The sequence below is a fragment of the Delphinapterus leucas genome, chromosome 4 (assembly GCF_059928025.1).
Source record: "Delphinapterus leucas isolate spDelLeu-1000000601 "Yukka" chromosome 4, BTC_Dleu_Yukka2, whole genome shotgun sequence".
NCBI lineage: Eukaryota > Metazoa > Chordata > Mammalia > Artiodactyla > Monodontidae > Delphinapterus > Delphinapterus leucas.
Window position 1 is genome coordinate 15323151 of NC_143132.1, and position 72089 is coordinate 15395239.

The window sequence follows — 72089 nt, forward strand, 5'->3', positions numbered from 1 at the left end:
ATCATGTTTGAAAAGATTGAATCAGTAAAAATGAGTGTTCTTAGAAAGTGTTTCCATAAGTCATCTGCACTGTGTTTGGTATGAAAACTTTTGTAATTATTCAAATATTATTTTAAATCTTTATGCTTTATGTTATCAGAACCACTAAAAGTATTGTCTTGAATGTATGTGTGTGTATAACCATATTTTATATATATATACTATAATATATATACAGACATATAATATAAAAAAACTATATATATTCCATAGTTATGTATCTATAAAATAAAACATTCTCTCTCATAAAAAAAAATCCATTTTTTCTGACTTTTGAGAATTTAATTATAATGAGTCCTATTTGGATTCAACCTATTTGGGATCTTTTGGGCCTCATGGATCTGGATGTCCATTTTTCTCCCCAGGTTCAGGAAGTTTTCAGCCATTATTGCTTTAAATATACTTTCGGTCCCTTTCTCTTTCTCCTTACCTTCCTGGATTCCCGTAATGCAAATATTGTTTCTTTTCACTGTGTCCCATAATTCCCAAAGGATTTCTTCACTTTTAAAAAATGCTTTTTGCTCCTCTGACTGGGTAATTTTGACTGTCCTATCTTGCAGACCTTCCCTCTTCTGCATGGTCAAGTCTACTTATGAAACTACTGAATTCTTCAGTTCAGTTATCGCATTTTTCAACTCCAGGATTTCTGTTTGGTTTTTTGTTTTGTTTGGGTTTGTTCTTTTTTTTTTTGATAGTTGCTATTTCTTTATCATATTTCTCATTTTGTTCATGCATTGTTTTCCTAATTTCATTTAGTGTCTGTTCATGTTTTCTTGTAGTTTACTAAACTTGCTTAAGAGAATTATTCTGAATTCTTTGTCTGACAGTTCACAGATCCCCATTTTTTAGTTATTTGTTTCCTTTGGTGGTGTCATATTGACCTGATTTTTTGTGATCCTTGATTCCTTACATTGGCATCTGCACATTTGGGCATTTGGGTTCTTCTTCCAGACTTTACAAGTTTGCTTTGGCAAAGACAGTTTTTGACCAGTCAGCTTAGTTTAAATTTCTGGGTGTGTCTGCTGGTAATGTCCTTGGGCAGGTGGGGCCTGCTATTATGGTCTATTCTGAGGCAAAGCAACAATTCAAACTCTAATGACAAGGATGAGGATTGTGGCACTGCCTGGGAACAGTTGGATGGGACTGCTGGCTTGGTTTCCTACGCAAGTAAGGCTATAGGATGGGCTCCATGGTTGCCTGGATTCTCTGGTAAGGCTTACTAGAAGGTTGGGACTAGGTACTACATACAGTAGTAGATGGGGCTACAAATTAGCTTCCTTGTCCTGGCAGGACAGCACGATGAGACCCAGGGCCTGGGTTCGCCCTCATTATTTGGGGATTCAAATAGTATGCACTGATTCCTTGGTCAGGTGAGGCCACAAGTTTTGCTCTGCAGACTGGGAAAGCCATAAGCTCTGCTTTCTGTTCCAGTACCACTGTACATAAGGCTGATGGATGGGCTATTTCTGTGTGCTCCAGTTCTGTTCCCTGTCCAGACAAGATGAAGGCTGTATTCAGCAATGAGTAGAGCTATGAATTAGATTCCTTGTCCAGGCACAGCAGGACAAGCAACTCTAAATCCAGTAAAGCTGTTTGTTGTCTTAACTGAAGCTGACCTACATTACAAGTTCCCTAACTGAACAGGGCCACTGGCTTTGCTCTGCAAACTCTTGGCTCTGCTCACCTCTTGGTTCGTGTGCCACTGGACCACATAGCTTCCTGGAATTGTCTCCAGCCCTTCTGGTCAGATGGGGTCACAAGACAATCTTCACAGCAGGTGGGGCTGTGATTCAGCTCCTTGCCTGGATGTGGGCAAACCAGGCTCCAACGCTGGCAAAACTCCTCATTTGAGGATCTGAATCAAGTAGATCTATAGCCTACCTAGATCTCTGGTCAGAATGTACCTCCAACTAGATTTTTCAGATAAGTAAAGCCTCTGGTTAGGATTACTACTTGGGAACTGCAGGAATGAACTTGGTCTGCCAAGATCTGTGTGGTGGTCACTGCAAACACCTCCCTGCATCTCCATCACTGTCAGATTTCCAGTGGTCCAGCCCCACACATCCCCAAGCAATCCCTGAGGGGCGAGATCAGAGTAGGGGCTCCTGCAACGTTACCCACAATGCTGGGAGAGCTGGTTTTCCTCTGGGTTCTCTTTTCCCCCTGGAGGAACCAGAGGCTCAGGAGAGACCTCTCTGTGTGTTGCTGTGCTGGCCTGGGAAAAGGGCAATGCAGTCAATGTGTAGCCACTTCTCTTACCTTCTAATGCAGTTTCTCTTGGTCTCTGTGTTGTTGGGGGCGGGGGCGGGGGGTGGTGCTTCAGCCTCACCCCCACGTTCTAGGATTCTCTCAGTAGTGTCTTGTCCTTGAATAGTAGTTAATTTTCTCCTTGTGAAGAGGAGGGAAGCCAGGAAAATTCTGTGTCACCGCCTTGGTGATGTCACTCCAAATGAAGGATTTTTGAGATGGGGAGATTATCCTGGATTATTTGCATGGGCCCTAAATGCAATCACAACTGTCTTTATAAGAGAGAAGTAGAGGAGATTACACAGAAGAAGAAGAGGAGAAGGCAGAGTGACCACAGAGGCAGAAACTGGAGTGATGCAACCACAAGACAAGGATTGCTGGCAGCTACCAGAAGCAGGAAGACACAAGGAACCGAGTCTCCCTTGGGCCCCCAGAGGGAGCATGGCCCCACTGGCACTTTGGTTTCACTCAGTGATAATGATTTTGGACTTCTGCTCTGGCCTCCAGAATTGTGAGAGAATAACTTTCTGTTGTTTTAAGCCACCAGCTTGTAATAATTTGCTACATCAGCCACAGGAAAGTAATATAATACCCAAATGACATTGGAAAGACTAAATCACAAACACACTAAAAATTTGATAATACATCACTGGATTATATCATTTTCACATAGAAAAAAAGAGAGTTACTTCCCTTGAGAAGTACCTTGAAAAGTATTTGGATTGACCTTAGAAAGCTGAATATTATGACTTCCCAGATTTTGTTTACTCCATGTGCAGACAATTTTACAGTCATTCTTTCCAAACTCCCCATTTAAAGTGCCACTATTACAGATTTGACTGATGTTAAAATGTTAGAACTGACGAAATAAATGAGTGCTAATAAAACAGTGAAGTGTTCTGGCATCAAGTTACTGAAGCAACACAATGGTTTATAACACCATGATGAAACCAAATAATTGGATACTGTGATGAATTTGAGGTATTACAGTTTTAATGGTGTTAGGCTTATGATAAGTGTTAAACAGTAATGCCATGTTCCTTTTGTTCATAGGCTCAGTGGGATGGCTTGACTGGGCGTATCACCTTCAATAAAACCGATGGCTTGAGGAAGGATTTTGACCTGGACATTATTAGCCTCAAAGAGGAAGGAACTGAAAAGGTAACCTCCTCAATAATAAATTTGAAAAAAGCACTGCTCATACATTTTTACTTGCACAAACAAGTAGGGGAATGATAAAGTGATTCTCTCAGCATGTTCATTTACGTCCAGTTTTCTAGATCTCTCTCCCTGATATGCAGGTAGATGTTGATGTGCTAGATTCTTAAATTGTGTGTGCTATTAATAGCAGTGCTAGTGGTTATATAGTGCTTCGTTTATATACAAGTATCATTATATTATCACATATATATAACCTTAGGGGTGGATGTCATTAGCCTCATTTCTCAAAGGTTTTAAGAAATTGAGTTTAGACTTGGGAAGTCAGAAGCTGTCGATGATTTATATTTGGAATGGCATCCAAGGGTTACTTAGAAATGAATTTTAATTTTACTCCATTTTGAGACTGGTGACAGAGGGACAAAATTAAGTAGGATAGAAAAGGCTTACTGAAGCAAACTAACTTTGCATCCCTAATTTTAGGAGGACATATGCCAAAAAATGGATTTTAATGTTGAGTTCTTATTTTAGGCTTATTTAGTTATAATTCTCAACCTCTCAATGATTTGAGTTCCATTCTTGTTACTATTTAGAGCAATGCAAATGTAAGCTATTTAATTAATAATAATAAAATAATTTGCCTCCTCTTTATTATACCAATTTTCGTATTCACAGCTATGCATTGGGATAATTAACACTTATAGTGTGAAGACTTTGCCCTTTAAAACCTTAAAAAAAAAGATTTTGAAGCCCCCAGAACAACTATCTGAACACCAAAATTCTATAAGCCAACATTTTTTTCACTATAGGGGACAAAAAGCTTAATGTAAAAGAATGGCTTTGGGAACAATCAGTTTTACTTAGTTGAAATATTTCCATGATTTTTAAAATGAGATAAGGTTTCTATTTCTGTTTTGTTGCTTTTGTTAACTGAGACACATTTTTTTAAGGTCTTAACTATACCTCACCCCCAAATAGCTTAATTAAAATAAACAAAGATTAATTAGGCTGAATGTAAAAGGTGACCACCAGTGCTGAAATGTCTGAGGAAAATATTAGTTCACAGCTTTGAGAGTTCACACTAGTCACGCAGATTTCCCCTTTTAAAAATGCCCTCTCTCTTCATCTCCTCTCTTCCTCTCTCTCTCTGTGTCTCTGTCTCTCTGCCTCTCTCTTCCTCTCTCTGTCTCTCTGTCTCTCTCTCAGGCTTCTTCACTCTGATTTCCTTGTCTGTTAGGTTAACATGCTCTGACAGAGCACAAGGCATCAACCTAGCCTCCATAATGGATGTGGAATTTGGGCTACAGGGAACACAAGGAAAGAAAATAATATTGTTATGGACTAAAAGCCTATAATGATTTTTTTAAAGAAAATGTCTGCTTCTTTATACATGCTTCTCTCTCCCTCTCCACTCCGTTTAATGTACAGAGCTGAAGAGGGAACAAAACCTGTTAAAGAAACATCTTTTTGGCTCAGATGTGTGAGGACATAGATGAAGCTATTGTTATGCTCTTCCAGCTATTTATACACGTCAATATTATGCACATTCTATTGGTGTTTTTCCAACAAAAGCAAAATCGAATTAGATGAAAGTGTTTTCTCAATTTGTTTCTTTATCTCTTCGTTGTTTGCAATAACATTTCTTTCTTCAGGTGACTTGGGCTCAATTCCTGAGAAGGCTGATTGAACCTTAAAGCAATGGGGGAAGCCAACCTATCCTTCTCAGGCGTCAAGGGAAGAAATGGCCAATCTTTTCATGTCAGCCTTTTGCAGGGTCCATAGGGAAAGTTGTTAGAAAAAGCCTATTTTCTCATTGGTCGATTGACTAATCTGGTTATAAATGCCTTTAACACGTCTTCTTAAGGAATGATGAAGACCTTTTAATTCTGCAGCATAGATGTGCATATTCAAAAGAACTTTAAGACATTTATTTGGTGTGCAAAAGGAAAAGTGAAAATCAGGTTGCACCACCTAGTAGAAGTAACTTCTGTGGGACCCAGTACTTGGTTCATCGTTTTACTGTACCAGTTCTCAGGCTTTATATTGAATTAAGATGCAAGATTCCCAATAATGGGTGGGGAATGTAATGCTGTGAACACTTAATCACCATGATACCTTTTGGCTTCCATGCTCCATTTTAATTAAGTGCTATTTTTATTTTTCCCTCTGAAAACCAAGGTTGCTGGCAAAGTGTCTAAACACTTATATAAAGTGTGGAAGAAGGTTTGTACACAGACAAAAACTGCAGGAAATCTGGGGGTGGAGTGGGAAATACCAAAGGAAAAACCTGCATCCTTCCAGTTTTCCCAGACCAGTAGCTCTCCAATTGCAGTTTAGAGGCGATATTCCATATAAAAGGAGAATGGGGATGATTGAATATGTTGTCTCTCAACAACATTGCCTGTGAATTGAAACAGGCTTGAGATGGATTAAATAATGATGGATTAAATATTTCCCCCTAGATTATTTTTGTTTCTCCCGGGTAGGATCTGTCCCTGTTAGGACTGAAAGCAGGTAACTGCAACAGAAGCAAACACTGGGTCATTGATATTCTTTCTCGAATCACTAAATATTTTTCCCTAAAGGGCATAAAAACAGTAGATTTGATCCATCAGACTAGTCAGATAGGCTAAGGCTCAGAAGGGCTGGGACATCTCCTTCAATGTCACCACCACAAAATACGAGCCATTTTTAGAAATTCCGTTTTCTTATGTACTATCTTTTTTTATGCAGTAAAGCAAAAATTGTCAGTGCATATTGTTTTGCAATTTGTTTTAGAACCCCAGTTTCCAGAGGACAAAAACATTAGAGGTTTTGTAAGGGAAATGAGATTATCTTGTAAATCATAACACCTAGTATCATGTTGTCAAAGAATGTGCACAGATTTATTACAGAAGCAAATGTTAGACATTACAAACATTCAGATCAGGAAAATGCCCTAGTGATATGCAAACATTGTCTTTCATTCTCTCTCTAAAACCACTTGCTAAACTATTTGTTGATTGACAGATGGACCTTAAATTACTGTTCAACTTGAACAGTTTTGTCAGGTTCACTTTCGTCTTTTGAATTATCAGTTAAGTCATAGAAAGTGTAAACAGTTTCTCCCTGTAGTCAAAAACCTTGTCTCCCTTTTGGTAGTACTCAGATGAGCTCCAAAATGTCCTGCTTTTAAGTTTAAAAAAAAAAGTTTAAAAACGGGGTTAATAACCTTGTTTTAATCTTCAGTGAATCAGGCTACCAAAGGCACAGGGAAGGCAATCCCATCTCTTCTCTGCTAATAAGTAGATGAACCTAACTGGCACCCAGAAAGAAGCTTATTAACACTAATCCAGCTTGAGACTCCAGGCACTTTATGCAATGTTGAATTAATTCAAACCAAATATCCTAGGGAATGAAATCTAAGCCCTGAAATTTTACTCAGAGGAGGGGAATGTCCTTTATTTGTCACTAAACTGCAATAATCGCCCCCACTTCCCAGGGTTGCACTTCTTGGCTTTCCTCCTACCTCCATGCCGTTGTGCCTCTTCCTTCCTGCTGACCTACCGTTGCCCACTTTGCAAGTTGTATACACTGTGATGTGGTGTTTTGTGTTATGCCTGCTCATCAACAATTTACAGTAACCTGAGTGCTAGCACATGAGACCTATTGAGACCCAACAAACACACTGGCCTTTCCCTACAAGACTCCATCTTACAAGAGAAGGATTCACCTCCATTGTCTTCAAATTCCAAAAGCCCTTCTCTGCGCTCTGACGTTTTTCAGTAGAGAAGAGTCTGCCTGAAATTCTTTCCAAAAGGCGGATATAACAGTCTTTACAAAACCCATCACTAAAAATATGTGTCCATAAAGCTCATGATACACAAAACAGATACACTTTTTATCCCCTAGGTGCTCGGTTATTTCACTCCGCAATTTTGGATTTTGAGTTTATGTGAATCACATACCAGGTTTGGGAGATAGATATTAGTCACTCTCTGAGCATCCTTTTGTTGCATTACTTCTTTTAAAAAAGTTTGCTTAATGGCATTTGGGCACTCATTTTCAAATGCTTCCCTCTGTTGTCTGAGATAATAAATGGCTGCTCCCTCATGCCAGTTTACAAAGTGAAAGAAGGCAGGGCCAGACAATTTCGCTTTTGAGCCTTCCTCCCAACAAATAATTGGTCCACTGTCCACTACTTCTCACTGGTGAATTGCTGCTGACTGCTTTTGCTACAGTTTGAAAACTGAGGTTCTGCTTCCTGGAAGCCCTCCTCCAAGGTTGGAGAAGAGGACTGAAATGCTAAACACCCTGGCATCTGGGTAACTTAACTGTGTCCCTCTGCCTAATACACATGAATCATGGAATCTTGCTTTTTCAGAAAGAGACATTCATTCACGTGTTCATTTACTTCAATTAACGGGTAAAGTCAGTGGACAGCTTAGGTTTAAAAGACACACACATGCATGCACGCACGCACAAACACACACACGCACTCACACACACACACACGCACTCTACTGCTTTGGTGATTAAAAGGTTTGAAAATAGAAGACTGAGGTCATTTAAACTCCATATGTACTCCAAACTGTCCACTTCCCAGGAATAGCTTGATCGTTACTATACTTTAAAACTCTTTTAGTCTAGATTTGAGGAAACTTCTGTTACACAGATAGTAGGAAAAAATAATCTCCTTTTTCTTATTTTATGGAGGAAAGTTTACACTGAATGGGACTTTGGGAATCATTTGATTAGAACTACATCAGCAATGATATCTGACCTTCCACACTTTTAGTGAGGTTAATAAAAGAAAAAAAGCCAGATGTTAAGCTGTGGGGTGTATTTGTCTACAATTTCAAGTTTGTATTTTAAAAGGGAGTGATGTTGCAAGGCCATTCAACACTGCCATTTGCAAATATTAGTATAGGTCCTTTAAACACTTGACATTAATAGAAATAAGAGTTACAGAGAACACATTTCATTACTTAACAAATTGGTTAAAAACACAGTTATTTTCTCCACCTTTCAATACTTAATTAAAAATTAGGTTCCATTCTCCCCAGTGCCTAAGTCAAGCTTTAATTAAAAGCACAGCCAGGGCCCAATTTAGACACAGTCTTCATAGAGTTAGAAGTCAACTGTTCACAACCTAAAGCATAGCTTTGGATGAAAACCAATAGATTCCCAGTTGTGGTTAGCCTGAGATACGTTTCCTGGAAGCGAGGGCCCCTGCCCCCAAAAAGTGAGAGTAGGGGCGGAGGTTAGAAGAGAGGAAAGAAAATATTGTCCCCCTTTCTTGGGTTTAAAGCCAGACAAAGAAAAGATTCTTTAATCAGCAGACATGTGTTGTGTGCATTCTAAGTGATGAACATCACTCTTGATCCTGGAAAGACTGAATGGTTATTAAAGGTGTTAACCTACAGCTTAATCCTACCTCTAATACCCTCTCTATAGACAGGATGGAATACTTTCAAAAGCAAAAACTACCCCAAACCCCCATTTATCTAGACCTGTCTCCTATGTCACCAACCAACTAGCTCTAATTAAGTATAGAAAGAAGACAGTGAAACTGAAATAGTTCGCACCGATGTGTGAATGTGTGATACAGTACTTGCAACTTCCTCAAAGAATTTATATTTCTAAAAAGAATACTTGTCAAGCTAAATGAATTATCAGCTGCTGTATTTAGGCAGTAAATCAAAGTAAATAAATAAAAACGGAAAGAAGCCTAACATTCCCACAGGTAAAACTTTATTTAAATATCAGGAAAGCTCTAATGTCTCCATTTCACTGGTGAGGAAATTGAGCCACAGCAGGGTTAATTAACTTGCCCACGGTCACATTGCTGGTAAATTGCAAAATTAGAATCTGGACAAGAGTATATCTGGAAAGCTCATACTCTGTCCAGCTAGCCAGTGTCCTCCCATTGGAAGAGTATATTTAGAGATCAAGCATAGGTCCACCCTGTCCATCCCAGAGTATGTCCAAGTGTTGGTGTTCCTAAACTGACCCTGTTTTTCATAGTTCCTTTACTTTATCAGCTTATAGATTTCAAAAAAGAATTTCACTAACAATTCCAAGTTCTTTCATAACAGGACAAGCTTAAAGAAATTACTGAGGCAGTCATTCAGATGTCCTTCGTTAATGTTTGTGCAGCACTTATACCAACACTTTCACATGCATCTACTCATTTGATATGCTCAGCATCCCTATAAAATATTTTATAGTTAGAGAACGAAAGCTCAGAAAGTTTAGTATCTTGTCCGATATCACACCGCAACCAGGTTTGCATCCCATCTCACTAGGCTGGCAGTAAACGTCTACAGAAGGCTTCAAAGAGCTCGATTCTCTGAGGCTCTTTTCCTAGGTTGCCCCCAGAGGCAAAACAAATCAATATACTTCTACAAGGTCTTATAACCCAGGAATGACTTTGCCACTAGAGGAAATTTGGCTTATTATTTCTTAAAAGAACAATGGGCTTCACTGACTGCCAATCACAATGATTACTTCTGTGATAGATAAAAAGATCAATAAGCAATAAAAGTGAATACTTTCACTGAAGGCATTCATGGTCAAGTGAACAAAGAAGACAGGTAAACAGATGATAATAACAGAAGAAGGTCCAGAACAGAGGTACAAGGAAGGTATGAACAGAGTACTACTAGTTTTCACAAGAGGCAACCCGATCCAGCACTGACTCCTCCAGTAAGATAGGCCTAGAACTTAGTTTACTGCTCATCCACACTTTTTCTTCCATTTACGTTTCCCTTTTAGATGCCTGATCTCTCCACTATCCATCCTGCCTCCTCCATCCCATTTCTTATAAATTTTAAAGGCATTGATAGTAATACTTTGGTAACACAAGGTCTGTATCAATAAAATGTAAGCTCCACAAGACCAGAAATTTTTATCTCTTTTGTTCACTGCTAGGCCCTCCAAGGCCTAGAAGAATCCCTGTCATATAAGTAGCTGTTCAACAAATACATATTGGAAGAAATCCAATACTCATTTAAAAATTCTTAATTTAAAACAGAACATTGAACTTAATAAATTAAAAACAAAAGGACCTCCCCCTACTCCACCCCACATAGCACAAATTTTCTGTTCCATCTATACACTCATTCTTCCATTGTTTTGTTTTCCCACATTTAGTAGCTTCCACTGTGATGCCCTGTTGTCCTCTTCCCAGAATATGAGCTTTTGTGCCTATTCCTGGTGTACCAGGGACCTCTCTTTAGCATAAATTCCATCACTGACTGCCAGCAGCCTCTGATGTAATGTGTTCTGTGTAGATTGGGATTTGGAACTCCAACAGTGGGCTTAACATGACAGACGGCAACAAAGACAGGTCCAAAAATATCACCGATTCACTCGCCAACCGAACGCTCATCGTCACCACAATTCTGGTAAGTTGACTATGTGGAATTCAGGGCATCTTATCCAGACTCTTACTCTAGACCTTGAAGGATTCCTCAACTATCCTTTTCATGCCAACAACTCTCTCTGTAAACGTCTATGTTTAATTGGAACACTAGAAGCATATGTTTGTGTGTACCTATAATAGATTGAATTATCAGCTTCCAACATTGTTCTGAAGATTTCCTACCTCCAATCCATTCTCATCTCTGTTTTGCTCCACTCTCTAGCCCCACCCAGCTGGTCTCCCTTGCTCTCTGGCTGCTGGTTGGTTTCAACCAAGGGGAGACTAAGACCAGGGAAGTGGAGGAAGAGACCCAAGGAGATTTCTTCTTCTGTTTCCCAACAGTATTGTCAGAACTTCTGTCCTTCACAGCCATAGCTTCTATCCTGTCAATGATCCTGCCTCCATACGCTAACTGCACTGGACTCCTGGAACACTCTTTCCTCCCTCTCTGCCTCAGCCCTAGCTTCCTAATTATGCTGCTCCCTGGGTGTCTATATCCCACTGCAATTCTCACCACCATCCCTGTTGCCTCCCTTTGTCTTGCTCATTCTTTTGTAAATAGCCCCTTTATTAACTGCTCTTCAAAAGCCCAGGTAAAAGTACCTCCTACTCTGTGTTGGAACCCCTGTCATGCCCCCATCTAGCAACTGTGCATTCACAAGTTGTTCGTTCTCCCTCTTTGCTCTATCCTAATCCAAGAAGTAAAGGGAGTGGCCACCTCTAAAATCTTCACTTTTGGACCTTCCTGTTTTGATTTAGTCCATGATGTCAGGCCAATTTATTTCTGAAACAGTTAGCTTCAGAGAATTATTCATCCAAAATGAAAACCGTTTTGTTTTCCTGGTGTCTACTTTCTCTGAAACTTTCTCATGGAAATACAGAGTTTTCTACTTCTATCAGTTTGTCTGAGGATAAGCCTAAACATAAAGGACAGATCAGTAATGTAGTAACTATTATGATTGTATAAAATAAAATACATTTTTATTTATTCAAATGAGAATAAATAAGTAATAAATAAAAATAAATTTTTATTTATTCAAATTAATTAATAAGATTATAGATACGCAGACTTAAGGAAATGTCCATTATTCATAGGATAGGGGATTTATCACATAAGCATATAAACAAAGAATTTACCAGATGTGAGCTCTAAGATGCATTCAAATAAGAAAGTGGAACCGATGATAAAAGAAGACACTGAAATGGCCTTTGAATAGGATATCCTGAATGAAACCAAGAAAAAATAGGTAAGTAATAAGGGAATAGTGAAGTTGAGATGCAATTTAGCTGAGAAATGAGAAAATTAAAATATTCAGAGTATTTAGTAGACAGGAAGTTTGAAGAACAAGGGAATATATTTGCTGATTTATATTTCCCTTTTGTAAGTAGGTGAAGCTCATAGATAAAAGCCAGGAGGGAGGGTGGGTCTAGCACTAGAAGCTTGGGTGTGGGCACAGCTGCATGCCAGACATCCAGACATCAGATTGTCCCTTGCCTTCTCTGCCAGACCTAAAGTTCAAAAATGATTGTGTCTCTATGACACCATTCACTCACAGCTCTGCCCTCAGCAGTGGAGGGGAAAAACTCTCAATCAAAGAGAGAGGAGGGAGTGAAATAATATATGAAGTGTTCTATATTTGTAGAGGATGTACAAAAGATGAGTTTAGCAAAGGCAGAAGGGAAAGTGACTTTCTTTAGTATTCTCAAATCTTAAAAATAATTTTCAAATATTTTATATCTTCTGGCTGTTGATAGAGCTTGTGTAAGTAAATTCTGCCTTTCATTATAACAGGGTTTCATATGTGATTTGTTTCATATAGGAAGAACCCTATGTGATGTACAGGAAATCTGATAAGCCCCTGTATGGAAATGACAGATTTGAAGGATATTGCCTGGATCTATTGAAGGAATTGTCAAACATCCTGGGTTTCATTTATGATGTTAAACTTGTCCCTGATGGCAAATATGGAGCTCAGAATGACAAAGGAGAGTGGAATGGAATGGTCAAAGAACTTATAGATCATGTAAGCAAAACTATATCTCCTACATAGGGGTCTTCAATGTCAAAAAAAAGTGCATAATGAGAAGAAGTAAAAGAAAAGAGAACAAATGGTTGAGTCAGAGTCAGAAGACATGTTTTATTTATTTATTTTTTTAAATCATAAAAATGGCTTGAAAAGTGGGAAAAAACAACCTACCAATGTAGTTTCCCCACTTAGAAGGGCAAGTAATGAAAAATTGAGGATAAAAATTTATGGGCCCATCCTTCATACTGAAGAATAAACTTGAATGATTCTTAGATTATATAAAGAGTTCTGAAGTTTGCAGCTCAGAGCAAAATCTCATCAACTACTTTTATGATCTAGTTGCTCATTTCTTATTTTTCTCACATGCCCTTTTTTAAAGACATTCTTCTGCAGTTTTCTTTCCCCCATTTAGTTCCAGAATATGTATGTGTGTATATATATATATATATATATATATGTATATATATATATATATGTCGTGTGCATGTGTGTTTCACACTGTCTGGTTTCTCTTTGCTAATGAATACTATTTTGTAAACATAACTGTGTAAATCAACTGTTTTTATATTAGAGTCAATCAGCACAGAAGGTTTTTGTGTGAGAAGCATTTGGAGTTGAGAATAGGAATCAGGAGAACCAGGAAAAGTCTAGACATTCACCAGGAAGGTAGACAACTAAGGTGACAAGTTCAAACTTGCTTTTGCAGAGGGCTGATCTGGCGGTGGCTCCTCTTACCATCACTTACGTGCGGGAAAAAGTCATAGACTTCTCCAAACCCTTCATGACCCTGGGCATCAGCATTCTCTACCACAAGCCCAATGGCACCAACCCAGGGGTCTTCTCCTTCCTCAACCCTCTATCTCCTGACATTTGGATGTATGTGCTCTTAGCCTGTTTAGGAGTCAGTTGTGTACTCTTTGTGATCGCAAGGTAAGTTAGAGAACTACTAAACTTACAACAGATCTATGTCAGCCTCAGGTTGACCTGTATGCTCTAGAGGTAGACAGAGATCAAGAGCTTCAAAGTATTCTTTTAGTTTTGCCTGGTGTTCTATTCTGTCAAGTTCTCCCTCATAAAAGCCACTCTATAAATGAATATCTTCTAATTATTCATAAAGGTAACTTTAAAAGATAATAGGGAGACAATTTTATATATTATATTAATTTCATTTTATCAGTACTTAAAACAATGTAAAATGGTTATGTACCCATTTTTCCCTGAATTATATTGCCACAAAAGCAATAGCTCAGCTAATAAATCTAAAATGTTTCAACAGGAAAGAGAAAAGTTGTGTCCAGATTCTTGATCCCTGGAATATTCACAAATATTAAGCAAACTAGAAAAAAGTTAGCTAGGAATTGTAGCAAATAAGAAGCACTGGATTAAACAAGATTTTGAAATCCTCAGGAATAAAAACAAATACTTTGAAAATTTTATAAAATTTATTTTTTAAAAAAATAGACAGTTAACAAGAGAATTCTGGAAATAACAATAAAAAGAAAGAATAGTTATATATCCAGTCTGGAGGCATGAAATCTTTATGCTACCCTGATGTTTCAGTTTAGATTTTATTTTCTGAGATAACCCTACATTTAACCATTCTGCTCTACACAGTTTTTCAAAGGATTGTTATACCATTCAGTAGATCATATTTTCTAAATACCTTTGATACTAAATTGGAAACACAGCTGCTTTATCTTTCTGTTGGCTTAGACAGTTGATATCCCTAGACAAACCCTGTAAAAAAAATGATTGCTTTGTTATGTCCTCTATTCATTTTCAATCTTTTTCATCCTTCAACAAAACTCAGTGAACTTTTTCTCTAATCAATTTGTGTTTTCCCTCCAGGAATTTCTAAGAGAAATCTTTCTTCATGCTAGTTCTTTGTCATTGTTCACTGTATGGTTTTGATTAATGCCAGGTAACTCTTTCCCTAGCATAATTATAAAGAAAGCTGGGAAAAATAACCTAGTTTGGAAAGGTCTTACAGATCCATAAAGCAGACATAGTAAAGGCAAATAAATGTGTGCTGTCATGTGTGGGTGAGTCACATATGTTCAATATGAAATGAATATTTCGAAGTTCTCTGTACTTCATAAAGTGTACCATTACCAAATCCTAGACTGTTTTCCAAATTTTCTCCAGATATTAAATTACTTTTAAATAATGGCCAAAGCTTTCTTTCCATGTATCTTACCTCATAAAATAGTATATTGTCAGTATGTAGAGTCATACTCTCCTTTGATACATTAATACTCAATCAGTGGTTCTCAACTAAGAGAGATTTTATCCTCCAGGGAACATTTGGCAATGTCTGGAAATAGTTTTTGATTGTTACAACTGAGGGTGGAGGATGCTACTGGTACATAGTAGGTAGAGTCCAGGGATGTAGCTAAACATCCTACAGTGTGCAGGACAGCCCTCCCCCTCCAACAAAGAATTACCCCAAAATGTCAATAGCATCAAGTTTGAATAACCATGCTCTAAATAATTAAAGATGATAGTGCTTTGAGTATCAAATTTTCAAAGGTGAATAACTCACCTTTGGAAGAGCATTTCTCATTACTGGCTCATAAGTGAAATGGATACTGCCCTAGAATGGCCATTGAATAAATGACCACCCTAAAGTGATGTACTCTCTAACAATAAATTAGAAGTCTTGTGTTGGCTTGTTGTTCCATTCCTCTATTTGGGGCCCACACCTGCTGGGTGATTCTAGGGCTAGTAGAGCAATCCAAGCAGCAGAGGGCAACAGAGAAGTGAGTTTCCATATTCCCCAGCTCACTGCTTTGTCTAAGCAGTGATGCTAATGAGTAGAATAGGAAAGACAATGTTGATGAGCAAGTAATTACATCATTTATCACACTGACTTGACCAAAATCAGTGAAAGAAAAAACCATGTCAACAGCAACCAGAAATTCTCACAAGCATACAGGTTGAAAGTTCTCTTTTACATTTGACACCAAGTGTGCCTTTAAATGGCCTTATTTTTACCACCAGAATACGTCAAAATAATGTAGCATTCAGTAGTTTTCCCCTCCTCATTTTGTCTGTTCCTCTATAACCTCCTGATGAACCAGAGCCCTACCTTTTCTAACTTCACTCTGTTTCAGTTAAGAAAGCAGCCTCCTTTCTCCCCTAGTCAATACTATCCACTCAACATTCCTACTCACCAAGTATCATTTATAAACCAGCTCTTCTTTATTTAGCTTATTCTCCTTGTCACTCCCTTCTCACTGTCTTTCCTCTCACTCTGGGTCTTGGGGAAGTAGAGATGTCATGCATCAAATGCAAACTTGCAAACAGCATGGTGGTAAAACATAGAAAATATAAAAATATAAAAAATAACTCCCTGCAGTGTACAAGTGCACTATCATTGGGATTGTACTCTCAGCTACATTCAGCTTCTCCACACCTTTGAATCCATTCCTGCCTCTATGTCATAAAGCCACTAAATATATTTTGGAGGTGATTCCCAAAGACAAAATCCTGATCGAATAAATGTGCCAATTCACTTTTACTTCCCACCATCATAGCTTGAACTTGGTCACTCTGCATCCATAAGCTAATATGTAAAATGACTTTCTGTTACCACCTTAGTGGTTTGCATTCAAAGTTAGTGAAATAGAAATGAAAAACAGCTAACCTCCTAATCATCTTTAGCTCTAGAGAGGCTTTTGAATTTGCTTTTTGAAATATATCCTTTCTTGTCTTTTTAAAGGGGAAAAATAAAGCCCATCACTGCATTTAGGCTAATGCTCTCACTAGACAGAGACTTAAAAACAATTTGCTGAAGTGAATTGAATTTATAAAGTTAGACAAACTAAGGAAAGCCATATAAATTTTTTAGTTACCATGACTTGTTACAAATGTGCATGTCAGTGTTTTTGTTTTGTGGTTGACATTTTTTTAATTACTTTTTGTATTTAATCCCAAGGAATTATAACCATCATGAACACAAAATTTAGATAGAACAAATATCCAAATATAATGTCTGATTACATCTTATAATTTATGCTCATCTTCTTAAAATGAACATTTTTTAAGTTGGCTTCTGGCAAAGAAAAATCAAGAAAACCTTTGACTATAACTCTACAGTTATAATACAAACCCAACAGTTATGCTACAAGATCGAATAGAGCTTCCTCCATTAAAAGATGAATAGATCTCCCTCTTCTTGATACACCCTAATATCTATGCTCAGCCATTAAAAGAATCTCTTAATTAGAAACCTTCAGTATGACCAGCATTTTATATCTTCCATTCAAGTAAAAGCCTGGCATATATAAACATAAAACCAAAATGAACCTCTGTATTTCAATATAATGCTACTCTTCTATGTGCAAATTTTAACATAAATTCTAAGCATATTTGTCCCTTTCTCTGACATTTCACTAAAAATCAGTATCAGTTGAAGATAGCAGCTTCAGAATATCATTGGTGTGGGTCATGTATTAATCTTTCTCCCAGACTTCCTGGTGCTGACATTACTGTCACACTAGCTATCTTTAAGCAGGCATTAGGAATTTCAAGCTGAAATATCTACATCCGGTAGGCAACAGGTAGGTCTACTGCATTACGAAAAGTCAGTGTCTTACAACACAGCATCAAATCACTATTTAATATTCCTCAGTCCACACACTCCCCAAGTCACTCAGAATCTCAGAGAGAAAGGATCTAAAATATCTCTGCAGAGCAGGCAGAATCACATTGCTGTTTAGACAGTTTTCTTTTTTGCCATAGAAAATTAGATTAATTGTTCACTTAGAACTGCAAAGTATGAAATACTGAAAAAAGACCAAGTTAGATGCGGCATTCCAAAGAGAAAACTGGTGATCTCATTCATCAGAGCATATACAGGGGAGAAATGCCAGAATATCAGGGGGCTGGTGGTTGCCAGGTTTTATGATCTGTTTAGAAAAACTCCCTCTTTTGAATGCATAATCTGCCTAATTTATTGCACTTAATATTTTTAAATTATTGTACAAGTGACAATGATATTGTTTAAGTAACGGCATTTTTACTCTGTGTACTGCTTCAATTAGTAGGTTCATTAATATTGGTATTCAGTTCTTCAGCTCAGCAAACTACTATGGTTATAAGAGAGTATAAATTCAAAACTTAATCATATTGTTGAAACAGTAATTAAAATGTATTGGCATGGCATTGTCAATTAAAGCTATATTCATAAGCTTCACAGGAACCTGCACTGTGTGCCCTGCAGCTGTGGAGAAGGTACAGTCATGATTCAGATGCCATTACTGGGGGATAAACTACAAGGCTGTTATCCCAGTCTCCCTAAGACTTGATGAGGAGATGCTGTATACATTTCAGAAGGTGTCTGGGGGGTTAGAGAATGGTTTTTCATTAAGAGGAACTGTCTGCCCAGTTCCTTGTGCATGATTCACAGTGTGCCCTGCTTTTCGCTTTAGATAATGTATTCACTTTAATACCAACTCTCCCCAAGTGTCAGCAATCTGCTATTGTTTACTGCTGAAACCTTATGGCTGGAGAGCATTCCACATGTTCTCCTTGGCTTTATGGTGTTTTAACATTACTCCTGCTTGCATTAAAAGACCCAATGGTAAACAGCAAAGCTTCCAGTGCTAAGGACTACTGCATTTAATCATTTCCAGATCACTTTACAGAGCACCTGCTAATGTCTTTTTGGAAAAATAAGTGCCCCTTGGAAAGATAGTCCTAAAATATAACCACAGAGCAGGGAGCTCCTTGGGCTGTAGAGATCAGACAGATGTTTAGAAAACAGAGGAAGAATCAAAACTCTTCAGTTCCTCAAATTTTTATTTTAACACACCCTAGAGATACCTGGATTCCCTCTTCTTTAAAAATAAGGAAACTGAAGCCAGTGAGCTTAAGTTACTTATTCAAGGTTGGCTTCCTAACTAATGAGGGTTGGTGATCAGGTGATCACAATTCATAGTTCTAGAAACAATTCAAAATGAATCGAGAGTGTCTGAATCTAAAACTCTCCATTGAGACATGCTGTGTCCTTAACACTAATGAACCCCTGTGCCTGGGCCAGGATACTTCTAAGTTTGAACTTTATCTCTTCATTTAAGGATTGTGATTTTTATCTCCATATACAATCATAAAAACATTAATACATCCCAATCCAGACATTCTTTTTGTTTATTAATTGTTTCAAACTTGCAGCTCCTTTGATTCATTATGAAATCACTAGACTACATAGACTCCTTTAAACTTCTATCCATAGATACCTCTTGAAGTCCAGTCACCCCTCTGTTTTTGTGCCTTCCACAGCACCTAGCAACACAGAATCTTGATACTGTAGCTGGTATGCAACAGTGTGTGTGTCACTGTCGTTGCTACTTTGTGGGGTAAATACTCGGGATGAGTGAACCTCTCTTTAACAGTCCATCTAGTTGTTCAGCAAAATGGAAATGAGTGAAAACTCAGAACAATTTAGTAGACATAGATCTAGGGAGTACAGTTCCAGACAACCAATGGGCTTTGCCTACAACTCAGAAGTCTGATAAATATAATGCCTAAAGTCTCCTTCGCACTTTGCCCACCAAAGCTGTAAGTTTATGAATATGGCCTACTGTTTGGTTTGATGCGTCCATCATTAACTGTTGGGTGTTCCACATTGTTCAGCGGGTTTTCACTGGTGCCACATATATTTATCTCATGTTTACAGACTGTTTCTGTTAACTACCACAGGTTTACACCCTACGAGTGGTATAACCCCCACCCATGCAATCCTGACTCAGACGTGGTGGAAAACAATTTTACTTTACTAAATAGTTTCTGGTTTGGAGTTGGAGCTCTCATGCAACAAGGTACAAGGTTGCGCATCTTTGTCACACACATCCCACAGTCTGCTGACAGGTTTTAATGCTGGTAAATTCCACCAAGAAGATAGAGGGTAGGATAAAAACTATCTCAGGAATCAAAAAGATAGAACCCGGCTTCCTAGACAGTTCTAAAAATAAAAAAATATGACAGAAATGAAACTCCTTTGCTATATATCTAAAATAAGACTTACTATCAAGCAATGAACACAAATTTTCCTAGAGAGAAGGAAGAGATAAATTACCTTAGAAACTGTTTACAAATTGGCATAGATGGAGATATCAGTCTTTTCCTAACTTCACAAGTTAGAGGTTGAAAAGAATTAAAGTTTGAATCCTTTGAAAATTAGGCTGGCTTACATTCTTCCAATAGCTCACAGTACCTAAAACTGTCAACTAATTACCATTCTGACAGACCCTACAGGGATTCATCTTAGCTTCCCAGTAAACTTTTACGATCTCCGTCAGTTGGTAAACATAGCAACAGTAAACTGGGGAAGTTGGGGGAAATGAAATTCAAACCATAGGAATGTAATATATTTTATACATTTTCTATGATTTGGAAGATTTTGATTTTGGTGGGGAGGGAGGAGTGAGCTGTTTTAACCTTTGGAAGAAATCCAACTCTTTTGTGGATATTCCTCAGCTTTGATTCCAAACGTATGATATAGAAAACCATTCTCAAGATAAGTGCATTTATTTAAGAAAATCATAAGTCACAGATGCTGTTGTGTTTGGAATATCTGCTCATTTGACAACAAGTTGCAAAATAAATTGGCAAAGGAAATTTCAACTAGGATATATATTAAAGATGTTTGTTACTTAGGTGTGAACCCTAAGGCTTTTCATGAGGGAGTTGTTATCATCTACTCGAAATGTATATAGTCTGTCTCTAAAAATTCCAGGGAGAGAGAGCAAGGGTTTCTAGTGTGGAAATATAAAATAATTGAAGAGAGTGAGTAAAACCTCTCATCATGCAATTAAGTGTAGTTTATTCAGGCACTGCCAAATAGGTGTAGACACAGCACCTGATCTACTAGAAATCACTTGCATGAGTTTAGAGCATAGCACAGAACTATAAATCCTGCAGGAAAACTCATTAGATGACATATACTGCTTTACCACTGCATTTACTTTTTAAGGCATTTATCTTGTGAACAATTACTTTCAAAGAGTGAGAGACACCCCTCCTTCCCTATAGCTTGCCTTCCTGTGCCATTAGAATAGAAAAATATAGACTTGGGTTTCATAGAGCACACGGCAAGTCTGTGCATGTACATATGACTGTGACTGTCTTCTGTCATATGAGTGTTCCCGCCCCTAAAATTTCTCTTTTATATTCTACCTGTTTGGAGTTTCCCATCATCCACAGCAAACCGTGGGATGCAGTGTCTGCTAGTTACCACTACCTTGGGTACGTGACAGTCAACCCCAACCAGACTCTGCTTGTTTTTCAAGAAGTTTAAAATATTTGTCAGGTGAAACATATATTGAAATGTAAAAATTTGCAGTACTGGTGACTGTTAGTGCATTTGTCCTTAGCATGTGGCATTGGACCAGGTAGCTAACTTATGTATTGACTGTTGTGCTCTTGTTAGCAGAAGCTTATCACTGTACTCACTTGGAAATCATTTTGTTTAATTTCTTTTTTAATGTGATGATCAGGCTTTCTCTTTTCTACAGAGCGTGAGCAAAGTCTGGATCAGGATTGGCTGTCATGTCTGCCATAAAAGGCAGTAAAGAGACTTCAGCAAGTATTGTCTCTCATCCCAAATATTTTCTAATGATGTTTTATTCTATTTTTATTACTTTCATAACTTCATACTCTAGAGTTCTGAACTTAGAAAAATCATCTCTACTTGAGTGAAGTCATTTCTAAGTATGTAAATTAATGTTGAGAGTCATGAAAGTCACAAAATTGTGTGAAATTTTTTAAAAAGATGAAATGTTGAGAAATATAATTCATACCATCTACCAAGGGTTTGAAATGTAACCTGAGTAGGTTTCTACAAATTATTTTTAAGTTCCAAGACCACTTCATCCAAAAGTATAAATATGTATTAGTTTAAAGTGTGATAGATGTGAATTTATCATTACATGTCAACAGCTGGTTATCCGTCTGTCCAGTTTTACTGCCATATAACACATAATTATACAAATAATAAATTAAAATCTGATCTTTTCACAAATGCAGCCAAATAAAATAAGGATAAATTTACAGCAGAAAATCTATACCTATAAGCTAAGAAAATATATCTACTAACTATATTACCTATTTCCCACAGCTATTTTATGAAATAAATGGTATTTTAATGATAGCCAACGAAAAATCTAAAATAATATCACACTGCCACAAGGCTGCTAGATCAATGAAGTACAAAGATATGAAACAAACTTGGGCATTAAACACACACATACACCCACAGGCATATAAATCCCATTAAACTGAAAGATTAAAACAAGAGAGGAACAAACTATTCTACTAAATTCTTAGAGGCAATTTAATGAAAACTGTTATAAATCTGAGTATTATTACACACCCAAATTCAAACAAACAAACAAAAGAAGGAAATAAAAACCACAGTGAAGCCATTAACCTCATTAAAAGACAATAAAGCACAAAAATACCTAATAACTTTAGAAGAATACATCTAATTCAAAGTCAAGAAACTCTGCCAACCTTTATCTGCTTACCATGAGCTGGCTTTGATTTCATGAGCAATATTTGTATCTGTTTATAGATTAAACTTGAGCATAAACTCATGTATTTGTAGATTCGTAAACTCCAATGTCCCTTTCTATCTTAAGTCATTAACTACAAAACTTCAAAACCCCCAATCAGAAAAGTGAAAGACTCCTTTAAACCAGGTAATTCACCTGCTGAACTTCATACTTTGGATTTTTTAACTTAGGGTTTTTCCCTTTCACTTTTTAACTGGTCCCATAAACTCTAACATTCCTCCAACTTCATGGAGGAAATGCTAAGTACAGAACCAATGGTGAATTTCAAGCAAGCAGATTAACCAGAAATCCATCCATGAATTGATAAAATTGGGGTAAGTGCTGCATATACCCTTCTGTCCCTTTTGATTCTACTGTTGGATTTATGGCCTTCCATAAGTTTGATCAAAAGTTTTGAGCTAGAGAGTTTTCACAAATGTTTGTCCTTTGTGTAGGTAAACTTCACACATGTACCCTTTCTTTAAGAGAGAAAGGTTTTTTTGGTAAATACATTAAATGCCTCTATATTACCTTTTTACAAATAATCAGGAATCATCTGATAACATCTAAAATGTATGTTCTTAGCAGAAAAGGCCCCTTTCCACCTGCAAAACAGCCAGTCTTTGAAGTATAATTAAAAAATAGTACTTTATTTGAGGACAAAATTGTGCCTTTTCAGTGAATATATTATTTTCAGTTAAATAAGAATCTACTTTAAAAAAGTAATTTTGACTTCAAAAGTAACATAAAGCAATAAAAAATGATTCATCTACTGTCAAATATGGCTGCATCCAATTTCATTTGATTTGTGAAACTCCAGTGTTTTATTAAAGTACATGTGATAAATGACATGATATGTTAATCTTGTGAAAGTCTCTCTCATTCTTTAAGATTAAATAAAAGTAAGTTAGCATTTTAAAGCTTTCACAGTTGTACAACCTAGAACATTTTATTTCAAACAATAAGGTGCATATCAGACAGTAAGAAAAGTCCAGAAGTCTGGGATTGACTTTTCAGCAGAAACAAGCAAACAAACTCAAATCTAAGCAACTAAACTATCTGTAAATTTTAAACATAGAATATCTTAGGGTTAAAATCATTTAATGCCTTCAAATGTCAATAAATCACATTTTAAACAGCAGCATTGATAAATGATAAAAGATCACTTAGATTTTGCTTCATTTTCTAAAAAAATGCACCTATTCACCTACACGCAAGAGAGTAAAACCTTGATAGATTTATAGTTTTGTGTCACAAAAATGCATTATCTCTCTAGGCTAGTGTCAAATCACGGGTCTTCCCTTCTCCCCTAACTGTTTAACTCTCTTACTCTGACGATACCATCACAGGATCAGAGTTGATGCCCAAAGCTCTATCAACCAGAATAGTTGGAGGGATATGGTGGTTTTTCACGCTAATCATCATTTCATCCTACACTGCCAATCTGGCTGCCTTCTTGACAGTAGAGCGAATGGAATCCCCCATTGATTCAGCAGATGACCTGGCAAAACAAACCAAGATAGAATATGGGGCAGTCAGAGATGGATCAACAATGACCTTCTTCAAGGTAAGGAACTGACAATATATTCTCAGCGGTTATCTCATACTGAGGGGAGGAGGTTGTGGAATGAGAGTCCGTCCAAAAAAAACCCAAAAACATGTTAGGCAACGTTTTTACAAAATAAAATGTCTAATGGCAAAATCTGATTACAAGGGACCTAGGTACCCTCAGCTGTCACATAAAACAATTTCTTCAGTGCCCATCTAGGTATCATTCCCTCTATCCCCAATTGAGTACACTCAGATCCACAGGTCAGTATCTTCAATATCTTTTCTTGTCTTTATACCCATTAATTAATCACTCATGTATAGAAGCCACAAAAGTAAAGATTACTTACCCTGAAATTATGACACTCAGAATGCTTGAATATCTTTGTTTTGTTCTTCCTGTTCTGTACTGGAGCAGATGATAAGTAAATGTGTGGATACTGGTATCTATTTGGAAAATTAAAACCAAAAGTATCCAGTCTAATATTGCATTTGCACCAATGGGGACAGGGCTCCCAGAGCAGCCTGAAGCCTTCCGATAGCCTTCCAATAGCCTTCCTGTAGTTAGAATCAATATGGTTTTAGTGCCAAGTGCATTTTGTTGTTCAAGTCTTTTTAATTACTTACCCAGAGTAATGAAACTGATTTCCACCTTGCTTACGCAATAAGCTGCAGTACTTTTATTATCAGATCTCAGATACTATATCTCCCATGGGGGGAAAATGGATTTTAATAGATCCTGGGACCTTTAGAGATGACAAAAAACCTCAGAGATCAGAAAGTTCAGCCCTTCACCTTACTCATGAAGAGGACAAAACCCACAGAAGCTAAATTATTTGCTCAAAATCACACACTTGGTTTATGACACAGCCAGGCTAGAACCTTCTTGTAAGAGGTACTTGTGCATGTGAAAAAAAGGAAAACAGCAACTGTAACCAAAATAAACTCTAAAAACACCTTTGTCAACGTTTCACATCCAGATTACTGAAAATGAAGTTGTCACCCAAGGTTTGAGAGGACTACTTTGACTTGTGAAGAGTATTTATTTAGAGACAAAAAACTAAGGGTAAAAAAAAAGGGAACACTTCTTTGTATAGCAGTATTATTTCACCAAAATATGTATTACTTATGCAGTAAATGCAGTTTAACATTAAAATAATAGTAAATAAACAAATAAAAACTTACTTGTTTTAGGAGTAAACTATACCCAGAGGTTTATAAAAAAGAGTAATGTAAAAAGTTAGGATTTTTCTTTTCCTCTATGTTAAAAAAAAGATGATTTTTAAACTTTTTTTAATTTTAAGAAATATGACATTGATTTAATGAAGGTATAAAGTGTGGTGATTCTTTCTTCTTTGGACAAGTGTTGTTTTCAGGACAAATTACATTAAATGTATGGCTTTCCAACTTTCTGAAAGCTTGAATTTTCCTAAAATCAGTACTATAAAGAAACATGTTACCCACAGCTAGTAATTCATCACAACACTTGTCAAAAACTAGGAAAATTACCTGCAAGGCATATAGGACAGAGAGACACTGCCAAAGGAGAACTGAGTATGTCTGAAAAACATATCTGAAATGATTTACCTCTTTCACCAGTATCAAAAAGTTTTAAAGTATTGGGAAATGGGCGAGTAGGGGTAGAGAAGATTCTACTACTACTAAGATGCACATTATAAATATAAAAGAGGGAGAGGCTACCCTTTGAAAAAGCCATAGATCTGACTTCGCCACTGTGAAAACAATCAGTGTATTCACAAAGTATCCTTTAATCTCATTTTGATTTGTCTCTGTTCACATACCTTTGAATATAAAGGGTGCTGGTTCCCACATTTCCTGGCAGGACCCTAGAGTGACTTGGGTGTGCTTGGATATTGTATTTCCCTGAAATAATTCTATGCTAATCTCGCAACTGTACTAGCTCATAACTGCACACTCTGTTCCTAAATGCTTTCCATACAGTACTTCATTTTATCCTTATAAAGGCCAACTGAGTTAAGAGCTAAGATTATCCCCCTTGTTTGATGAGGAAAATGAGGTATAGCTCAGTTAAATAACTTGCCACAAATTTATAAAGCTACTGATGAAAGAGTCAGTGTTCAGACAAACTTCAGGGAGTTCTAGAAGTTCTACCCTCCTTGAGGGTAGACAATTGGCCTCTTTTGTTTGTCATTATATCCCCAGAACCTAAAACAGTACCTGGCACATAATAGGTACATAGTAGAGATAGTAGGCACTCAGAAAACATGTCTTTAATAAATGAACAAATACACTACTGAAATCTAAGAGCGATGGATTCTATCAGAGGAGAAAAAGAGAGAAGGAGGAAAGAAGGGAGGTGAGGAGGTATCTTTGTTCAGGCTGCTATAACAAAACACCACAGACTGGGTACTTTATAAATAACAGAAATTTATTTCTCACAGTTCTGGAGGCTGGAAGTCAAGATCATGGCTGAATGAGGGCTCTCTTCTAGGTCGCAGATTTTATGCTGTGTCCTCACATGGTGGAAGGGGCATGGGTCTCACAGGACCTTCTTTTATAAGGGCACTAATCCCATTCATAAGGGCTCCATTCTCATGACTTAAACACCTCCCCAATGCCTCATCTCTTCATGCCATCATTTTTGAGGGTCAGGATTTCAACATATGAATCTGGGGGGACACATTCAGACCATAGCAGGAAGGATACATAGAGATCCACAGAGGAAGAGACACTGTCCTATGTTCCTCGATTTAAAAGTTATCTTGTAGCCTAGCAACAAGAAGGAATTTATTTGCAAAAAGAGAACAAGGACTAAATCCGATTTAATTTTCCCCTTGAGGGAGGCAAGCTGTCAGAAAGCTTCAGAGGGATACACACTCAGCATTTTTAAGCTGCATTATTCTGCAAGGGAAAGAAATGTTCCAGCCTTTTAGCTCTCAGGGTAGTTCTACACTGTCACTGAGTGACAGCAGTTAAGGTCACAAGGACTCAGTTTTGACCTGGCTCTACATTAATGTATCACTGCCATTGAGGCTTCCCTCCCTCCCTTCCTCTCTTAATCAAAGACAGTATCCTCTCTTAAGCTGTTGAATCAATAAGGAGAGCTACCTTTGCCTGGTCTAACCTAGCACATTCTGATCTACTATTGGGGCATAAGCCTTGCTCACATGGGTCCCAGCTGCATTCAATCACAAGGAAACTTCTAATAAGAAGCACTTTTCCATCACACAGTGTAACTAAAGTGCTTTTGTCCCCCCAGTACCCCAAAAATATCCCTTTGGCACATCTAAATGGTGAACCTGTCTCTTTGCTTTCAAGATGACTCTAAGTTGTTTTACAGCTGAAGAATAGGCATTTGCAAGGAGGAAAGGACTATGGAAGTTACCAAAATCCATAAACAAACAAAATACACCAACCCCTCATATGTGGTCTCTTGGTCACAATTGAGGGATGTTTTTAGTGAAATCTCTGCTTGAAAAGTGTGACCAGAAGTTGCTCACTAAAATTTCCATCCAAAGCCATTGACTTTTTTTTTCTAGACTTTGTCATTCTTGAAGAGAACAAGACCTTAGATTTCAGATTTGGATATTTGATTTTCAACATGAAAAAAAGTTGTTGTTGTTTTTTAAATAGGTCAGGTGAGGTTTCACTATCCATCATCTGAATTCAGACAAGGCTGAGGGAATAAACTGACATTTATTAAGCAACTGCTGGGTCAAGGTACTACATGTCTGAGACAAGGGAAGCTGAAACAGTTTTCCTTCATTGAGTCATTTGTATGTAGAACAACCACAGTGATCACCAGGGACTGTATTTACGCAAAGAACTGAGATTAAATCGTAAATTTAATTACACATACATTCACAAAGATTTACAGATGGACACCTCAAGATCCTGGCTGATGCCCATGAAGAAAAGAACAATTTTAAGTTTTGTGGTCAAGGGCACTTAGTCAATGATGTTTATTAAACATTACACTTCCTCAAGGTCATCTGCACCCTATGGATGATATAACGTCTATTTGGTGAAAGGGTGTCATTCACCAGTAGACCAATTACCGGGTCAAAGTTAAAGAGAGGCAGAGTGTTTCATCAACTGTCCAAGGACTGTTGAAGATATTTTAGGAGATCCTCCAAATATCAGGGGACCATTTATTTGTCCTTGGCTAACAATTTTAAATAGAATATTTTTATAAATCAGTATACCAATAATTCAGAACTTCAAGAGACTTCATTTAAGAGAATTTTTAACAAACTCCCTTTGATTTTCTACTCAGGATAATACTAATTAATAATATGATATTAATTATATTGGTTTTTCATCTCTCTGCTGCTGAATTGCTTGGTCCTTTCAATTGTTTCAAAATCTTAAATGATAAAGGCTTTTCCTGCCCTCTGCACTGTCTGAGACCACCCTCAGCATCTTAAGAGATACAAAGAATAGTCAGTTCACAGTCAAGTTCTGTGGACACAACTTGGGGACAGATTTCCTAAGGCCATTTCCTCTTTTATACCCAAGAACATTGACAGCAATGGCATCCAACTACAACTTTTGCTTTTAATATGGAGCACTAAGGCACTGATTTTCTCCATGTCTCATAAAAAGTAGGACATGTGCAAAAATTGTTTTTTCTCTTTGTAATTCTATTAATTACACTTATGGATAAATGGAATAGCCCAAACTTTGATCTCACAGTGATAGTTTATCAACTCATTTTTTTTTCCCAGATGAAGAAAGGATTATCATGTAAAAGCTTAAGAACCATTTGAGGCCTGAAAAAAGAGATTTCTCAATGTCTCTCGCAAACCATCATCCAAGTGAAATAATGGTTTTGGTTCATTGTTCAGAGATTAGGGATACCAGCCAGTCTTCTCAGGAGTTATGACTATAATAAAATGCTGTGATATAAATTAAAACTTACAGTAAAGTTTTGTTCTAGAACCTGGGTTCAAATTCTGACATTACTGCTTATTAGCTATGTAGACCTTGGTAAGTTATTTAAACCCTTTGTACCTCAATTCTCCTGTCTGTAAATTGAGGATAATAACTAGCTCAAAATATTATTTTAAGAAATAAATAACTTAATAGAGGTAGTGTGTTTATAATACTATACGGCAAATTGGAACAATAAAAATGTTAAATAAAAAAGGGAAAAATGTTAAATATTATTATAATTCTCACCAAAAACATCATCACCGTTAACATCCAACCCTTACCCTTAGCTATTAGTCCTACTTTTTTCAACTTTCTGAATTTAAAAAAAAAATAAAAAAACTCTAGTTTGGTCTTTGTTCAGCTTCCTTACTGATCCTGGGAGGTATGCCTTCTGCTACTGGACAGAAAAGTCCAGAGAGAGTGCCAGTGCCCAAAATCTCAAAGACTTTCAGAGGCCAAGTCAGACAAAAACCTCAGTCCTTGGAAGCTTTGCTGAGCACATATAGGAATTAGCAGAAGAACCACTTCCAGATGGTAGATAAGCAACAGATGGTGAGGATACCCTCAGAATTCAGCTGAGAAGCAGAATAAGGCAGTTCAACTCAGTTCAGTTTAATTTATATTTTTTCCAGGATCTCCGATTTGACCAGTTTTTGAGGTTGTCACTGTAAGAGATAGGAAGGGGAAGATATAAACTTTTTCAAGGCTTGAAGACCTGAATAGCAATAAAGAAACAAGATGCACACAGACCTGTTAAATACAATGCAACATGTGGTTAAGTAGCATGCCTTGTGCAGACAGGAAGTGGTATGAACATCAGAAGTCCCTGTGAGCCAGAATGGTAGAAAATACTCATGTAAGAAATGCTTCTCAGTAGAAGCTTGCCCTGTAAAAAATCACTATCCTCTCAGACCCAAGTCAGAGGATTACACAGATTAGATCATGATTCAGTCTAAAGTGACTTGAATAAAATAGGTTTAAAAAAATCGTAACAAACTTGTCATTACTGGCTTTCATGGTCTGGGGACTTTGGACCAGCTGTGGGAATGGACTCTCTAACCTTTATAACCTCCTTCCAGAGAGTGGTTAGGTGCTATCATTAACCCAAAAGACGTTTCAAGAAAGTTACTGAGCACTGCACCAGTGGATGTGAAGCAATGAGCCATTATGGGGAGACAAGTTTCAGACAAAAATAGTCACATAGTGAAGCACAAAATGAAAGACATTTCACAAACTTCTCTGTATAGGAAGGCACACTTCACATAAGAGCTATTAGCTGATGTTTGAAAGATCTAGCTAATTTTACCTTCAGTGTCCAAAATGTTAAGTCCCTATAGTTTAAAAATGTATTTGTTTAGGGAGAAATCCATGAGGTCAATTAAAGTTAACCTTTTTCAAAGCCTGTTATATTGTCTGTAATGGACCAATCTTTAGACAGGATAAAAACATGAAAAATGTTTTAGCAAAGGTGTTTAAATCCCACTGAGGGAATTTTTTTAAAAGGGAACCCATGAATTTATAGCCTAGGAAATTCTGCAAATGTCATAACTTTCTATCAATTCAAGATAAGAGCAAAATCAACTGCAATGATCATATTATATACATTTGAAAGACACAGACCCCTCACTATAGTATAAATGCTTTCATCTGAGAGTCTTCCTTCAAAGTGATTTTTTAAAATTAAATCATATTTTTTTAAATCCATGAGAATTTTTTTAACATCTTTATTGGAGTATAATTGCTTTACAATGGTGTGTTAGTTTCTGCTGTGTAACAAGGTGAATCAGTTATACATATACATATATCCCCATATCCCCTCCCTCTTTCATCTCCCTCCCACCCTCCTTATCCCACCCCTCTAGGTGGTCACAAAGCACAGAGCTGATCTCCCTATGCAATGTGGCTGCTTCCCACTAGCTATTTTACATTTGGTAGTGTATATATGTCAATGTCACTCTCTCACTTCGTCCCAGCTTACCCTCCCATCTCCCCAAGTCCTCAAGTCCATTCTCTATGTCCGTGTCTTTGTTCCTGTCCTGCCCTTAGGTTCTTCAGAGCCTTTTTTTTTTTTTTTAGGTTCCATATATATGTGTTAGCATACAGTATTTGTTTTTCTCTTTCTGAATTACTCGACTCTGTATGACAGACCCTAGGTCCACCCACCTCACTACAGATAACTCAGTTTCATTTATTTTTATGGCTAATATTTCATCGTATATGTGTGCCACATCTTTATCCATTCATCTGTCAATGGACACTTAGGTTATTTCCATGCCCTGGCTATTGTAAATAGTGTCCATGAGAATTTATTATTTCATGAAATGATAGATCTGATCTTGTGTTAGAGGAAATGGTTGCTTTTAAGGCAACTATTCACTTCTGATATATCTGCTTTATAAGTTTGGATTTCTACATGGCTGATTTCCATGTCTTTGACTGATTTTTAAGGTGTTTTTTTTTTTTGAAGTCGGCATTTATGTAAAGTAAAAGTAAATTGGAGATCAGATTTTAAAATGTAATTATATTTGATGTTTTATTTGTTCAATAAGCATATATTTACCATATTTATATGATCATTTTTGACAAGATAACAAAAATCAAATATCAATAATCTATCTTCAGTGTATATGTGTGGGGTATGGATATATGTAAAAATAAACATATAAACAGGTATATATATAAAATCTTTAAGCATGTTGGTCTGAAGTAGAATTGCACAGTTGTTCATTCTACTGAATAATAGGAGTATACATCTTTACTGTAGAAGCCCTATAACCTGGTTGCAGAAATAATGTGTTAAATAATGTTTATTTCAGTAAAAATGAAATATTAGAGGGATATGTCTATAAAATGCAGGTCCTATCAGTCTTAAGATTGTATTACACTCCAGAATTTACACATACTTTTCCTGTTATAGCAGAAACCCTGAAACTGAAAACAATGGAACTATATGAAATACAAAATAAGGAAAAATATAAACAATATCTACATTTCCTTCCAGGTTCCAACTCTTGCACTTCCTAAAACACTAATTTTTTTGTCTAAACAAATATAAGCTGTCTAAATTCATATAAATTGTTTCCATGCATTGTGTCATGACTACAAGATTTTCAGCAGCTCTAGTTATAATCGAAAAGATGCCACAGCTATTTACTGAAATTATTTCTTAAGAAAATGTGTCAGTGATGTTAAAATATTAGCCGAGTCATAAGTTTGATGTTCTGTGTATTAAAACAAACAGTTGATTCCCTATTAGTTAAGAACATAAACCCTGGAGCCAGATTGCTGGGATCAAATCCTGGCTTCATCGTTTCTTTATGTGGCATTCTGTTTCTTCATCTGTAAAGGAGAAATAATAATGGTATCTTTCTCATATGAACACTGTGAAGATTAAATAGATTAATACATGCAAAGTGCTTAGAATAGTTTTGGGCACACAGTAAACACTGCACATGCTGGTTATTATTACTATTTTCAATAAATAGTTTTTAACTGCACAGAGACCCATTGTAAATTATTTCCGATTGAGTGTTTAACTTGCATGCATTATGGGAGAAAAAAGAGAAATAAACAACAGTCATCAGATGGTGATACAGTAATACTCCCTTATAACAGATTTTAGATGAAAAGAATGCTTATTCTTTGCCAACATTTCATCAGCATCAGAATAGCCACATAATCAGGTTTAACCAAAGTAAATGCATTTAACCTTGACTCCCCTCTAGGATTAAAAAAAAAAAAAAAAAACCTGGATGATTTCAGATTTAATAAATGAGGATTTTTCAGTTTTTGTGACTTTTGATAAGAAGCTCAGAGTACTTTACAAATATTCTAATTCACGTTTGACATATTCAGTGAAATAAGTTGCAATCACTGTTTCTTCTTTTTAAATATATATCATTTAGAGCAATTTAGCAGGCTGAGACTATAGAAGATTTACAAGTGTAGAAACATCCACACTGTCATTCAAATGGTTTGCTAAGTCTTTTAATATTTATGATAATGTCCCATGAAGTATGCTTCTATTTTTAAGAATTATTAAAATCTGTCTTAAAAATAGTCTATTAAAAAGAAATAAATCTAATTTAACTACTCTTAGAATAGTACTTTTTGACCAAACAAAAAATAAACATTACAGAACATGGTTTGACAGTGGATGGAACTCAAGAATAAGGAGGAAAGAGGCCATGACTCTGTATTGGTTCTTTCACTAACCAATATGACCCCTGGGTGGCACTTAACTGTCCTTGAAGTCAGGACCTGCATAAGTAATATGAAAAGGTTGGTCTAGTGAGTAGAACCTGTGGGTTGAAGGATCCTTAAGTGAAACTCATCCATCCATGTAATTCTTCTTGTATGTTTCCAGTAGTAGAAAACTCACTATATCCTAAGGTGCTTGAGCCATCTACAGATATTTTTAACTGTTAAAAGGGTTATTCCTTAGCCACATTCTGGGTCTTCCTATTTATCTAAGCTCCCCAGCTTGTCAAACAGTCTATAATTTCAAATGTAGAATACAATGGATCCCCACAACAGCAAACTTTCTAAATGATGAAAGAGAACTTTAAATAAAAGCAGAAGGGTGCTATTCTCTGTCCCATTATGTTTACCATTATTAGACTGGAGCAAAAATAGTAGGAGGGGGTCAAAGAAATTTAGAATGCTCCCTATGCCTTCAACTTGAGCAAGTCCCCCAAGTGATCATTTTCTTAGAAAAAGTTCTGCTGTTCAATGGTTCAAATTCCATGCCTGCTAGATTTCTCTTCCAGCACCTCAGGCAGTTCAAGCCAAGAACAACCTTCTACTCCAAAAAGGAAGAAGTAAGTGTGGTTGAATTAAATCCATGACCTTCAGCTCCACAGAGCAGTGCTAGTTAATGTGTGGTGGTCAACACAAACGTGTTGACTCAGGGAACATTGTGTTACTAAGCTGTGATGAGATAAAAGAAATTGAGAGTAAGACTTTAGAAGATCTGTGGCTCTTGGATATTGTGGTGGCACCAAGAACATGATTAATGAGGGACTTTCCTGGTGGTGCAATGGTTAAGAATCTGCCTGCCAATGCAGGGGACATGGGTTTAATCCCTGACCCTGGAAGACCCCACATGCTGCAGAGCAAATAAGCCCGTGTGCCACAACTACTGAGCCTGTGCTCTAGACCCTGTGAGCCACAACTACTGAAGCCCTCATGCTCTAGGGCCCACATGCCACAACTACAGAGCCCAAGTGCTGCAACTACTGAAGCCCACGTGCCTAGAGCCTGTGCTCCACAACAAGAGAATCCACTGCAATGAGAAGCCCGTGCACTACAATGAAGAGTAACCCCCACTCGCCACAACTAGAGAAAGCCCATGCACAGCAACAACGGCCCAACACAGCCAAAAATAAAATAATAAAAAAAAATTAAAAAGAAAAAGAACATGATTAATGGATACGGTTCCAAGAATGTAGACCACTTTGAGGGCTGTCAAGTGCCAACATGGTGAGCCGCGTCTGGTATGAGTGCATACTAATCCCACTTGGTAGCACCACAGATAGGTCTGCCATGCATGTAGATAGGTCTGCCATGGAATGAAAAATGCACAGTCCTTCACTGCAGGTAACTTGAGAACCACACCTGATTAGGCTCAACAGCAGATGTGAAGGTTTTGAGTTGAATCTTATCATCCTTTTCCACAACCTTCAATTCCTGGATTCCTAAAAGCACTCCTCCCACTTTGTTTCCCATAAATGAACGTGATCATTTACTTTGTTTTGTCCTCAACTCCCAAAGACCAAAAAATACAGTTTTCTAACTATTTACAAAATTCATTTTTAATAAAATTTAAATACAGTGGAAAAAATAGATGTTTTATGGATTTTTTATATGAAAGCTAACTCCTAGCTGGATTAACATGATACCAAGTAGCAAACAACCTCAGGGCATGAGTTCATGAATATAAGCTATATTGTCACAGGTAGATCAAATAAGACTAAGATCATTCTCAGAAGAATTTTGGCAAGATTGACATTCACCTACCCCAAATCAGCATAGTATAGTGGAAAGAGCATTGAATTAGATGTCAGGGGTCCAGAGGTCCAGTATTAGCTCTGATACTAACCAGTTTTGTGATTTTCATGAACTCTCCAAATCTTCTGTACCAAAATTTCCCCCTCTGTGTAAACAGCATGAATGAGCCAATTTCTAAAGTTTCCACCAACCATAAAATTTCATAATTCTAAGAAAATTATTTTCCCTTAAGGTAGTTTCCTGATAGAAGAATAATTTTCCCAGCAGTGCGTTTACTGCCAAAAGACAGACTGACCTCCGTGCACTTGTACAAGTAGCTCTTTATTATAAATTTAGCATTAGCAGACTCTTCCAGGCTAAAATTACCCAACAAATGAGGCATTGAACCCTACCTCAAAAACATACCTTTTTAACGGAGACATGAACCTCAACTTTCAGATATCTGTGGGGGTGAGGAGTAATTCACAGGGGCCTAATCATGACAAAATGGTTTCCATAAAATACCAGTATCTATAAGGTAGTGTATATTGAATTGCTATTTGTCTCACAAGACCTTTCTCAAGGGGTTCTTCAAATACCTAACAATCCAAAATAAAGCTATCTGTCCTCCCTTAACTCATAAAGCCTACAGCGTTAACCCAGGTCTTAAATAGAGTTCGGAACTGAATGAGCCTTCAGGAACACTTGACCATGAATAACCACACTGTAGTTTATTCCACAGGTATTCCATTTATTGCTGTGGCCTCAAATCATGTTTTAAACTTCCTTGCACTCCTGAGATGATAAGCTCTGTGCCTTCCAAGGAAGCTCGTGTGTGTGTGTGTGTGTGTGTGTGCGTGTGTACCACATACAACGCAAGAGCTGGAGTAGCTTGGAATTATCAGTAATTCTCATAATCTCTTCCATCTTCCAAATAAATGGAAGGGGAGTGTTGATGCAAATGAAGACAAATACAGAAAAAAATTGGAACAATATGGAAATTACAGAATTAAATGTAAACTATTTACAGATCACTATTCAAAAGAATAGAAAATTTATACCTAAGCAATATGAAAACTTAGGCAGTATATTTTAACAAAGAAAGTAAGATAATGAGATAGTGGAAGGTATAGATGCATATGTAATATATACCATATATATGGCTTATTACTGAATCAAGAAGCTGAAGAATAAAGGAAAAGACAAAATCATGAACACTTTCAAATGAAATTCAGTCCTCATTATCTAAAATATAACTGCAATTTAAAATTGAATGTATATTAAAAAAGGCTTATAAAAATACAGTAGGAAGAGTTTTCTGATCTGAATTTTAGTATGAAAAGAGCATTTGCACTCTAAGTTTTCTAGAAAAGATAAGAGTAATTGGCAGTTCTTTCATAAATAAAGCAGAGAAGGTATGTGATTTATCCCAAGGCTGTCCCCGGCAAAGGAATGTTGGATCAGGTATTAAAACTTACATACAAGAAAAAAGCAAAACAATGCCTACTGAAGTTAAGTCCTTGAAGGCAATGGAAAAAATGAGTAGAGTCTTGGGGTGATCTAGTCACCCCTTGGCCTAGTGGGCCTTGAGGACTTGTTCTTAAGTGGCCAGAGTTCCTTAGGCAAATGTTGTCATTGATACTAATCTTCTTTCTTCCCTACTGAAATCAGCCAAAGGATCTTGAGGCCATGTCTTACATCAGTTGGGTAAGATCTCTTTCTCCTCTACAGCTGCCTCAGTGCCTCCAAAGGTTTTCCTATAGTGAATTGGGCTCCTTTCAACTACCAAACTGAAGTCCCAGGATCATCAATACCGGTTTCCTACCTAAAGAGAAAGAATCCTCCCTATGCTATTTGAACCCCAGGAGTTTTGAATAGCTTTAGGACATATTTTCTCAGCACTCTCTGCTGGTGGGTGTGCTTTCTTTCCCTGCAGAAATCGAAGATATCCACCTACGAGAAGATGTGGGCTTTTATGAGTAGCAGGCAGCAGACTGCCCTGGTCAAAAACAGTGATGAGGGCATCCAACGAGTGCTCACCACTGACTACGCCTTGCTGATGGAGTCCACCAACATTGAGTATGTGACGCAGAGAAACTGCAACCTCACTCAGATCGGGGGCCTCATTGACTCCAAAGGTTATGGAGTGGGAACACCTATAGGTAAGAGAGGCAAGGCAGTAGCAAAGACTGAGATGGGCAATGTCAGTTACAAAGTATAGAAAGGAATGGGCTCAGAGATATCTACTCTACATTCTGAGAAAGTCTACAATGCCTTCAGTGGACTAATAAATAAGGGAAATGACAGTACAGATCATAGGCATGCTCTGAATTGAAGATTCCAAGATATTTAACCTAATAAACTTTTAACTCATTGTTTCTTTCAAGTTCTACCATTGCATATACATTTGAGTACATAGATTTTATTATTTTACCCCAAATATTGTTAAAAGAATATCTTCCTAATTAACACTCTTCTCATTATTTTCTTCAGTTCCTATATACGCCTGTATAGTTTTTTTCTATCTTAAATTATATTAGAATACAACAAAATTAACTATACATATAGATGACAAAGTTAAAGAGCTAGTGTTCTATGTAAATAGATAGAAAAGCAAAACTATATCTGTCAGAAGAAAAAGGATTAAGATTAAATTATAATTTGCTCAGGCAATATGTCAGATTCAATCATTAATAAAATCTCCAAATATTCCTAGTCCTTGATTTTGTACCACTGCTCAATCTAAGGATATTATTACCTTGTAGGCATACAGACCCACACAGCTAGGTCTTCTTCCATGTCTGGGATATAGAACTATATTCTGTATTCAAGGGACAATGACCTCCCTATAGAAAACTCTCTATTTCCCTCACTACAGAAACTGTATTGTATAAGGTTCTGATATGGTAGCAATCTGCTCTTCTCAAGTGAGTCATCAGTAATTTTCTGATAAGCATTCCCAAGGGGAGGAATTGGAGGCCATCTTAGACCACTGGGTTAGTCCAGTAAGAAATCATAGTTACAGTTAAATCAGATAATTAAGGACCCAAGGTATATTATTATTTTCACCTGTTGAAAGGGATTATCCAGTTCCCTCAACACTAGACAGGGATCGCAAACTCAAATGCTTACAGAAGCCAAGCAGGTATAATTGAATAAAGCTTGTTGGTTTGAAGAAGCAGTAGGGAATGGTAGCAAGTATGGAGAATTAGAGACAACATACTCATCTAAAGGGGGCAACTGCCTTTCAGGTCAGTAGCTGTGGGAATTAGAGCCCAACATTATCAGATCTTCTATTTTTCATGAAAAAAATCAGATTTTACGTGAATACTCCTGATGGCTTAATTTGGCAATAAATTTACTTTTTAAAAAAGATTATGTAGCCCATATTCAACTTTTGATCAATACTAATTTGATTAACCAGGTAAAGAAGTTCAACTCTCTCCACCTTTGAACATGAATACATAACCAATTTGACTCCATGCAATCTATCTGATGCTAGAAATATATGCTATAAAGAAATTAACTTATATCAATTGGGTAAGATCTCTTTTTCCTCTAAATAAGTTGTTATGTATGTCCTCTAAATAAATCTTCAGAATGATTGGGCTAGGCAACCTGTAACTACCTTCTTTCCCCTTTATTTCCAATAATTTTTCCTGATGAAAATGCCAGTATTGCAAATGAAGTGTACATTTTTTTCTCAGGTGGTAAGCTCTCCTAAAACTAAGTCAGTGTGCTCTGCAGAGAACTCAGTGGGATTGTTAGACACTAACTAAAAGGTTACTATGCTTCTTTTTGATTTGAGAAAAAATGTCCTATCTCCCTAACCAGGCTTTATCACCTCATTTTATTTTTTTATTTTTTTTTATAACCCTCCTTCCACCACTTCACAATAGCTCACAAGCAACAACCCTTCTTTTTTTTTTTTTTTTAAGACTGGAGAAAGAAGCTAGACATGTTATTTTTTTATATCCCATCACTACTGATTTTAGTTAAATGAACCATGAGTCAGACAAGAACACCAGGACTGGGTGCCTTTTCCTGAATCTTTTCAAAATCACGACCTTATGATTGATTGTAATACATTCTGTGTCTTCTTAGAAAAAGCAACTATAGTTTCTTAATGGAGCCATCTTTAGATTAAATTATAAAGTTGAAAACTGTACTTTTACCATTCCATCCTCAGCTCCATCTCCACCACCTTTTAATTCCCCTCTTTGCCCACCAAATTTCCAGTCTGGTAGTAATGATAGAAAATAACAATGTGTACCACTTCTTCTGAGAATATTTACACTATAATATGAGACTTTTAATAGGCATTTCTTCTACTGAATGAAATACAACTCTAAGGTTAAAATATTGGAATATTGGTGAGGAATGGGGAAGCATCAAGGGGTCCTTTCAGAAACACTCCTAAATTAATGCAGCGCTTTAAAAATGACTCTGCCTCCATGTGAGTGAGGCTGACCCTGTGATGAGTATCACTATATTTTATATAATATGATATAAAGAGATTTGAATATTCCAGTTCAGTCTACATTTTGCCAACCTCATGCATTCTCTGACATACAAATTCCAAAGTTGAAGAGTTTTTCCCCCTCTCTAGATGAAAAGAAATACACTCCAGGAATTTTTCATAGTGGTTATAAACCTGTCATCCTTTTAAAACTAAAACAATGAAGGAATAATTGGAACAGATGGCAGACCTCAGAGAGAATACATCCATTGGGAATACAGCTGTTGGATAAATTTGTGAGATGTTTCTTCTATGATGAATTGACTCTTTAAGAAAGATCAGCTGCTATTCAGGAAGATCCGTGCATATACATATGTATTTTTTTCAAGTGACTTGTAATAAATCACTTCCAATGTCATTCAGTCCATTTAAGCAACAACAAAAAAAATTGAAGCTAAAATATATTCAGATATAAACAATTCTCCACATACTTCTGGTCTTGCCCTGACTCCCTTAAGGCTTAAAATTCCTTCTCACAGTCAAAGATTGGCAAAGTTGCTCAGTCACAACACAAAATCGAAGACTTTGTTTCTTAGAGACTCTCAGGACAGAAGCTCTGGAAATGTGCCTCCTGAGGGACTTAAAATAAAACTTGAAGAGAACGAGAGCAGTTAAGGCTTAAACAGGTTACCAGGAGGCTGGAAATTACCTTCCTTAGAGACCCACCTTAAACAGAGAACCAATCCCCATCTGCCTGAAATATTTTAGGTATTGTACAGCCTGAAGGCAAAAGGAAAGCATCAGTCAGCATTTACTGAGTACCCACTGTGTATACTGCTATGATTACTGCTGCAATTGTTACCCTATGGATCATTCTCACACTCTTCAAAGCACTTTCACGTACATTAAAGCAAAGCTCTCTTGATTCACTTAATTGTTCACATATTATTGTTAATGGTGCTAATTTTGACACTAACCATTATTCTGGAGTTGTTTAAGCAAGCAGCCAATATCTTTTAATTTGGCTGTCAAGAGCCATTTTCTCACCAAAAATCCATACTCTTAATTGATAAGCCACAATCTAACTCTTGATCTTGAGGGACTGACAATGACTTTAGGAAGTCTTGGGAGGAATGGGGAAAATGACACACGTCACAATATTAATCTTCTGCTCTTCTAACCATGCCCTAGAACATAAGGTATACGGGGGAGGGGGGAGATGACATGGGGGTGAAGGGAGAAACTTTAATGAAAATAACACTAAGAGAGAAGTTAGGAGAATTGAGTTAAATTCTTGGCTCTACCAGCAACTATTACTTTCACCCATATCTTCACATCCTCAATTTCTTCAGTTCTAAAAATAAGTAGACTGGGACTATATGGTTCCTAAGATCTCTTCTGGTTCTAAGATGCCACATTTTTCTATTTGCTACTTTTTTTGCATTTTTCTATTTCCACCAAGAAGAACGTTAAAGTTTACAAACAGAAAGAGCTAGAATGTACTATTTTCCTACTAAGTAGAAGAAACACTTACAAAAATCCTTAGTATCCAAGGAGAAATTAGGGAAAGAAATCTTACCATCTTTTTTTTTTTTAATTTCTTCCTTTGCTTTAATTAACATAGGAATCCAGTGTTGGACAAGCTGTGGCTGCAGGACCATGTTGATGCTCTCTAGCCCTAACATAATTAAAAGTTCAAAGGCATTACTAGAAAATAGAGTATAAATAATATCATTAAAGTGCTTGCAAATTTTCTAAACCTAGCTGAATGTTGTTTAAATTATTCAAAACCTACTCATAAGAATATCTTAACAGGTGTATTAGTCAGTATGGACAAATTACTATAACCAACATCTGCAAATTTTTAGTGGCCAACACAAAACATACTTATTTCTTGAACTTGTCAGGGTCCAACAGTGGGTTGAAACAGAGATTCTGCTTCATGCAGTCATCCTGGGACCCAATCCCTTTCTAACTGGTGGTTCCAGTATTCCTAGTGACTTAAAATCCTTTCCCCCATGCTGAGTATTTGAGGAAAGAGAGGGAAAGAGTAGAGGATCATGTTGGGAGGATTTATGAGATAGGACTGGAAATAGTCATACATCGCTTTAGCTCCCAATGGCTAGCAATTGGTCAATCACCACAATGAATTGTAAAGGAGACTAGGAAATGTCTAGCTACTCCCATAGGAAGAAGAGGAAATGGTACTGGTGATCATTTAGCCAGGCTGTCAAAATATTAGACATCCAAAAACCTAGAAAAAGTGGAATCTAAACAATGAAATTCCCTAATGTGGGAAAAGATTCATAAAAAACTCATCAGAAGCAGCGGGATGTCATGGAATTCCCAGCTCAGCTTTTCCTTGTTTAAAAGGAACAGACAGTGTGGCTAAGAGTTAATCTCAACACGTCAGCCTTTTGCTGTCCAATTATTTAGGTCCTTCAAAATATAGGATTGCCCTTTGCTAGTCAACTTATGGATTGGGGTTTTCCAACAGCCATAAAGTAGTTACCCCTAAGACAGTAATCCTTCTTCACATCTTCTTCAGCCTTTGGGTGACCCATATCCAAATTACCTCACTTACAGGCTCTCCTTACCGGGATAAAATTACTATTGCTATTCTTCAATTACAAGAAGAGGGGAAACTGCATATGATGAAAGAGAAATGGTGGCGGGGAAATGGCTGCCCTGAGGAAGACAACAAAGAGGCCAGTGCTCTGGGAGTAGAAAATATTGGGGGTATCTTCATTGTTCTGGCTGCTGGACTGGTCCTTTCTGTATTTGTAGCCATTGGAGAATTTATATACAAATCACGGAAAAACAACGATATTGAGCAGGTGAGTCATCTCTTTCTAGGACCGGGTGGTTTTTGGTTTGTGTTATCTGTCTTAAGTTTGGGGGTTTAAAGGATGCTTGCCCTTTTTTTTGTAACACTCTATTGAACTAGATGCCCAGAATGGCCATTTTTGAGTTAGAGCTAAGAGCTATTGAATCCCTGCCAGGTGCTGCTGGTACTGTAGCCCCATCATTTATTAATGAGAAGAAGGAAGCACCTTATACACTAAATTCAATTATCACTATTTGGAATGACAGTGCAAAAATTCCAAACTCAGTTAATTTCTTTAACAGTTATTTACCCTTAAGATAGAAACCCTAGATAGAGCAAGGAAGAAGTAAATCCAAAATTGGAAAATATATAAAAAGATCTTTGAGAGAAATGTTACATCTCCTAAGTGTAGGTACTGAGCACATGTACTAATGCAAAGCAATTTATATAAAGATATAAATGTAATATTTTGAAACTGAGCATTTACCTCTATCAAAGTACATTTTGTAAAAGAATAATTCACAAAAATATTTGCCAGAAAAATGATGAACAGTACAGAATGATGATAAAATATATTAAAGAGTCTATTTTTCCAAATTTTAGGATTATCGTTGATTTCAACAGTCAACCATTTTTTGCATGTTACTTTTAGTTTTGATGAAAATCACATCAAGAGCTTACACTATTCTGAATAAGATGACGGTGATTAAAGATAATTCCTTCATAGGCATATGAGAATAAACAAAACACAAAGCTCATGCCCATTGTAGAGTATTTGGTTACCCAATCAATTTAAAAGTATTGTTAGAATTTTGAAACTACAAACAATTAATAACAGGCCTACTTTAATGCTCAGCTATCAATGTCTTAAAATTCTTAATAATTTTAGAACAAGGGGCTCTACATTTCCATTTTGTTCTGGACCCCACAAATAAGGTAACCAGTTTTCATTAATAATCTCATACGAGTCCCACTTCCTTTAAGTGGAAACTCTCCTTAAGTTCCCAGAGATGGGGATGATTGATTATAACCTGGCTTCATCCTGAAATTTTTCCCAAAATTACAAGGCAATTGTGAGAACATTAAGCACCATTTTCAGAGACCTTGTTAGAGAAAACTGTCTAATTAAAAGGGAGAATGGACTGATCTGCTTTAACTTTCGATTTGCTCTTGAGGTGTCTTGTTTTATGCAAATAATTTGAAAATTAAAAGCTTGTATATGTTATGCTTTAATGTGCTTCTCATAATTGCCAGCTTCATTTGATTTAAATTTTCATTTAAACGCCCATTTTTGCTTCTGATTTATTCATTTTTTCTATATTTTTCTCATTTCTTTTGCATGCAAGGCTTTTTGTTTCTTTTATGGACTGCAGTGTAAGCAAACCCATCCAACCAACTCCACTTCCGGAACCACTTTATCTACGGATTTAGAATGTGGCAAATTAATTCGAGAGGAGAGAGGGATTCGGACACAGTCCTCAATTCACACTGTGTAATCATTAAAAAAAAAAAAAGTTGTGCCAAGTAGAAACTGCTTCTGCTAATTGGTGGTGTTGATGATGTCTGTATCTACTAAGCATACATAGCCATAATCCCTATCCTTGTTTTAAGATAGCAAAACTCATGTACTCTGAACATTGAATTCAATGCACTGGAGACACATGTGCATTTTATATTGAAACAGCAGCATATTAGGCGTATACAGATTCCAAGATATGTGTATTTACAGGAATTGTCTATACCATCAAGAGAATGGTTATCTTAGTTGTATTTTCATGTATTAAAAATAAGCAACTCTTGCCTCATGCAAAAGTAGATTCAGACTTTCAACAGTGCAAAGCATGAAAACAAAACGATATTTGGAGGAATTCTTTTCATCTTTGTGAACCTTTTTTTCTCCTCTTTTCTTCTCCCTGTACCATACACTCTGTAGATCCACACTTTCCAAGTACCCAAAGCCCCATCTTTTTATAATAACTCCTTAACAATGTTAATTTTTCATTCAAATTGAGTCTACTATTTGAAATGTACTATTTACACTGAGATTCCAAGAAGTCTTAGATTTTAAAGATTCAAAAAAGTGACCCAGAAAATGAAAACTAAACTTGAAACCTCTGGTGTCATGGAAGAAGAGCATTAGCTAAGGTGAACGTCACTCAGGAAGACACAACAGAGTCAAAAATGATCCCTGCAGAGAAATTCATTACCATCAAGCTCTCAAGTAACATTTACTTGTAGAGCTTAACAATCTTCTGTAGGTTCAGATAGGTAGTATGCTCAGAATCTTTAAGGAACTGTGATTTTTTTTCAAGTTATAGATTATATTTTGCAAGCTCCAAGCACAGTCTTAAGGTAGAAATTAATGCCTAGCATCTTCTATTTTCCACTCACTTGCCCTCATTCTTTGCACTGAAGAACATCTTTTCACAAGATGTTATTTCATTCCTGTCCTAAGAGAGTGGTTGTTTTTGTAGCAACGTTTTCTGAGCCTCGACACTTTCACACTCATTCCTCTGGATCCTTTGCCATTTTCAATTAATTCCAAGTATGCTGGGGAGAAGGACAAGGAGGAAAAAGTTAATAGACGAAAGAATTTCCACACACATTAGTTACGGATCTTTGTAGATTTATTTCCCACCTGCATTCAAAATGCTGTAAATAATTTTCACTCTAACTGAGTTTGTGACATAGAAAGCCAACTACATACTTAATTTGTTGTGACAGGATGTCTGCTGTCCCTCTGAGCTCTTTCCCTCTTCACAGTGAATAGGGGAATTGAAGATGCCCTTCATCTTCCCTCAATATGGGATAAATTGATCTTTGTTCTCCTTAATGGGGTTACCTTTTGACATGTGAAGTGATCCCCAAAAATATATTTCTCAGAAGTAGAGATAGGCCATCTGTGCAATCATGTAGCATTTTGCCTTCTCTTTGCTTAGCTTTAAATGGGTTCCAATTTCTGAATCACGAGTCTCTTCAATCAACTCTAGATTTCTCCAGTAAAACATGTTCAGGAGAGTTGACTCTTGCCCTGATTGTTTCTCAGTCTTGGTTTCTTCTTTAAATAAATATACTTTTAAGGAAATGTCTATAAATTACACTGACATTTATTAGCTGTTATTGGGGTAAAAGCAACATACCGTTTGCCCTAGATCAGAGTTCACATCCTCATAATCAAAAACATCAGATGGGGCTTCCCTGGTGGCACAGTGGTTGAGAGTCCGCCTGACAATGCAGGGGACACGGGTTCGTGCCCTGGTCTGGGAAGATATCACATGCCGCGGAGCGGCTGGGCCCGTGAGCCTTGACCGCTGAGCCTGCACGTCCGGAGCCTGTGCCCCGCAATGGGAGAGGCCACAACAGTGAGAGGCCCACGTACCACAAAAAAAAAACAAAAAACAAAACAAAACCCATCAGATGTTGAAATAAATATTACATAATTCATTGATTCTATATATAGAAACCACAAGTTACATAAATTTATATTCCCAAGGACTCTTTAATAAATCAAAAATGCTACCCAAAAAGTTCAATGGTGATTGATGAGGTATAGATGATGAGGGTTAATGGTAACAAAACTTGTCTTTCTATAGAGAGTATCCTTTAAAAGTGTCATTCAGAGGTTTGGATAAAATTAATATTTATGGACTACTTTAAACTGTATACTACCTAATTCTGATAGTTACATATTATTTTATGGTTTCAAAGTGTTTTAACATACAGTACAGTAAGTCCCCTACATACGAACCTTCAATTTGAGAACTTTCAAAGATGCAAACGTGCGTTCTCATGTCCAGTCATGTAAGTTAACTCCCGTATCCGGCGTACATTGTCACGTGCATACATTCTCTACAAGTGGTTGTGCTTTTGTGGACTTTGCTGTACAGTACTGTATAGAGTACAGTAGTATAGTGTCTTTATTTCCAGCCCAGGATGTCCAGAAGCAAGCATAAAAGCAGCGGTGATGTAGTTGGTACTACTGTACTTTTCAAGGTACTGTACTGTAAGATTAAAAACGTTTATTTTCTGTGTTTGTTTGTTTTTTATGTATTATTTGTGTGAAAAGTAAACCTATTACAGTACAGTACTATATAGCCGATTGGATACATAGGCTAACTTTTTTGGACTTATGAACAAATTGGACTTATGAACACGATCTCGGAAGGAACTCCTTTGTATGTAGGGGACTTACTGTATTACATTTAATCCTTTCCACAATTTTATTTCAGCCTTACTAACAGGTGACTCCAAAATAGATATCAGAGTCAATGACCCAGAGTCCTAGACTTAGAATCAAAAGAGAATTTTCTAAATCAGCCAAATTTAGGTACAAGTTCTAGTGGAGTCACTTGCTGAATGTCTGTAGACAAATAACTGAATTTCTCAGAGCCTTAGTTTTTTAATATGTAATAGGGGGATATAGTTTCTAGGTCATAAGGTTGTGTTGAAGGAGTATTTTTCAAACTGGTTTTCATTGGCAAGTGTTACTCAAATAAGATTTTGGGCTTCCCTGGTGGCGCAGTGGTTGAGAGTCTGCCTGCCGATGCAGGGGACACGGGTTTGTGCCCCCGTCCGGGAGGATCCCACATGCTGCCGAGCGGCTGGGCCCGTGAGCCATGGCCGCTGAGCCTGCGCGTCCGGAGCCTGTGCTGCGCAGCGGGAGAGGCCACAGCAGTGAGAGGCCCGTGTACCGCAAAAAAAATAAAATAAAATAAGATTTTCATGGTCGAGTAACCCATGGAGCACCAGGACAAACGCCCCTTTACTGCATGACATTTCAGTATGTTTAATATGTTACAATACATTGAGAATTTTCAACAAGAAGGAAAAGTATCCAGTACTTCCCAAACCTGTTAGATCACAGAATCTTTTTTCCTCCAAAGCATATGACAGACCAATTTTCTACAGGGAACACTTGTATGATAATGTGTATCTTATCCAGTGATAATGAACAAAACACCTAATACCATTCCTAGCACAGAGTTGCCATTCAATAAACAATAACATTTATTATCGGGGATTTTTTTTTCTGAAACTTCTCTGAACCTCAATTTCCTCATTTGAAAAATGAAGGTAATATACTGACTTACATTTGCTTTGATAATTAAATAAAATAATGGCATAGAAAATTAAATCATTTATAAGAGGCCTGTTAATAAATATTGGTTAACAGACGTTAGTTCCTTATAGAGAAATTAAGTATTGCTCTCTGGTAACATGAGCAATAAATACAATTTATCACATACCTTAAAAGAGAGTAGGTTTGGAAAACAGGTTTTTCAATTTAGAGGTTCAAACTCTCTCTAAGACCATTTTCCCTCTCACAAGCATTAAAAATCAATGGCAAGTTCATTGCACCCAAGGGAAGGATCCAAAATGGCAATTTATGAAGACATACAGTGGAAGGTATGAACCTCAACTCTAGAAATTTTAATTTCATTCATCTGGAGTGGGGGCAGAACAATAGCAGTTTTTAAGGTACTCTGTTGATTCTAGTGGGTAGTAATGACCTAAAGCATACTCTTCTGTGTATAATTGACACTCAATAAGTTGCTGCTATTTACTGATTGATTCTAGAGGCAGGATCATTAATTTCAAGCAAGATATACAGCATATATTTAGCATCAAATATTTAATAAACCCTCTCTAAGGAGAATTCAAGAAGAATCTGTGAACATCTTTGAGATGGAAATGTCATTATATTCAATTGATAATCTTCCTGTTCAGCCATAAGTGGTAGGTCTACTCAAGATACTCAAGTAGGTAGTTTTCTGCTCTCTCTCTGTGCTTTCTTCCTCCCTTGAGAAATCCGCCATTCATTTCAGACCCTGAGTTTCTTATACTTTCCTCTTTCTCCTTTTATATAATATATGCTCTCAGACAACCAATTCTTGCCATCAAGTAAATGACCACTAAGACCACAGTGACCCCAAGAGGAGCCATTACACTTTAAGTGAATTTAGGGAAAAAAAACGTCTTGAACATAAAAGAAAAAATTTCAAACTCTATTTTTTTATGTCACTGGTTTTTGGACTTCAGTGTACATCTGAATTACCTGGGGAAATTATTTAAAATACAGATTATTGGCTGTAACTCCAGAGGTCCCTCCTCAGTAAGTGTAGTCCAGGAATTGGAATTTTTAACTAAACCTGAAAATGAATGCTTAAAACTAGTTGTGCACATTGATTTGCATAAAAATTAGCTTAAATATAGCAGGGTTTTTTTTCTAAAATTAGGTCATGTACATGACTTTTCATTAAAATTATCTTCAATACAGGGTTTTTTTAAAATAGTTTTTCTTACATGAGTTTTCTCCCAACAATCCTAAATACCATTGTTTTACTGAAAAGTAGTTGGTATGCATGAGTTTTTATTAAAATTAACTTGAATACAGCAGTGTGACTTCAAATTAGGTGGTAAGTGTGAGTTTTTATTAACACTGGCAGATTATCTGTGGATTATACTCTGAGAAATATTGTTTAAATTTAGGAAGAGAGCAGAGAGGTATGAAAAGATTGAAAAATACATCAACAACTATGGAGCATGCAATGTCTAATTTGTTTCTTAACAATGCTGTATAACCTAATGTAGTAAGGGAAAAACTAAAGCTTATTTTGTTTTAGACTAAAATTATAAATTGAATTATTTTAAAGTTTTTCCAGCAAAATTAGAACTACCTAAAGAATACATGTTGGATAGAGATTGTGCCCTTAGGAAAATCAACTGGATTATATAATTATAAACCTATCCAAGGAAAATTATTTCTAAATACCTCACTGCATTTGCCTAGCACTATATTATTTTCTATATGAGCCATCTGTGGCAAAGCAGAAAAATAATGAAAAACTAATCCCAATTAGTTTCAAAGCCCATGACCCTTATACTCTAAGGTCTACTTCCTAGTAAGCAATTTAAAAGTAGCCTGAACAGCCTTGAAAAGCAAAAGGAAAGCAAAGCATTCTTACTTCCTATACTATTTTCTGCTCATCTCACTGTACCAAGTGGCATTATTAATTAACTCTTATTGATAATGAAAAAATTCTGCTCGATGCTGCAGTTTTAACTTGCCTTTAGGAACCATCTCATTATGCTTCTCACAGTTATGGAATTTTATGTCCAGATGCACAAGCATATTAAAATCATTTTTGCTTTCAAAATCCTTTCCACAGAGACTGGTGTCATGGAAAATGGGATTCTCCTTTAAATTTTCAAAGAAATTTTCTTTGCAAAGAGAAAGGCATTCTTGTGATAGAAAACCAACATTACAAATGTTTTATGTGGTTTCAGCACCCTGCAGAATCTAAGCTTCATAGTTGTCAGCCCAAACATGGCTAATTGGCCGTACTGCACAGCAATGATTTTCCACATTACAATGTATACATCCAAATACACACAAAAATAATGAGTAAAACCAGAGTGATGTAAAGAAGTTACTGTAGTTCTCCTTAGTGATTAAAATTTTTAATTTAGCTTAGCCAGAATTTTTTGTCTTTTTTCAACTGGAGGGTTCTGACTTAAAATATTAAAATATTCCGATTTTCCAACTTCAAAAACGAATGTTCTCTTGATCACTTAGACTTTACCAACCATAAGAACTAAAAAACTACTGTCTATAGATAGCCTGCTCTCATTTAGTATTTATCTTTCCTCACGGTCACTTGGCACATTATCAAATACCCAAGTGTCCTTGGCTTTATTTCTTCTGTAGTCTGATTAACTTATTTAGCAAATGATTTGGAAAAGTCTCTCTAATCAGGTTATTTCTGTAATTGTGCAAAGAGGCTTTTCTTTGCCTGGAAACCCAAACATTCATTAATTAACAGAGAGGCCAGAAAGCAATTAACATCCATTTAGAAACAACTTTTCAAATGTTCAAGTTGGCACCACCATGTAAACCAAACTCTGAAAGATGTTTGTGGCCCAATGGAAAGGTGACTTGGGAATCACAAGCCAAGAATCCAAGTCTCTGTACTGCTGCCGAATGGCTATGTGTCTTTAGGCAAGTCATTGTACTTCCCTCATCCTCAGTTCTGTCATCTGTGGAAAGAGGGGGTTGCAGTTAAAATTCTTTTCCAACCACGGTATTTTTTAATTCTAGTAGAAAGTGGGAAGAAAGTTAAAATGTAGAAACAGTGAAAAAAAAACTTGGAGAATTTATGTGTATTTTTATATATATATATATATATACACACACACTTAAGCATATATGTATATACATTAACATATTTGTATATATATATATTTTATATATATATTTATATATTTTTAAGATTGTGTGGTTATGTTGAACACATTAAATTCTTATGGTAATAAACAGAATTACCTTGCCCTGCCAATACTTAGGATAGAATGCCTGGCTCTGGATATAGAGAAAAACAGCTATCATGGCATCAAAGACTGAGAGGGTTCCCATCCAGTAAATCATAAGCAAATCATTACAAACACAGTGAAGATTTCTGAAGTAGAATAATTTTTGACTTTGGTGAGCCTATAGACTAGGTATAAAAAAGGGGGGGATAAACTTAGGAGCTAGTCGAAGCTATGAAACCAATTAATCACAATTCCAGAACGAGGGAGATCAACGGGGCTGGAGTGCTCTGGAAACTATTCTGTAAGTGGAACTTAAATAATTCTGCTAAAGAGAGACAAAGGGAAACAAAGGAAAAGGATGATGTGCTTTTATTCTCCATTGATTTTACCCCTACCTTCCTCCACCATCAAGCATCAAGATTTTTATATGCATTGCTTCCATGCTAGAGATGACTCAAACTCCTAGCTTTTCAGTTTTAAGTGGATTTTACAAACTTGTAGCACAGACAAAAATCTTAAAAACCATGGCTTTCAATCTCAACAGCTAAGTGCTTTGTTAAATAAGTTAGTTGTTTTCATTCAAAAAGTTTATCTCTAATTAGCAAAAGCTAAAACCCAGAGGGTCAAGGTTGAGGAAATATACATAATAATGTTCTCCTACCTCTTTTTCCAATCCCTGACCCATTTTTGACCACTAGGAAAGAAAGAAAATATTAAAGGGAAATCATTAAGCTTAAATGCTAGCCGAATCCCTGAGAAGGCCTAATGACAATCCCTGAGCCAAGTCCTAACTTAGAGGGACAGGAAAATAGAAACTTCAGAAAATTTCAGGGTGGATCCTGAACAGAAAGTGCCATTGTTGTGTTCACAGTTTGTAACCCAGGAGATGGCAAGACTTGTAGAGATATCATACATCCTACTGTCTCCTGAATGGTAGAATATCAATGTCTAGGCAGTGATCCTTTGAACAGCTTCATAGAGTCTTGCTTAACCCCAGAGCATTCCAGGGAAAGCATCTAAAAATTCATGGCCTTTCCCAACAAAGAGCTTTGTGGAAGGGCTGAGGAGAACCAGTGGATTGGAAGACTTGAGGCTGGAAGGGAAACGATTCAAAGTGTAGACCTGACATGGAGACCATGGTGAGACCACAGTCATCTCAGAGGATGCAGCAGAGATAGAGAGCAGCATCCATGGCCTGGCAGGATGTCACACCCCAGGGGGAATCAAAAGGATAGAGGGTGGCCATGGACAAGCTACTCCCACTATCACCAATGCCAAGACCCTCTATCAACCTCTCCTAAGCCCAGACACCCCTGGAAAAGAAAAAAGGAGAAGAGAGATGAGAAGAGGCATGTATTAACTGAGCCATTAACCAAATGAAAACTTAGTTTTAAACCAAAAGTGAGTTACCTTGAGTTGACAAGATCCACCAGCAGATGGGGACCGATAAGCTACGGTGAATTCTGTTATTTTTTTAACGGCATTGCATAGTTTTTTTGTTTTCTGTATACCTGGGTTTGTAGCTTGAGAAAAAAGTGTATCCACTACATGTGGGTATAAGCTGGTACCCCAAGGACTCCCTGTGCTATGTCCACAGGTACTATGGGGATCTGAAAACCTACATCAGAGTCAATTTACCTCAAAGGCAGGGCCATTCTCTGCATGAAATGAGGCATGCAAAGAATTTATTGGAATTTTATTTTTATGGCCCTAACTCAGCCTCTGAGTTGCCAGAAGGACCAGGCCCTCTCCTCTGTGAAGTGAGGGAACGCCAGTCCCCATGGTACTAACTCAGGCTATCAGAACAGAGCCTGGTCACGTTCATATGAGACCAAATCCAGAGGAAGCATGCAGGCTCCTAGCTTCAAGAGGGGCTGATGCAGGCTTTGGAGATGTAAGGAAGATAAAGAAAAGCTAGAGGGCTGGAGAAGAAAGTTACATTGGCCTCTGGCTATGACTCCAGAGAGGAGAAGACACTGTGGGCACTTTGGTTTGGCATGCAGACCAATATTTTTGCCACTTTTAGGCAAAGAGAGTTGCTTACCCTTGGGTATGTGAGCCCACCTGAAGTTTATCCTCACTGCAGAAAAAACTGTCTGTTCTTTGGCCATCAGGCTTGAATGGGATACCCGTCTGCCACTTCTGTGCCCTTTCTGGGGCAGCTGCTCTTGAGACTATTCAGAGGCCATGGGAGACAGAGGACAGTTCTCCACTCAAGTGACTGCTTCCTCTGAGAGTCTAGAACAGAGAGTGGGCACAATTTCCCTGTGTTCTTAGGTCCCCTCACCTACCGGGCTATTTTCTTTGTCCCACCTCTTGGGAGTTTAACCCTAGAAGTGGCAAGTGAGGGAAGTTTAACCCCAGAAGTGGCAAGTGAGGGAGCCCTTCTCAGATATTCCTCAGCGTCTAGGATGTGTCATCACCTGGTTGGACATTTCTCCTTGAAAGCAGACACTGAACAGTCCTATCTTCACCACTATGCCCAGTCCTATATGCTGGATCCTGAAGGCTCTAAGGCAAATTTACAATTCAAAGCACTATCTTTTTTCTTCTTTCAAACACCTGGCTGTTGTAATTAATTGCTTCAAAGACGGCAATAGCTTCCATAGGTCTATACAAGTTTATTTAAAAACTCAAAGCTGCAAATTTACCTCTTTTTTTTTCTCTGTGTCATCCTACCCTGTGGGCAATGCATATAAAAGCTCCTGTTGCAACTGTAAAAATAGAAAAAAGAGTTGAGATTCAGAAGAATTGGAAAAAGTACATAGATCAATATCAAAATGTTCTGCCTCAGTGTTAACTTCACATTTCAAAGTTTTCTATGAAATTATCACTAATGCTAGAAGAGAATACATTTTCCTATACCCTAAGAGCTTGGGGGTATAGCGCTGGACAGCCACCCCAAGTGAAAAATGTAAGAATTCTTTAAAAAATAGGTATGTATATATATATATAGAGAGAGAGAGAGAGAGAGAAAGAGAGAGAGAGAGAGAATAACATTCAACATTATAGTTACATTTAATTTAATGGAAGAAAAAGTTTTCTAAATAAAATCTTTAAATAAAAATGAACCCAAGAAAGATGATCCTTGTGTATCTGGCCCCATCAAGTAAATTTGTGCCCCCCATAGATATATTTTTTGGTTTAAAGACCTCAGATAGGAAAACAAAGAATTCTAGGGCATGCCTTCATGCAAAGAATTAGAAGCTTAAATATAGAATCTGAGAGAGCTAAAATGTCAGCATCAAGCCTTAGGTGTGGGAACAAAAATGAAATAGGGAAGAAAAGAGGTGAAAGGACATAAAGGTGGTGAAAACATGGCATTAAAAGGAGCCAGGAAAAATCAGTTAGGGATGTCTACGTGCTATAGCCAAAGGAAGGCAAGACAGGGCTGTAGGGAGTGGTTACCAATGAAGAGCCAGTTTAAAGCATCAGCAGGGAAATGGTCTGTGAAAGGAAGACCATTGGGCCTGGGTCACAGGTGAGGATAAGCGTGGGAAACACACTTTGACATTTTTGTTCAGTGTCGAAATTTCTTCCACCTGAGATTTTTAGCACAGACTTAGGAGATGAGAATCAGCTTCCTCGTTATCTACTGGGTACAATTCATCATAACCACTATTCTGAAAGCTAATATGGTGACTAACTCTCAACTTCTCAGATCCATTTTTTAAAAATCCTAAGGATGGTTACATGAAAGATGACCAGGGATTCTGAATAAACCCAGAAAATTGGTAAAACCAGAGTAAATGATGCCTAAATTCTGAGTTCTGGAACACGAGAACTGCACACAAAGATGGTGCCTGTATAGTTACTCCAAGACTCCCCTTCCTTATTCCTTCCTGTAATTAAGGCAGGATGATTAAAGTCTGATCTCTGTTCTTAGATTATCAATTATCCTGTGAAGAAGTAAAACACTTGTGCAGATAGGTGACCAGACTGTCCAAAGCCTTCAGGTAGCAAACATACGAGTAGGATTCTTCATTGAGACACGGTCTCCACACAGCTACGGCAATAATTTGACAAAACCAAGGAAATAATAGTAATAGTAGTAATAATCGCGTTATTTCTCAGCAACCTATCCCCTCTGTATTTACTGATATTCTATATTTTACTGAGAACGGTCTTTACAAAGACTTCAAATCACAGCCTGCCTTTAAGTTAAAGCAGATCTATACATAAAATGAAAGATTTTTACACCTATAAAATGACATTAATGGTATCTATATCCTTCTTTTCTTCTAAGCATAAGGTGAAAATTTACTAGACAATGTCACAGATCACTTCAAATGTCTTTGAATAAGGAGCCTAATAAATTAAAGGGAGAAAACTGTAAAATCTGTATTATATTCTTGGCTAGGCCAGACCTTCTAAAAAATAATTTGTCAGCAAAACCCTTAAAATTACATATTCAAAGTAGTTCTCCTAAATTTACCAGTGAATGAAAGCACTGAATGCATAAATGTTAAATATACAACGAGAATCAATCTGATACTCACATCTTGATGCCAAGTTTGCAACCAGTATGAAAGCTTAGCCTCGGTTCTTTCAATATTGTAAGCTACAATCAAATTCTAGCACACAACTTTTCCTACAACATAAAAAAAACATTCTCCACCCTAGACTTTTTTTTCCCTAAGGCAGCTTATTTTAAAACAAGAACTTGATTAGCTTCCCCCAACATTTCCAGGGCAGTATTTGCAATAAAAGGATGAAGGTGTCAGGAGAGGAGAATAATTTATGTTCAGGTTCACTCTAGTACCAAGAAATCAAATATTTGGGGTTAATCCAAAGGAGATGTCATGCAGTCAGCAATTATAAAGAGAAACAAGCCAAAGGGGAATGTAAAACAAGGCAGGAGAAAGGAAAGAAAGGGGGGCTCGTGAGGGACACACCACAGGCACTGAAGAAGTGGAGAAGAGGGATGACATTCTGCAGAATAAAGAAGCAGGTCCTTCTCCTTTTAAAGCCAAGAGAGCTACAGTGTTAGTTGAAGTTTCAGCCACAGTCTCTAATAGACTAACTTCTATTTCTCAGTTTCCTTTCTTCTATGAGAGGTCACACACACACACACACACACACACACACACACACCTCACTTTATCTTTGGATAGTGCCAGGAACAGCAAAACTGGCAGTCACATTGTTTACTACTGTAAATTCATTTATAAGTGAATTTTCCTATCAAACTTATCATCATGGGGATTCACTGTAAATGGGTCCTTATGCACAAAGATGATAATACTTTTAAATGGCAAGGAACTGCAGTTAGTTTCCATTCCCTTCTTATAGATGACCACCTATCATGCGCAAGATACAAGCTGTCATAAAGCCTATTATTACCTAAACACCAAAATATGTTATGGGCTGTGTAAAACAAATAATAGACACTGAAAATTCTATGCTTTAAACATGTATAGAGCCTACTTGAACTAAAACACTGGTATAAAAAGTTCAAAGGAATTGGTGCAGAGAAGGGCATGCAAAGGTTAAAATTAAAGAAGCATCAAATTGTCACTGTTTTTCCACTTCACTAAAAAAAAATAGATAATGACAGATAGATAGATGATAGATCAGCGAGTGCTGTAGACTTAAAATATTTCTAGTGATGTATAACATTTTATTTTAAAGAAAGAGAGTACTTACTATGTGCCAAGTATTATGCTAAGTGTTTTATGTATGTCAACTTGATGATTCTCATAATAGCTCTACGAAAAGGACTCTACTATTGTTTCCATTTTACAGATAAGAAAACTTGAGTCAAAGAGAAAATAAACACCTTGTTCAGTGTAACACAGCTACTAAGCAGCATAGCTGAAACTTCAACTCCAGCATTCTGACACCAGGAGCCAACTCATAGCTATAGTTCATGGTTATATATGTAGATCCACTAAAAATATGAATTCCATCCACCAGAGAAAAATGGGAGGACCTAGGATCCAAGCTACCAGGGGACTTTAGAGTTTGCAAAGCACTGGAGGATACTGCAGTATCCTACCCCTAGTTTCCCTGCCTCTAGAGCAAAGCAGCTAGGTTGACATCATTATGCTTGATACTCTCTAATGAAGGAGTTTAGAAATTTAAACCTTCATGCTTTAAATATATCTTTTCTGTGGCTGTATGAACATGAAGGGGTTCATGAAAACCAAGCCCAGAAGTGAAAATTGTGGAAAGCAACTATAATTTTGATCCTAGTTCAGAATCTCAATCTTTATATGTTATATGTAGTTTTAGTTCTTAGATTATAATAGGCAAATTGATTAATGAATATGAGCCTTTCCCATGCCACTCTGTGCTGAAAGATGACCTTCACAGTTTCATTTCCTGTGGATATGAGAGTGTGTGACTTGCTCAAGTTCATGGCTTGTAGGGGCCTTAAAGGTCATCTTTCTTTGTGACTACAGCAAAAACTTGGAAGCAGAAAGGTCATCCCCCATATCTTGCCATTTTCTTTTTGACAGTTGGAGACAAAGCAAGAATCAAAAAGAAATCACAGTTTGTGACCAAAGACAGAGAAACCAGACCACTGATAAAACTATATTTATATTCACTCTCACACAGGCAGCAAGAAATAAATACCCAGGGTTAATCAAAAAAAAAAAAAAAGAAAGAAAAGAAGAAGAAGAAGTTTGTTGTATTTTAAGGCAATAAAAAATTTGGAGGAGGATTTTGTTTTTAAAGAAAAAAACGATACATATTGTCAAGATAAGATCTATGACTGCCCCTTTACCCAAAAGAGGTTAAGGAAGGATTTCAAGTTGTGTTGTAAAACTGGTTGTGTCTTCCACATGAGTCACATCTAGAGACCCATTTTTGTCATTTCAGTGCAAAACAAAGTGAAGAGTCTAAAATCAAACATTTGAGAGTTCAAATAAAACAAAAAGATTATAATTTCTTAACATATTTTATGGGGAAGAATCCACAGAAAGCACTTTATAATAATTTAATAAAAAGAATTAATGATGGTGTAGCAGATTTCAAGTGAAAGCAATTAAGTTTGGGGAGTCAGACAGGCTGAGTTCAAATGCAAGCTCTTTATCTTATGAGCCATATTTCTTAGGCAAGTTACCTAAATCTCTAATAGTAAATTTCCCCATCTATATAATGGGAATAATAACTCTTTCTTTTTAAGGCTGTTGTGAAGTTTATGTGTAACAGCGTATGTAAAATCCTTGACACTCCTTCCTTCTCTCTCTCCTCTCCTTCCACTTTAATGAACTTTCTGAAACCAGAAATGTCCTGTGCAAAAACACTTTCTTCCATTCAGATAAATTTCTGAACAAAGTTTGCAAAACCCCAATACAACACTGTCTACCACAGTGACACTATAAAATATCCATTCCATCTTAGTAGCAACACAAATTTCACATCACATAATGTTACAAAAATTATATCTCATTTGTGACATACTTGCTGTAGCATTTTTTGAAGTATAATTCATGGAAAACATTTCTGAATTTTCCTTTGCATGGCCTGACACCCTCTCAATTCACTGAAGCTACAACTTACCCTTTGAAAGAAAATTAACATGCGTAACCTGAATTTTCATTTTTTCATACCATAGGAAAGTGGAAATTAAATTCAAATCCTATAAACGCTTAGGTGCAAAAGAGACAAGAACTCATATGCAAACAGCTAGGTTTTTTTTAGAGGTGTATGTCTGGTAAGCGGATAATTTATACCTAGAATCTAAATTTGTAAGTCTGGTTTTCAAATCAAGTAGATAAATTAAAAATACTACTTATATCAAATACATCAGCTCTTTTATAGAACAAAATGGAGTGTAAATTTTCAAAAAAGAATGTTGCACATTGATACCCAAGGACCAGAGAAGACATTCCATACTCTGCACACATGGGGCACCAATTTCTTCCTATCAGGCACTCACATCCTAAAGAAATCATCTGGTGACATGTTATCATTTGGCTTTCAACTATGTCTATTTTGTGAGTTAATGGTAAAGGAATAATGCTTGCACTTCCATAAACTTTACCAAAGCCTTTGGGTTTTTACAGAAAGTTTTAGGAGCAATCTCATCAAAAACAACACTACTTTGTAGAAATCTCTATACAAGCAGAAATTTGTCACTCAAAGATCTTATCTTGGCTGGAAGAAATGACAGCAAATTATGTCTTATTACACCATTTATATATTGTGCATGTGAACAGACATAGTGTAATTGTAATAGATATGTATGCATATATATGCCATCTGCATATGCATAACATTTTATAATCATAATTCCATTTTTGTTTTGTATTATGCCATCATCTTTGCTGTGCAGTTCAGTACCATATTATTTTCATTTCAACCACAGCTGCATCATTGCTGCTGCCAGATCTCTCTGTTTTTTTGGAGAAAATATACAATTTAAAATTGTTTTTTTTTTCTTTTTTTTTATCAGAAAGGAAAGTCATCAAGAATTAGATTTTATTTTAGGAACAAAGTAAGGTTTCATGGGAGAAAAAAACAAAGCCTTGGTGTAGAGAAGGTTTGTTCATTTTCTATAGCATTACTGAAGTGTCCGTATGCCTTGATAACCCTATCAATGTTTGGATCATCTCACTGGGGGAAATGACTTAATTTAACTCTATTTTGGTGTCTCCGCAAAGGTAAGTTGTCTATTTTGAGAGCCTACCTGGGTAGTTTTATGCTACTTCATTTGTGAATAAAACCCCAAATTTTGCCCAGCTCACTTGTCAAATCAGTTTCCACAAGTAGAGAAGGTGGGGGTGGGGGGCAGTGGGTGGAGGAGGTGGTGTGGGAACCGGCTGGGGATTTACCTGTGTCACAGTTGTCTTAGACCAATATCTCATAATCATAAAAACCTAGGCAAGAGACAGATCAACGAACCACGGAGATAGTGGGTTAAACTGATGCTCTATTATTTCATGTTCTCTAGTGTCTCTCTTTCAATGCCATCATGGAAGAACTGGGAATCTCACTCAAAAATCAGAAGAAGCTAAAGAAAAAGTCAAGAACTAAGGGGAAATCTTCCTTCACAAGTATCCTCACTTGTCATCAAAGACGAACTCAGAGAAAAGAGAGTGTGGCTTGAGCCAGGAAAACACCTGTAGGAAGCTTTCAGGAAGAAAAACACATGCTCGCTACAGGTTTTTGGAGAAAGGATTTCTGACACCTGTGCTATGTGTTTCCATATATCTATATACATAACTCGATTATGCATACAGATATAAGAAATACAAAAGTTTCAAAAGCTCACATAGACCGAGATTACTTGGGAAGCAGCACTGATTCTTTTGAAATTAATTTGTATGTTCACTTATTTCACCTTTTCTCTTTCATCCCAATAAATTGCTGTGTGTTCTTTCTAAATAATAATAAAACAACAGGGTTTTTTTTCCAGAATAATTTTGAGTGTTGGTTTGTTCCCCATTACTTGCTCTTATTCACAATGTTTGGTCTCCAAGTGTCATCTGCTGTCTAGTTTGCTATTTTGATGAATCCTCTTACCTTTTCAGCCTGATAGAACCATTTCTGACTGAGTTCAAACAATTCTTTTAGTTTATACCAAATACCTAGTGATTATAGTAAAATGAAACCATTCATTTTTGTGTTGTAAAATCTAATTTTATAAATAGTTTAACTGGTACTTGGAACATCTGTGAATATAAAAGGATACTAAAGAGGGAAAATTCATTCAAAAAAATAAAAGTGTCCACCACATTTGAGGCACTATTCTAGGTTCTGGGGATACCACAGTAAGGAAGAGAGATGTGGTCCCTGCCCTCGCATATATTATAATAAAATGGAAAAAAAAAAACATTCTATTACCCAAAGGAGGATTAAGCACTTCCTCAATGGAGGTCAGAAGCTGCGGGAACATGCAGTAGTATTGAACCTGGGATGAGACAAGGAAGTCTTCCTGGAGGAAGGTACAGCTAAGATCTGAAGGAGGGTGAGTTAATCTAGTGCAGAGAGAGACATCAGATGGAGAAGGCAAGCATTCCAGTTGAGGAAGTAGTTATTCTAAGGCACTGCAATAAGAGAGAACTAGGGCCAGAATGACAGAGGAAAAAGGAGCTTGGTAGCTAAAATGCATGGAGGTACAATGGGGCTAAGCAGTAACAACCACTCTGGCTGAGAATAAAGAACTGAGAGAAAGAAGACTGAGAGGAGGAGAAGAGAGAGGTTCCCTTGCTCAGTAACCCAGAGGAAGGATATTATAGCCTGGGCCAGCGGAGTACCAGAGAGACCACTACATGACAGAGGTAAGTTAGAGGCACAAGTCACACAGCCAGAGATACAGAAAGTGGTCATGAGGGAAAGAAGAGGGGGTTCAAGGAAAACACCAGGATTTGGGTGTGGAGGAGTGGGTGTGGAGGAAGGGATGCTTAGCTGGGAAGCTGAGGTATTGGGAAAAAACAATGGGAAAGGAGCAGGCATTGGATCAATATTTCATATAATTAAATCCCATTGGTTTCTGTAGGATTATTTTACAACTAAAAGAAACTTTTAATCTAGTCTCTCTAGAGTTTAAGTACAAAAATAGTTCCAGACCTAAAAAGGAAAAAAAGAAAAATGACCTTTAAAATAGCAATAACAGATACTGGACAGATATTTTTCAGTGATTGTAATCAACACTCAGATTTCGGATCAATTCGAGTTTTATTAACAACAAATAGAAGACAATGTAGCTCATAAAACTGCATTAAGATGCTTATATTTAAAAATTACAAATAGAAATATGATGACTCCAACTAGCTGAAAATGAAGTAGAATGATATGAAAATATGACAGGGCAAATATGCAGTTTATTTAGTTCATTAAAAATTATACCAAAGGAATTCTATTTTACATTTTCTAATTTAACAGTACAATATTTTCTCTCATTTCAGAAAATATTACAGTGCTGTATCCTTTCACATACAGTTATAGTAATTTGTGGGGAAAAAAAGTATATCAACTTCTAATATGTAAAATGTGTGTGTCAATCTGGCTTCTAGGTATTTTAAAGCCCGTTAACCATTTCCCTCTTCACTTATCAGTAACTGAATTTTTATTCAAGGCATAATATATTGAACTAGGCAAAACTGCAGAACAGGGCTTTTTTATATTAACTACTAAATGTAATATATAATCACCTTCCTTTCCCCCCAATATTTTTATTCTGAAAACTCATTTGATGTGTACACATGGGCATATGTTTCTGTGTGTGTCTGTGTGTGGTGGGGTGAAGTACAGAGTAAGCTAATGAGTTCAGGGGAGAGAAAAAGAAGAAACTACAGAAAATCTGGAACCTTGTCCAGAAAAAAATTCCCTGAGATCAACTGTTAATCTTTGAGATTTTCATCCCTTCCTCTGAAGAACAGTGACTCATACACAGTTATGTAGAAATAAATGGCAAAGTTAATTAAAAACTGGATCTAACATTTCTTCCTTCAACAATTTCTTGATGTTAATAGGAAAAGATGGCTCAGGTGAAATATTCAAGAAAAGAAAGGGAAGTCAGTGTTGATTGAAATACGATGTTCACAGTTAAGATTTATTTTCCTTTCAAGTTTCAAATCTGAGCCTTTCTTGCCTTCAGTGTAGAGAAAATGGAAGAGAAACTATTCACTACTTGCATTGGCCCCATGGGGTTGCTGATACATATGGGGCTCAGAGTTTTCCATTCTTAGTCTAGAAGATGCTGGAGAGAGACAGAAATAAGAAGGAAGTAGGTTAAAGAAAACTAGGTGAAGATAAACTATATTTGACCAGCATTCTTTTCTCTATCTCAGCAGTTGCTGCTTTAGTTTAACTCTTTGCCTGACCTAAAAGGACTAAATAGTTTCTTAATTAAGAAGCTCCTGCGATTGTTGTTTTAAAGGAGGAATACAATTAAGAGTGCCTATTCTGAGAAAGGTATCCCTAAGAGCTACATATGCAGTGTGATTTTTACAGAAACATAAAGTCTATCAGTTCCAAAATGTAAAGCCCACCAGAGTCTCTCCAACATCAGAGGATCCAATGCATCAAGTAACAAACTGGCTCAAATTATAGTCTACTTGCTCAAGTCATTTATTATTTGGATCCTTCAGCTTACAGCAAGGAGAGGACAGGCATTCACTGATGAAGGAGAGGACAGGCATTCACTGTCAGAAGTGCACAGGGTTAGGGCGAGTAAGCCATTCCACCTAAGGTAATGGAGTGCTTAGAGAAGGTGCCTACTGGGGTGGGGAAGAGGTGATAAAAGGTGAGGCTGGAACTTCAAAGGCACCCTCAGTTCTCAGGTTTGTTCAGGTCTAGTCCTGTATATGGAGGGAAACTTTTTTCCAGTCATATTTTTTAAAATAATGACCATGTAGAAGGAAGAAGCAGGACAAAATAGGAACAGTAAATCCCCCAGAGTGGAGACATATATACTACATTTACAAGTAGTAACTCAAAGTCCCATAAGCCTTGGGAGTGAAATGACCATCTTGACGTGCTGATGTTTAGAAATCCAGAAACAGGCTGGCTTTGCAGGTGAGTGTCCTCATAGTAAGTCACAGGCTCACCAGAGAGACTTGCTTTTAAGCTTTGTCCATAAGATGCCCAATTAAAGAAGTTACTCCATTTTTACACAGCCTAGTAGGTTAACTGAGACTCCAAAATGGATTCGTGGACATGTATTGTCTGGTTTGTTTGTTTATTTCCATTCATATCCTTCTTCCTTCCTTTCACCCCTCATTTCCTATCCCTTTTTCTTCATTAATAGAGTGCCTAGACATCCCAGTTTGCCCTGAATGGTCCTGCATTAAGCCTGAAATTGTGAAGTCCTGTAGTTTAGGCTCCCCCCACCCTTCACACGCGTATCTTAATTTGGACAATAAGTCCTGGGACATTTTGCTCATCGGTCTCAAGCTTCCTCTTCTTGACAGCCACACAGTTTCAGTAACAAAGCTGAAACCTCTACTGATGTTAAAAAGGAGCCTCATCCAAAGGAGCCAACAGAAGGCAAGGGACCACTACCCTCCATCAAAGTAATCCAGGATGACCTGGAGGGAGTCAGATTGACTTTGACATTTCATTTGGATATTATGAGAAAAATTTTACACATATAGATATATGGCAATATAGATATAGATAGATGGTGATAGATGATAGATAGATACATAGATAGGTGATAGATAGATAGATAGATAGATAGATAAAGATAGATAGATAGATCCCATTGTTTTAGTCTGACCTGGGCTATGCTCTCAGTAAATGTCAAGGTCATGTCATCAGATGTTAATGATTGTTATAGGCAGCTATTATTTAACAAGGATGAGCTAAATCCAGGTACATTGTATGTACTTCACAATATTTGCTCATGTAATAGTCATAGTAAACCCTAAAGGAAATATTTTTTACCAAGTTAAAAACAGAAATTCAGAGAGGTTAAATATCTTGCCCAAAGTCACTGAACCATGAAGTGGCAAACGGTGCAGCATAATCCTGCTCCATCATCGCAACCACAGTGATTCTTTCCTAACTTTTGGAGGCTAAGTACCATTGACCAAATTCAGGCTTTGTCCCAAGCGTACATGATCTCATAGCATCCTCTCAACAGCCTTACAAAGTTAGTACTCTCCCATCACAAAAAAAGGAAACTGTAAGAAAAAATGTTAAGTAGCTCCCCAAACTCAGACTGCCTGCTGTTTAAAGAACTAAGATTTTAACTTGAATCTCTCAGAGTCCAGAGGCTCTTAACCATGGCACTATACAATCTTGTCTTTTTGTTTTAATGCAAACCTTGACTGAATTTTTAAAGAACTATCCATGGAGCAGTTTTTAAAGAACCATCATTTAACAGAGCAGATAAAGAATTTCCTCTACTTATCGATGTTCGCTATTGTTTCCTAGAAGAAATATTTAAGCATTCTAACCCTTAATACATAACAAAATGAACTCTCCACCGAATCTGTGAATTAGTTGTATTACAGATTTAAAATTACTCTTTGAACACTTCTCATTCATAAGGCAAGTCATTCAAATCATAGTAAAAACATGTGAATGGCATATGATAATTACTGTATCTCAAGGCTCATCATGTTTCCAGTAATCTCAAAGGACACCATTAGATTGTAAATTCCCAGCTGATTGTAAACTTCTAGAATGAATGAGCATATTTCTTTGAAATATCAATCACTCTATAGAGGATTTTTAGCCTCTTGCATATAGCAAGTAATAAACAAAGTCTTCCTGAAAAATGAATGACAATCTTTGGAGCAAGTTTTGAGGAAGATATAGTCCTTGCCTTTGAGAATATTGGAATTGAATAGGTCAAATTTCAGAGGTGAAATTTTGTTGGGACACTTGATTTTTAAAGACTATGATTGCAAATGCCATTGAGTTTTCTAGGATTTGAATTCCTATCTACCCACAAGGAGCACATTCTGGCAACTTCTTCAGTAAGAGACCAAAAAATATAACAATCTCAGAAAACACACACACACACAAGATAAAGATTTTCAAGTAACCAACATAAGAGAGAATTTTAAATGTGTCGATAATGTCTTCAGTACTTTTATATCTGTCATTATGCTACTTCCAGACTGTCTCTGAAGTTGCAGGCTGCTTTTTCTTGTCTTCATGATGAATTCTGTACCTAGAGCAGCAAATTTAAATGAGACCATTTTTAATAAAGCCATGCCAAGATTTAAAAGTAATTTAGTGGCATGAAGCATAATAAGCCAAATTATAGTAATGAAAGAAACATTTTCATTAAAGCTTTAAAAAATGACACTCTGAACTCCAATGCAGGGATAGAATTGAGTCTACATTGTCTCAAGGGAAACAAGGTAACAAATGACAGCTAGAATTTTAAGCTCATCATAATAAATATATAATTAGTTTTGACCTTTTCACAACATTCCAACAAACAGAGTGATTCATAAGCATGCAGGTTGCAAATGAAATAAATTGCAAGGGTATCTTTCCCTGAAATGTTTAATGATCTCATCATAGATTTCCAGGATGATTTCCTTCTGACTTCCTCTGGAAAATAATGCTATTAGGAGACACACACCAGGTTAATTTCATCGACCCAGAACCAACCAACACCTACAACTTGCGTGTGGATCATGTCTTCCTGTTTATGCGGAAACTTTTTATTTCTTCCTCTCTCTCACCACTTCCATCTCTCCAAATCCAAACCTGACTTAAAGACTCAAGTCAGATGCCACTGATTACAGCAGTTCTTTGATATCGCCAAGAGATTGTTTCCAGGAGCTGCAGCAGGTACCAAAATCCACAGAGGCTCAAGTCCCTTCTGCAAAATGGCAAAGTACAATGAACAGAGTTGACCCTCCATATCCATCAGTTTCACATCCGCAGATTCAGCCAACCACAGAGTGAAATTTCCAGATGCAAAACCCACATATACAGAGGGCCGGACTAATTCTGTACTTGAAACTTTCCCTAATTTCTTTCTGTCTCTCTCCAGTGACCTTTATCTGCACTCAATCACTTTGACCTTAAAATTATTTCATCCATGTTGGTAACTTGTGCAGCATTTTATTTTCCCCTTATTATCAGCCTCTCCACCACTGCTCCCAAGGACTGGCTCACACAGTTTAGGATGTTAGCCCTATTAAATGTGTAAATGAATCCAACCGAGGCCATGAAATTACCCCCAAAATATAAAACTTTACTCATCTCCTCCATTCTTAAACTTTCTTGGAAAGAACTTGGATTCATACTTTCCCTCCTTACATCCCCCTTTATGTTTTCCAGATCTTATTTTTCTCCCCAAAGATATAACAAAATATTGCAAGTTCCCAGAAACTCACAAAGTACATCAGATCTTTCAAACAAGGGTCCATATTGAAGAGATTCTTTCTGGATATAAATGTTTGCATTTGCCTTGGCAATCTCAGAAGTCATTTGTAATTTAAAAGACACAAGTGTAACCCAGACCCTAAAAAAATATAACATGCTAGCAAAGAAGATTATACACCCACAAAATGTATTAATTCAAAAGTTTAGGACTAATAGACTAAAAGGAAGGAAGGGAAGAAGGAAGGGAGGGGAGAAGGAAGGGAAGAAGGAAGGGAGGGGAGAAGGAAGGGTTTCAGGGTTCAGCTAAACAGCAACTACCTTCGCATTTATAAGAATGCTAGACTGGGGATGCAGAGATGGAAGGTTCTATTCCTCTACAGAGAAAGTAGGAAAGAGGGGCTTATGCTATAACCTAAGAGAGGTAGGTTGTAACTGAGTTAGACACTCCTGACAGTAATAGTAAAATGCTAGCATCAATTATCAAAGGATCACAGGGGTTCTAATTTGTCTGAGATAGTTGATATTGTGCTTATTTAAAATAGAAAGATGGGCTATAAGATGGACCAAACACCTAGCCAGTTTTATTGCTCTATGTGGCATTAAAATCCATTTAAATTTTATCAAATGTGATTGTTCTTTTTACCCCTGAATTAACAATGAGTGCTGAAAACTTCTAACCAATGCCACAGAACATGCAACCAGGTACACCATTCAGGTCTCATTAACAATCACTTCAATCATGCTCTCACTGACCTTTCTTACTCTTCAACCTATGAAAACAGAGGTCTACAAAGGGTAAAGTGTGAGAGACTTTTCAGATTATCCTACTTTTTCCTTATGAGGGAGAGGTGTGCTCCCATCACCAACCGCATGAAGACAGGCATTTCACCCCCTCACCAAATACTTCTGCAGGTGACTTCCTCAGATGACCCTGTGCCCATCTGAACAGATGAAGTAGAAGATTACAGAGGAGATGGCCTTTGAACTTGCTACTCTTTAGTATGGGGACACACCAGAGCAGTTTTGTGATTTACACAGAATGAACAGCTGAATCAGAGAAAGAGCTGGTCTTCGTCATGAGTATTTTCTCTCAAACTATAATTTTTAGACAACATTATTCTTCACTTCAGATCTTTCAAAGGATACTTTGTTACCTTTAATCACAGCATCAATAGAATCCACAGTGGCATTTTCTACCTCACATTTGTTCCAGGGTCTAGAATATGGCCCTAAGACAATGGGTTGGGCTTTCTTGAGCTGTGTCCTAAAATTTTCATTCCAAATCACATTGCTTTTGTAGTTTAAAATTATTTATTTAGCTATGAATCATGAAAAGATGGTGATGTTAAGTCAAAATAAAAGGATTTCTTTTTACTGACAGTATATTTAGGACATTGGAGAGTTTTAGTGATAACAGGGGGAAAGGTGGAATCAATTTATGATCAGAATATTAAAACTCTGCTTTTCTACAGGTAAGATTTGGTGTCAGTTTTATATGTGACTATCTAAAAGAGGTCCAAGATCATCAGCTCAGGTTTATTGGTGGTTCTCTGAGCATCTTTAGAGGAACTGGATAGAAGATGATTCAGAAGCTGGTTGGTGAACCACAGAAGGGCTTTTGGTCCTTAGGTGGGATTTTTGCCTTTATTCCTCCCAAAAGAATTTTTACTTTAAGTTTGGCTAGATCCCTCCAGTTTCCTTTCAAGGACCCAAGATGATTCTTGAATCTTGGTTTTATTCTTTCATTTACTCATTGTTTACCTTTGGGTAAATCATAAACTTTTCTCACCTAAGGGTCAAGGCAGGAACCCCCTGGCACTGTCCATTGGGGCAATGAAGGCAGTTTCATGAGGGCCTATTTCCTGAGTAGTGGGCAGAGCTAGAGGTGACAACAATGGGGAGCTGTTACCACCCCCAAGTCTGGGACCAATTACCAGAATCTGTAGACTCCCTTAAAAGGCCATCCAACAGGAGCTGTGGCCTTCAGGGTAGAAATGCATTCATTGCAAACCTGAGGTCCAGATGGAGTGGAGCCAGTGGAACCACGATTACACTTTTTCAAGATTCTGATTTTCTGATGGCCTCATATTGGCTCAATCTAGCCAGAACCCATGTTTGATCCATGAGTCATGAGAGTCCAGTGATTCTGACTCCAAAGGTCACTTCCTAAACTAGGGAGCAAGCTGAAAAATGGGCGTGGAGGTGCCAAGAGAGACTTCCCAGCACAATATTTTTCTTCTATATTAAGATTTATATGGATCAATAAGTAATAATTACCTTTCAAAGCTAGAGGATTATTAGGTATTTCAAAGTGAAATCCAAGGTCTCCTGAAATATACTTTAACTCATGCAGACACCTGATATTATAAGTTGCTTCGGGGAGAGAAAAAAAGAGTGGAATAAGATCAGTATAAGGAGTTCTAGAAGGCGAAGGAGGCAACCATATTCAAGGTGCAGAATTGGAGTTAGACTGACCTGGGGTGAGTCTCTCCTGGGCCACTTACTACATGTGTAAACTTGAGTAAATTACTTCACTTCTCCCTAGGCCTCAGTTTTCCTAATATCAACAGTGTGACTCTTAAGAGTATGTACATAATGCTTGACCGAAAGTATTATTATTATTGGTGTTATTATTATTATTAAAGTCTGAAGTTAAGATGGAGAGACTGAAACTCTACTAGGGAGTCATTACGTGGTTTCAAAACAAAATCACGGGGAAACACATGGGCAGCCATGGGTTCCATGTGCAGCTATAAGTTAAATTGTGGTATTCACTGGCCAAAGGACCCGCACACCTCCAGAATCATAAAGTGGTGCTTCTGGTTTACACTGTTGTGTTAGCTTCTACTGCACAGCAAAATGAATCAGCCATACATATACATATACATATATCCCCTCCCTTTTGTATTTCCTTCCCATTTAGAACAACACAGTGCATTGAGTAGAGTTCCCTGTGCTATACAGTATGTTCCCCTCAGTTGTCTATTTTATACTTAGTATCAATAGTGTATGTGTGTCGGTCCCAATCTCCCAATTCCTCCCAGCCCACCCCTTTTCTGCTTTGCATCATACATTTGTTCTCTATGTCTGTGTCTCTATTTCTGCTTTGCAAATCTATACCATTTTTCTAGATTCCACATATATGCATTAATATACAATATTTGTTTTTCTCTTTATGACTTACTTCACTCTGTATGACACTCTCTAGGTCCATCCATGTCTCTACAAATGACCCAATTTCGTTCCCTTTTATGGCTGGGTAATATTCCATTGTATATATGTACCACATCTTCTTTATCCATTCCTCTGTTGATGGACATTTAACATTGTCATCTTTAAATTGCAACATTCATTTCTGGGGCACATCAAAGCCAAACAGGCTGTTACTTGGCTCCAAAAGACAGGAAGGTTTTGTCCTAAGCTTATAGTATCCCCCAAACTCCAAGATATACTAGTCTGTGAGACATGACTAGGCCTTTCTACAAGTGTCTCAGTCAGGGTCCAAATATTTTTAAAATGTCACACTCAAGGAATTAATAAAAGAGGAATTATGGAAGGGACTGTTTATAGAAGTGAGGGCAAGAAGGAGAAAAGCCAATAAGGACTGACATTGTCACCCTTAAGCCAGAAAGGGCATTGGGAATGAATAAGTTACTAGAACCCAGCTTTAGCCATAGGAGAGGAACCACCTAATAGGAGCTGTGGTTGTAGGTAAAAGAACACAGCCTCCATTGACACCATAAGCCACTGTGAGTGGGGGAGTGAGGGTATTATGGGATATGGTGCAACATGACCTCCCATTGGACAAGCCCAACTAGAAGCCACATGGCCAGGGAACCTGAGTGAGTGATACACTCTAAGAGGTCAGCCTCCTTCCAGTACACAGAGCAGGGCAGAGAAGTGTACAGAATGGATCTGCAGGGATGACAGAGAATAACCAGCACAAGTTTTGTGAATTCAAATTAAAACTAAGACCAGATGTAAAATTATCCTTAAGAAAAGATGGATTCCATATTCAGACCAGAGAATTATTGCCAGTTCTTGAGAGAACACAAGGAAATGAAAGCTACCTAACACGTTTTAACAGAGCTGGTTGAAGCACACAGCCAAGCAACAGAAACACTTCATAATATTCTGCCTTTTTAGAAGATATTTAAAAATATTCAGGGCCTAGCTTCAATGCCCATTCCAGAGCCCCAGCTCACTGCAGGCCTCACCAGCTGGTCTATGTCTCTTTTATTCTCTACTAGGGTACTTGAGAGATATGTGACTTGAAGTTGAACCTAAACCCTCTCTGGCTACTTGGCACCATAACTAGAAGGATTGTTCTCTGCTTGTATCATCACAAAGGTAATACCCACAGCTTCTGCAGGATTTCAGCAAACAGCCCCTTACCTGAAGTGCTCATGGATGCGGTGAGTATTGGAGTCTGGCAGGTTTTCCATATTTAGTCATCCTTCTGTATGGATATAGTTCTTCTGGAAAGGCATTTCATGCTGTAGCAACCTGAGCTCAAATGTTAGGAGAGGTTATCTCTGGATAACAGTGGTTTAAGTGATTGTTTCTCTTCTTACTTCTCTATATTTTCCAAAATCTCTGATATCCAATAATTTTTATTTTTAATGTCAGAAAGTGTTCTGCCTATGTTTTCCTCTAAGAGTTTTATAGGGTCTAGTCTCACATTTAGGTCTTTAATCCATTTTGAGCTTATTTTTAAGTATGGTGTTAAAGAATGTTCTTATTTTATATTTTTACATGTAACATTGAAGAGATTGTCTTTCCCCCATTGTATAGTCTTGCTCCTTTGTCAAGATTAATTGACCATAGGTGCGTGGGTTTATTTCTAGGTCTTCTATCCTATTCCATTGACTTATATTTCTATTTTTGTGCCAGTACAATACTGTTTTGATGACTATAACTTTGTAGTATAGTCTGAAGTCAGGGAGCCTGATTCCTCCAGCTCTGTTTTTCTTTCTCAAGATTGCTTTGGCTATTCAGGGTCTTTTGTGTCTCCATACAAATTTTAAGATTTTTTAAAGCCACTATGGGGAACAGTATGGATGGTCCTTAAAAAACTAAAAATAGGGCTTCCCTGGTGGCACAGTGGTTGAGAGGCCACCTGCCAATGCAGGGGACGCGGGTTCATGCCCCGGTCCGGGAGGATCCCACATGCCGTGGAGCATCTGGGCCCATGGGCCATGGCCACTAAGCCTGCGTGTCCGGAGCCTCTGCTCCACAACAGGAGAGGCCACAACAGTGAGAGGCCCACGTACCGCAAAAACAAAACAAAACAAAACAAAACAAAAACTAAAAATAGGGCTTCCCTGGTGGCACAGTGGTTGAGAGTCCACCTGCCGATGAAGGGGACATGGGTTCATGCCCCGGTCCGGGAAGATCCCACATGCCGCAGAGCGGCTGAGCCCGTTAGCCATGGCCGCTGAGCCTGTGCGTCCAGAGCCTGTGCTCCGCAATGGGAGAGGCCACAACAGTGAGAGGCCCGTGTACCACAAAAAAAAAAAAAAAAAAAACTAAAAATAGAGCTACCATATGATCCTGCAATCCCACTCCTGGGCATATATCCAGAGGAAAGCATGGTCCAAAAGGATACATGCACCCAATGCTCATTGCAGCACTGTTTAATATAGTCAAGACATGGAAGCAACCTAAATGTTCATCCACAGAGGAATGGATAAAGAAGATGTGGTACATATATACAATGGAATATTTCCCAGCCATTAAAAAGAATGGAATAATGTCATTTGCAGCAACATGGATTGACCTAGGGATTGTCATACTAAGTGAAGTAAATCAGACAGAGAAAGAGAAATATAGTATGATATCGCTTATATGTGGAATCTAA

At 37.2% G+C, this 72089-nt stretch overlaps 1 protein-coding gene across 1 annotated transcript; it reads left to right on the top strand.

The window, feature by feature from the left end:
* The first annotated feature begins 1143 nt into the window (after window positions 1-1143).
* On the top strand, window positions 1144-43665 carry LOC111172720 (glutamate receptor ionotropic, kainate 1). Its single transcript, XM_089909879.1, has 10 exons — window positions 1144-1206; window positions 3340-3447; window positions 10719-10832; window positions 12670-12873; window positions 13583-13806; window positions 19579-19697; window positions 23780-23997; window positions 36820-37045; window positions 41929-42179; window positions 43543-43665. Exons 1-10 carry the CDS (start codon window positions 1144-1146, stop codon window positions 43663-43665), a joined length of 1650 nt encoding a protein of 549 aa, XP_089766005.1.
* The last annotated feature ends 28424 nt before the right edge of the window (window positions 43666-72089 follow it).

Bases quoted from the DNA above. Each gene is read 5' to 3' on its own strand.
- LOC111172720 (XM_089909879.1), top strand. From the start codon at position 1,144: ATGAGGATTGTGGCACTGCCTGGGAACAGTTGGATGGGACTGCTGGCT. The intron at 3,448-10,718 runs GTAACCTCCTCA...TGTTCTGTGTAG, and splicing joins AAGAGGAAGGAACTGAAAAG to ATTGGGATTTGGAACTCCAA. The intron at 37,046-41,928 runs GTAAGAGAGGCA...CCTCACTTACAG, and splicing joins TGGAGTGGGAACACCTATAG to GCTCTCCTTACCGGGATAAA.